At 39.2% G+C, this 71,073-nt stretch overlaps 8 protein-coding genes and 2 pseudogenes across 11 annotated transcripts; 5 read left to right on the forward strand and 5 right to left on the reverse strand.

The window, feature by feature from the left end:
- The first annotated feature begins 7,720 nt into the window (after nt 1-7,720).
- LOC112182571 (caffeoylshikimate esterase) lies at nt 7,721-9,838 on the forward strand. The gene is made up of 6 exons (XM_024321079.2): nt 7,721-7,927; nt 8,040-8,072; nt 8,160-8,289; nt 8,386-8,532; nt 8,661-8,791; nt 9,170-9,838. Exons 1-6 carry the CDS (start codon nt 7,925-7,927, stop codon nt 9,668-9,670), a joined length of 945 nt encoding a protein of 314 aa, XP_024176847.1. The 5' UTR covers nt 7,721-7,924; the 3' UTR covers nt 9,671-9,838.
- A 1,328-nt stretch (nt 9,839-11,166) lies between these two features.
- On the reverse strand, nt 11,167-15,683 carry LOC112188391 (spliceosome-associated protein 130 A). Its single transcript, XM_024327499.2, has one exon. The coding sequence runs from the start codon at nt 15,603-15,605 to the stop codon at nt 11,859-11,861; it is 3,747 nt and encodes a 1,248-aa protein (XP_024183267.1). The 5' UTR covers nt 15,606-15,683; the 3' UTR covers nt 11,167-11,858.
- A 4,226-nt stretch (nt 15,684-19,909) lies between these two features.
- On the forward strand, nt 19,910-20,638 carry LOC112170297 (dirigent protein 25). Its single transcript, XM_024307543.1, has one exon. The coding sequence runs from the start codon at nt 19,910-19,912 to the stop codon at nt 20,636-20,638; it is 729 nt and encodes a 242-aa protein (XP_024163311.1).
- A 1,093-nt stretch (nt 20,639-21,731) lies between these two features.
- Nucleotides 21,732-23,110, forward strand: LOC112179544 (dirigent protein 24). Its single transcript, XM_024317995.2, has one exon. It carries the CDS (start codon nt 21,761-21,763, stop codon nt 23,000-23,002), a length of 1,242 nt encoding a protein of 413 aa, XP_024173763.2. The 5' UTR covers nt 21,732-21,760; the 3' UTR covers nt 23,003-23,110.
- Nucleotides 23,111-23,919: 809 nt separating this feature from the next.
- Nucleotides 23,920-25,359, reverse strand: LOC112181917 (dirigent protein 25). The gene has a single exon (XM_024320330.2). It carries the CDS (start codon nt 25,132-25,134, stop codon nt 24,253-24,255), a length of 882 nt encoding a protein of 293 aa, XP_024176098.1. The 5' UTR covers nt 25,135-25,359; the 3' UTR covers nt 23,920-24,252.
- A 350-nt stretch (nt 25,360-25,709) lies between these two features.
- LOC112182741 lies at nt 25,710-29,448 on the reverse strand. Of its 4 annotated transcripts, none has more exons than XM_040511410.1 (4): nt 28,988-29,448; nt 27,011-28,313; nt 26,673-26,856; nt 25,710-26,500 (listed from the first exon to the last, which is right to left on the reverse strand). In XM_040511410.1, exons 2-4 carry the CDS (start codon nt 28,232-28,234, stop codon nt 25,902-25,904), a joined length of 2,007 nt encoding a protein of 668 aa, XP_040367344.1. In that variant the 5' UTR covers nt 28,235-28,313; nt 28,988-29,448; the 3' UTR covers nt 25,710-25,901. The 4 variants fall into 4 exon arrangements, with proteins under 4 accessions (XP_040367344.1, XP_024177048.1, XP_024177047.1 ...); XM_024321280.2 differs by having other exon boundaries at nt 25,711-26,524; nt 27,011-28,330; nt 28,988-29,447; XM_024321279.2 differs by having other exon boundaries at nt 25,711-26,524; nt 28,988-29,446.
- An 11,948-nt stretch (nt 29,449-41,396) lies between these two features.
- LOC112170303 lies at nt 41,397-42,445 on the reverse strand (annotated as a pseudogene).
- Nucleotides 42,446-45,262: 2,817 nt separating this feature from the next.
- On the forward strand, nt 45,263-47,566 carry LOC112184608 (glutathione S-transferase DHAR2). The gene is made up of 6 exons (XM_024322866.1): nt 45,263-45,423; nt 45,527-45,617; nt 45,732-45,875; nt 46,162-46,279; nt 46,382-46,522; nt 47,267-47,566. The coding sequence occupies exons 1-6, from the start codon at nt 45,366-45,368 to the stop codon at nt 47,354-47,356; spliced, it is 642 nt and encodes a 213-aa protein (XP_024178634.1). The 5' UTR covers nt 45,263-45,365; the 3' UTR covers nt 47,357-47,566.
- A 1,808-nt stretch (nt 47,567-49,374) lies between these two features.
- On the reverse strand, nt 49,375-51,146 carry LOC112178477. The gene is made up of 3 exons (XM_024316622.2): nt 50,870-51,146; nt 50,589-50,694; nt 49,375-50,005 (listed from the first exon to the last, which is right to left on the reverse strand). Exons 1-3 carry the CDS (start codon nt 50,900-50,902, stop codon nt 49,860-49,862), a joined length of 285 nt encoding a protein of 94 aa, XP_024172390.1. The 5' UTR covers nt 50,903-51,146; the 3' UTR covers nt 49,375-49,859.
- A 17,937-nt stretch (nt 51,147-69,083) lies between these two features.
- Nucleotides 69,084-71,073, forward strand: part of LOC112182130 — a 9,468-nt pseudogene continuing 7,478 nt past the window's right edge.

Genomic DNA, 71,073 nt, shown 5'->3' on the forward strand with positions numbered 1-71,073 from the left:
CCATAAGGGAAAATCGTTCTGGACTCTTTAAGTTTTAAGATACGCTGCCCAGGCCAGACTACTGGCTGCCTACCTGCCCTTCTTAAATTAATTGAAAATTTTGTGGTGATACTTGTGTTAAATGACAAATCTTGATCAGTAGTCAATTGGAAAGGAGACATCTAACTATCGAACACTAAATATATAGGGTCTTGTGTAGTTGTGTGTAAGACCATCATCATCAATTGCGATTAGTTTACTAGTAACTTCTTTGTTTGCATGTCTCCATTAGCTGTGGGGGTCTGGCTAGAAATTTGGATTTTTCGAAGTTAGTTATTTTAAAAATATTAGTGTTCTTCTTTCCCTGTATAAATTGACAGATGGCCGGTGATTTGATCGGAATCGACTATCGAATCAGTTTCTTCGATTTCACTACAACCGATACTAATTGTGTTTCCTAGCTAACTGATATGATCTCAAATTTCGGTTGACATTATGTTGATTTAGTTATAACTGGTATAGATCCAAACCTCATATCTGCACATATCCAATAAATATAGCGGGGGAAGAAAGAAACAAATGAGACTGACACGGTTTTGCTAGTTACACTTGTGATTTTCAGGAATTTGATAGCCGATCTAACTAAATTGAAATTCAGAATGCGGTCGGAGCAGTTCAATGCAATTGTCAGTTTCTTCGTGTCATATTTGTTGGCCTCATTACAATTTCACGACTAATTGCATTGTGGAATGTACAACTATAGGAAAATGATTTGTGGCCTCAACGAGGCCTAAGATTTGTGGCCTCAATCTGGCATGACACCTAATATCATCTACACAAATCACCTATTTGTCAAATCATGTCATGTCATTATTGAGAAAAAGACAATTTTATCCTTAAAAAATCTAAAGACTCTAAATTATTTTGGCTTTCTTCTAAAAAAAAAAAATTGGCTTTCTTTCATTTTTTTTTCATTACACTCATGCTTAGATTTAAACAACAATTTTTTTTTCTTCAATCAAGAGTAGAAAAAATTTCATGTAACTCAGTTAATAGATTTGCACGTACATTCGATTAATAGATTTGTATAACACATGTATATGAATTCAACTTTTGTTAGGTTCCTGCAAATTTTGAAAATATAAAGTGAAAAATACATATTCATATGATTGTATTTATTCTTTTGTTCATTGTTTTCTCTTTATGTAGCTAGGGTTTAAACGTTAAATCTGAATTTATTATTTTTTGTTTGTCTTTCCCTTATATTTAGATTGCAGATGTTAATTAATGGCTGCTAACGTGTAATTTTTTCGTACCTCTTAATGAGAAGTTTCAAATACACACCCCTAATTACTTAATACACACTCCATACTTAATACACCACCCATTTAATTTCTCATTCTAATAATTTACTAAATACACAACCCAAAGTACCTAAAATACCCTTAATCTCAAAAATCATGAAATATCCTACTTTTTGACTATATTAAGGTTACTATTTAATATGATTAGTATATTCTAGTATATTGACATTTTATAAATGACCATATTGATTACTTGTGTTAGTTATTGAGAAATCCATAAAGATTTATTATTTTTCTCTTTAAATAGATGCATATAAATAGGCTTTGTGTTATTTGAGCTCTCATCCATCAAACACCATGTTAATCAAGTATAAAATTATGAGTTGAACATTCAACCAAAACTATACCAGTAGTTTCTCCATAGTGGCGGAACTTAATAGTTGTCATTAGAGGGGCCAAACAAATTAACAATTACAAAGTTTTTTCACCTGTGATGTTTTATATTAGAAAATAAATTGATTAATCATAACTCTTAGAACAAAAAAGGAAATTAACTAAAAATGGGAGTAAAGGGATAAGTTTTAAAAATATTTAATGCTATTGATTTTGAAATTCTAAATATTATGGTCTCTAACCTCATCTAATTACAATTTATTTAAGGAAAATTTAAATTAGATAATTTCTAACTTTATTCTTGTATTAAATTGGGAGGCCATGTATAGAAATTTGTTGTGTTTATCTAACTATTATACATAAATAGAATAATATAAGGAAAATATGACTATTTTTTTTCTTCTTCTAATGCATAGATGTCTGTTTTGGTAATTTAACCTACCTACAAAATCTAATTTGAAATATAAAATAATAGGGATGTGTATTAAGTGATTAGGCGTGTGTATTTAAAATTTCTCCCTCTTAATTTAGACATAAGTATTTCTCAAATTCAATTAACTAATGCTATATTTTTGTGGATGAAATTAATCAATATTTTCTTGACACATAATTCAATATATTAATGCCATTTGGGAAGAAAAATTAAAGGAAATAATTTAATTAAATGAAGAAAAATATTTATCAAAGAATCTGTAGACATATCTCTTAAATTAATATATTAATAGCTGATATTTTTTTTGTCACCTAATTAAATTCATTAATGTAATTGATTCACCCCCTAATTAACATCTAAAGGGAAATGTAAAAGGGTAAAGTTGGTGTTGAAATAGTATGATGTGGCAAGATATATTATATGGAATTGAAAATAAATTTTTATTTACTTATATGGCATGACACCTAGGATTTGAGGCCACAAATCTTAGGCCTCATTGAGGCCCTATATCATTGCCCTACAACTATATTAGCATCTTAGGACCACAACTGAACATAAGGTTTTAGTTTTACGACAAATTCATTTTTATCAAAGACCCTAGTAGAATTAATTGTACACAAAACAAACTCACATCACCATAATGACATCAAATTTCTTGTCACATGTTTTATAGATGAGTAATGCTAAGTGAACCACCTTTTTGGGTACTACTTCAATCTCAACTTAATTACATGGTAACTGATGTGGCAGAAAGACCAACCTATCAAATAATTTCATTAAATAACGTGTCCGTGCAATAGGGCTGGGCGGTTTGACCCGAGTGACCGAGAAACCGGCTCTATCTAGACCAGAACCGACCATTTGGGTCTAGTTTGAAAACGGAAATCCTCAGTTCTGGCTAAACTGAACCTATTAAAATGTCCTCTGGTTCAATCTCTGTTTCACTATTTGCAGAACTGATTAAAACCGATCCAGACCGATATTTGTACTTGTACACGTGTCACATGTTAATTGGCTCTCAATCAAGCGTATAAAGAATACCCTGGACCTGGGTGCAGGTAATCACCCAATTTCATTGACCTAAAAAACCCTATACGAATGTAAAGAAGCCGTCTTCTTCAGTTCACGTCTTCTCTTCTTCTTCTTCACATTTTCTCGATCAATCACCCATGGATTCCTCCACTGGAAACACATCACAAACCAAATACCTATCCCAATCCCAATACCTGTCCGAACCCAATTCAAATTCTGATTCGAATCATGCAAATTCCGATTCCGACTTCGAAGTTGCCGAGAATGCAGATTTGGTCCATTTGGTTGCTTCAGTTTGCATAGTTTGCATTGTTTGTTACTTTGTTTCAGTTTGCAATCACTTTGTTTCAGTTTACAATCACTTTGCATAGTTTGGACCTTGGAATTTTGGATGGCTTCAATTTGCAAGTCATCGAAATTGCTTCAGTTTGCACTTTACAGTGATGCAGTCTGTCAATGAGTCAATCTACATTATGCAATTCTGCAGCTCCAGCAACATTTATTTGTTCTGGGATGGTGGATAGTCATTTCTGTTTCTGGGATGGTGCAATTTTGTTTATGTACTGCATTTTTGTTTATGCACTGAAATCTGGAAAAACAGATTTCTTGGCTCGAAAAACCGACAGACCTGACCGACTGTTTTCGGGTCAGTTTCTCATCGGTCACAACATTCTGCAAACACCGATCTGGACCGGACCGATAATGTCGGTTTGGACTCAGTTTTCAAATTTTTCGGACCAGACCGATCTGAACCCAGCCCTACTGTGCAATATCAATTGTCACGTAAGGTGGGATGCAAGTGATATCCAAAAATGTGTTCACCTACCATTATTCTTTATAAATTTATGGCAAATATCATAGTAGAATCTCTAGATTAATATACCATTTGAAAAAAAAAAAAAAAAAAAAACAGCAGACCATATATTTATTTGAGTAAGATTAGTCTGCATCACATACTTTGCATGTATAAAAAAAAATGTTGTAAAAAAATAATGAGAGTGAGAGTGTTATTGCAGATAGTGGGTAGTTATCTGCATAAGGAATAGAGTTTTCCCACGTACTTTTCTATTTCCTTATTTTTTGTCTTATTTTTCTGTATCTCATGTAATTTAACTATATTATCCCTATGTATTTTATAAGTATTAAAGTTTATTAATATTTTAAATTTATTTTGGTACAATTTTTCAGTTTTGAATAAGTCTCTTAATAATAGTATAGATATTGAGAGAATTAGTTTGAGCTGTGCTCCATAAAATTACGGAGGCAAAGAGCCAAGAAAAACAAGTAACAAGGCCTCGATCTCCATATGCAGGCCAATACCGCACTCGTCATTTTCCTTTGTCTATATATAACTGCAAACAAACTCGTATAAATCCATTAATATACTGACCAATTCATCAGCAAGTTTGTCATCTCATACAGTATTGCTGGTCGATTATCAACAACATCAATCAGAAAATGAAAAAGCTACAGCTTTTGTGGTACAAAAATCAGGGATGCAGTTAGTAATATACATATGGCTTCGATCATATGAATTTGTTTTCTTTCAATATTTGGCCTGTCAACTCCTTCTCCAATTAATTTAGTCCTATATTTCATCTACCTTGTGGAAATTTACAACCGCGTTGACATTATCTTTCTTTTTCTGTGTGATATCTATGCAACTCACTTTTGAGGTGCATGGTTTCATACATTGATATATATATATATATATATATATATATATATATATATATATATATGTACCTTATTCAGAGCGGAGCTCTGCTTTGAAATTAACATGTGAAGTTCGAGTTTTTGGTCACTTTTCGGTCGCATATCCACATCTTGACCGTTCAGTTTTTAGGTACTAGTGTATAGATCATCTCTGTAAATTTTCAGCCAAAATGATGATCGTTAAGGCATTGATAACTGCCTTAAAACCAGTACGATTCAGGTTGACAGATTCAGTCCGTCTATTGGTTTAAGCAAGTTAGATACCTTAGCGATCATCAATTTTGCTGAAATTTGCAGAGATGATCTATACAGTAGTACCTAAAAACTGAACGGTCGAGATATGGATATGCGACCGAAAAGTGACCAAAAACTTGAACTTCACACGTTAATTTCAAAGCGAAACTCTGCTCTGGATATGATATATATATATATATATATATATATATATATATTATGATTTATGAAGTCGAGTGGTCGACCTCTCTACGAATGAAATATTCATGCATGACATGCTATCTATGTGCCAGTCAAACCCACCGTCCACTATAATCCACGTCACAATTTAGGGTCGCTTACTGACGAGAAATAGGAATGAAGCTAAAGAGTTGCTCGATCACATTCATTCTCGATCCTTATTTACTGATAGGATACCAAGGAAAATAAAGTTTATAACTATAAAGTGATCTATGTATCTATGTACTAATTTCATCATTTTAAGAGCTAAATGGGAGGCTAGGAGCATTAACATCTCTTTAGTTTTTCACCAAATCTTAATTTAAAAATCATTTTGGAAAGTCCATTAATTAGAGATTCTTTTCACCAAACGCCTTCTATATATGTTACACTTTGTTCAACCTGACAAAGTGCTAAATAGAAGGTTAGGAGTATTACATCTCTTTAGTTTTTCACCAAATTTTAATTTAAAAATCATTTTGGAAAGTCCATTAGAGATTTTTTTTTCACCAAATGCCTTCAGTATGTTACACTTTGTTCAACCTAACAAATTCAAAAAACTTTTATTTGCTCAATCTCTCAGATATTTTTCGCATTCTGCATGAGAAACACTTAACTTGGACAAGTGTAGGTCAATATCCCACCGGAAAGAATTCAGAGCATCGATGTGCATTTACATCAACATAAAGGGACGACTGGAAATCAAGTGTAGTTTTTGGTTATTTCAGTAAAAAGTTGACCACAAATATTAAGAGCTGAAATCGCATAATAAATGCTGGGTCACAAAAAAATTTGTGTTCACATTCACACCCCCTTAATATCTATTAAATAGCCTAACCAACCCGAAATTCTTGTTAATTTCATTTTTCCCCACTCTCTCTAGAAAAGCAGCGTCTCCATTACCAAAAGTTGTCTCGTGACTCTCGTCATCGGAGGACTTATCTGCTCAATTCCCAGTCATATCTTCCATTTCCTTCTTATCTGATTTGTGTGTCGCCTAAAGAACTATAAAGGAAACTTAAAATTCATTGAATGAAACTATGAAAGCAAAGGCCCACATGGCGTACGCGGCATGCGCACCATTTTGACTTGGAATAAAGTAATATCTAGAGAAAATGAAATAAGACTTCCACAAAATGCGGCCAAGACAATATTACTTAACTTAAGAATTAATTTTTAATTTAGTTTCAGAAATCAAATTTAATTACCTTTTATTTTCAGAATACAAATTAAAATATGAAAGATAAGGCTAATCAAATCAAGTCTTGTCTGAAACAACAAATTAACTATATAAACGTCATAGTCGTTCTTCCATAAACACAATTATCAATAGTCCAAGGCCCCGAGGTAGGTCCTTTGAATTATCACTAGTTGTATCCTGGTGGTCAAACGCCTAACGACTAGAAGTACTAAGGGGGAGCGAGATTGTGTCTAAAGGACACTGTCGATCTGTAAGCTTCTATTGAATCACAACTCAGTTTTTTTTTGCAACTACAATTTTCATTTGCATGTTGTCTATTGTAATTTATATACGATTGTATAATTTGTTGTTATAATTACATATATATTGTTGTATATATGGTTGTAAATGTCTGCTCACCTAAGAGACAATTTTTAAGAGACTATGATGGACAAGTGAATCTGACGGTTAAAAATAAATGCAAAGTTTTAAGTGGTTATAATTTATGCTTTTAAATTTTATACATGTGGTTAAGATGCAGTTGTCTCTTACATTCTCTTAAAACTGTCCCTTAGGTGAACAAATCTGTATTGTTAATCATATTCATAATTCAGTGATATATATTTAACAATAAATACTTCAAAATATTAACTATCCGATTGAGAATAGAATTAAACCAATCATATCCAAAAAGGAAGTTACTTTATCAACAACCAAATGGAAAATATCCCTTATATATCTTGTTATAAATGTACAAAATAATTTACTTGTATAATTATCCAATGCAAGAGTCACACCCGAATTAAAATACCCAAATCTCGCCCACATTCTTTGCACCAATTTTCAATTAATTAGTTTGTTATCCATCTCTAATATTCTATGATAGACAGCTTTGATTTTCAAAGGAGCCAGATCCTTTTTGGAGAAAGGTGGAGCCAGATCCTAAGTTTAAGGCCTTGAGCAAAGAGTTAGACTGTTAGAGTATAGTTCTCCATGAGTTGGGAGCTATATTATATCCTAATTGGTTATGTACAATATTACAATATTACAATATATGTACAATATTACAATGTAAGCCTCTGCTTTGGCTAGTCTGATTGCGTGTGTGTCAAGTTAATTTGCTTCCAATCTCTAAAGTACTAGTGTATTCAGTTATGTCATTTCGTTTTCATCAATTTAATAAGTTTCAACTATAATCCCTGTAAGCTTATAAAAAGTCCAAATTGTGAATAGAGTGCAAAGTTGACCACAATGCAACACGGCCGGACCTATTTTGGCTCCTTTAGCTCCCACTACATATATGTAAACCTCAGCACTTTCCTATATACACAAAACCATCCACTCCCACTCGTTTTTTGTATTCCTATTTTCTTCGATCTTTATCTTTCTCTGCACTAATTCTCTCACTCATTCGCTGTTCTTCTTCCTGATATCATGGTAATACCCTCTCTCTCTCTCTCTCTCTGTTTTTGTTCCTAATATCATGTTGGTTTTTATGTGTTTGTTTGTTTTCTGATTTGTTTTGTGTATTGGTTATAATTTTCTGCAGGCCATTGATATGGAGAGTGTCAAATATGAAGAGGTTAGCGCAAGTTCTGAACTGGGTTCTTATTTATTTTCAGAAATATTGTTCTCTGTGTGATTCTAATTGTTCATCTTTGTATTGCAGGAGTTTATCTTAAACTCTAGGGGAATGAATCTTTTCACATGCAAATGGCTTCCAGAAAACAACAAGCCCCCGAAAGCCTTGATCTTCTTCTGTCATGGATACGCCATGGAGTGCAGCATCACCATGAACAGTGAGCACTAATTACTCAGTTGGATGAACTATACTCCTTCAAATTTTGTTTTTCCCATTATGAATTTTAAACTCATATTCCTGGTTATGTATATAGGTACTGCAATCAGACTAGCCAAAGCAGGCTTTGCCATATATGGGATAGACTATGAAGGCCATGGAAAATCAGCTGGCCTTTCAGGCTTTGTCAAAAGCTTTGATGATGTTGTCGATGACTGCACCGCTCACTTCACAAAGATTTGCGGTTAGTATTCTCACTCTCAGTGTGTCATTCTGCACTCAGAAACTAAATAGCATCCGAAACAAGCATTACCCTATTTATTGGTGGATTATATGTGTGTTGGATATTAATGGTTGAATTTGATTGAACAGAGAGCAAAGAGAACAAAGGGAAGATGAGGTATCTGTTGGGAGAGTCAATGGGAGGAGCTGTGGCTCTGCTTGTTCATAGGAAAAAGCCAGAATATTGGGATGGTGCGGTCTTAGTTGCCCCCATGTGTAAGGTAAAGAGCACTTACGACCCCAATATCAATTTGCTTCTATTTGTTTGTCTTCTACTTTTTCTTTCTTGTTTCCACACGTTTTTATTGGACTTCTTTTTGGAGTTTTTGATTGCACGTTTTGGGTAGCTTTTAGATATATAAATTTAAAGAAACTGTATTTGTTGACCAAATCCCTCTGTTAATCACATAATGGCATCTTGTCAATAATCGATGTCAAATCTAGCGTCTAATTGGTAAAATAAGCATGGTCCAGCAAATAGTTTGAATCAGTCTACCAAAGCATACGTAGCATACAGTCAAATTATAATTCTAAGGTTGGTTTGTTCTTGAATTCATTGAAATTCTAATGAAAACTAATCTATTTTTTTGTATTAACAGATTGCAGATGAAATGAGGCCATCTCCGATTGTGGTCAGTGTTTTGACAAAGCTCTGCAGGGTTATTCCAACTTGGAAAATAATCCCTACAAATGATGTCATTGATTTAGCTTTCAAAGTACCCGAGGTTAGAAAACAGGTTAGGGAAAACCCCTACTGTTACAAAGGCCGTCCTCGTCTGCAGACCGGCTACGAACTCTTGAGGGTCAGCACGGAGCTTGAGCAAAGGCTTCAAGAGGTCACGTTGCCGTTCATAGTCCTCCACGGTGAAGACGATAAAGTCACTGATACCTCGGTTAGTAAACAACTCCATGAGGTGGCGTCGAGTTATGACAAGACATTGAAGTTGTACCCGAAAATGTGGCATGGTCTACTCTATGGAGAGCCACTTGAGAACATTGAGGTTGTGTTTTCGGACATAATCAATTGGTTAGACAAAAGATGTTCCATGGCAAATTCAAGGTTGGAGGGAGAGTTGAAGAGGGAGAATGACAAACAATAAGTAGAATCTTGCTGGAAGTTTGTAGTATATAGATACTGAGCAAGAAGCAACTCAAGAGATGATATCATGTTGTTTATTGGATTTATTTTTCAGTTTCCTTGTATTGCTGGGAATTACTTTGTAAAAGGTTTTAAGAGAAATAAAAAACACCATCTGTATAATTCATTACACGAATGACAAAGGCCATTGTGCTTCACACTGGCAACAAGATTTCATCTCTAAAGTCTCACAAACCCCATTTGTGAAACTTAATCAATACCAGATACTGTGTGTTTTAGTCGACACACTTAATTAAGCACTTTCAACCTAAATAAATATTAGGGCTGTTAATTCTGACACGACCTGATAACATGACTCGAAAGCCGCACGAAATAAAGCGGGTTGAACCCGCACGATTAAAAAACGGGTCTGCCGTGGGTCAACCCGCCATGACCCATTTAATAAATGGGTCGGCCACGGGTCAACCCGCCAACACGAAGTGAACCCGTATAACCCGATTATGCTATACTTCTTGAAAATTTAGACGTTGGGAGTATTTGATCATAAGATTAGACAATTTGAAATATTTTGCTTTATAATTATTAGATTTAATTATTTATGAATATATACAATTATTTATATTCTTCGTCTTGTAGAGTTTTTAGTTAATTTAATCAATTTATGCATTTTTTTTAGTTAAATGGGTCGCATTGTTAACCCTTAAATGAGTCATTTTGTCTAACACGACACGGCATATTTGTTAAATGGGTTAAGTGGGTTAGAAATGGGTAACCCGTTTAATAAATAGGTTAGGTTTGTGTTTAAATTTTTGACACGATTATTAAATTAGTTGGATTTGAGTTTGTATCTTGCGACACGACAAATATCTTGACCCAATCCGACACGAACCCAACCCAACACGACCCATTGACAGTACTAATAAATACAACATATCCGGTCTCTTTCCCCTACTCAATTGTACCTAACTGCCATTGGATATAACAATAGTGGAATATAACGAGACAAATAAACCCATTTCAATAACCTCACTCTACAGCATATCCTTTGGAAAGCAGAATAAAAAACTGTTTACTTCTTTTGATACACTTCTAGTTAATCTGAACATTCATTCATTTGCCAATAATGTCTCAATTATTATATCAGAAACTGTTTACCCTTCTGGTCAGTCTGAACATTCATTCATTCATTTGCCAATAGTATCTCAGTTATTATATCAGAAACTGTTTACCGGCCCTTCTGGTTAATCTGAACATTCATTCATTCATTCCTTTGCCAATAGTGTCTCAATTATTATATCAGAAACTGTTTACCCAGATCTTCAAAACGAGGAAAAGACAATCTCCATCATGTTTGTCCTGTGTCTTGTAACTAAGATGATCAGCAACAATCCATGCAAAATTGACCCTGTGAAGCTGCACAAATGAAAGTTCTCGTTAGCATCAGGCATCCATTTGACAAATACAACGATATTACTTCAGGGACCCATGCGGCCATGCTAAATCCACAAGGTATGACAAATATCAGGAGGCTATCTTTGAGCTTGTCTTTCTTCAATGATCTTATTTCGAACTTCCTTAAGTTTCTTCAGTATCTCTCCGTGAATCGTGTGTTGGTGAAAATCCTGTTAGTCATTGTTGTGTAGTGTTGTTGGAGCAGTTGTAGTCATCATTGGACTTTATCCCGTTCCTGATTTTCCAAGTGATCTGCCTAAAAAATTGGATGAACTGAGTAATCAAGAGTAAATTGTGGTACATGCATGTTTCTCGTACATGTCCTGTTTTATGCACTATTTATCACTTAACAACACAGCATTGCCGCTTCAGTTAAGTTGTAAAGTAAGGAAATCGATCACATTGCAATTGGATTTTTGAGCAATTCAAATTATCATAAATAAAAAACCATACATATTGTTAAACAGAGAAGGAACAGGAATGGAAAACAAAATCCATTAAGAGAAATTGCAACATAAAAGGGTGTCTACAAGATGCACAGCGCTTCTTTTGATAACACTTCTGGTTAATCCAAACATTCATGTGCCATTTGCATCTCAAAATTGACCTGCACACATAAACCAAATTCTCATCAGTATCAATCATCTGTTCGACCAAAACAACGATATCAGTTCAGGGACACTAAATGCACAAGGTATGAAAAAGGAACAGGAGGATCCTTTTGAGCTTGTTCTTTCTTAAATGATCTTATTTCGAATTTCCTCGAGTTTCTTTAGTATCTCTCCAGGAGTCCTATCCAACTCGACTGCAATTTTCCTCTGTACATCCATAGGCAGTGTTGGGTACTGCTCGCAAAGATCTCCATCAATCACATCCTTAACCGGGAAATAAGCTGATCTATAAGCCATGTGATCTCTCCCACACAAGGGTGGATGTTCCTGCCTCATATACATCTCCAGGTGAGAAAAGAAGACAACGTCATCACGGGAAGTGAATGCAAACAATGCACCCAAGCTACCCATCACTGTCCCGTAAATGATGCACTCACCACCACCTGGAATGAGAGATGCCTTCTGCAAGTAGCTGACTACATCGCCAACATGAAACTGCACGATCTCCTCCACTTTGTTTGGAGCACCATTCAACTTCCCCTGCTTCCATTTTATCCTCCCACCTGTTGGATCTTCTTCTATCCCATCTGAAACATCCTGTGGTAACCGCACAAAGCACACATTCCCAAACTTGTCCGCACCTGCCATCGTGTCAAAATCAATATGGAACGATGCTGTCAGCCATCTTGGAACACGATCATCAGCAAATATATACAGCTGATTCTCATCCCGCCTATACTTGCAGTAGTGGAATGACTCCTGAATGTCACCTACATATATTCGATCACGATAGGTGTGAATGGATACAATATTGTTGGGAAACAGCTTATTCTCACATTTCCTAAGCAATCTTTTTCTCCCCAAATCATATAGTCTGAGCACTGATCCTATCCCTGCTAGTAACCTTCCCTGAAACTGACATAAAGCAAGAGGAACACCATCCACTTCTGTCTTGTGCAAAAGTTCAAGGGACTTTCCATCATCAAGAAATCGATATATATGAATAAATCCTCCGGTTATACTTTTCTTGGGCCAAAATTGAAGTCCCTTTGTGGTTCCAACAGCCAAAAGCGTACCATACTCCTTCGGAGGAGTTGCCCCAACCAGGCCGGCGTTATCATGAAAATTCACTGTACATACACTGATTGCAGCTTCGTTATCGAGCTCCAGCAAACAAGTTGTAGTTGCTGTCTTTGGGTCAAGAACTCTAATGCAAGAAACCCATTTGTCAGACTCTGCCTTGGGATAGCCATAGTGCTCATCAGAGAGGGGATCATCCTCATTATCATCATTTTCCATCTGCTCCACATTACCATTTCTTTTTTCACCTATTTCTGCAGCCTCAAAGCACTCCTTTGGTGGAGAAAGATCTGCACCACCATTGCTACTAGTGTTCCTACGCTTCCTTGGTGGAGAGAAATCTTCATCAACATCCTTCCTAGTTTTCCTTTTTGCAGTTTTACGCTCTTCTGCTGTGAATGCTCCTTGATCACTTTCAATAATTACCAAAAGCTTTCGTTTCACTTGAACCAAAAACTTTCTAGGGGTATACCTCAGAGGAATCACAGTTTCATTAAATGTTTCTTCCAATCTTTCAATAGTTAAAACCCTCAAAGAACTGCCAGCAACAGCAACTACACCTTCCGCACATTGATCAGATGAAAATGAGGCCACATATTCAATAGTCTCATACGATAGTGGTGTTAACAGAAAATGTCTTTGATGAATATAACCAAGCCAGGGCCGACATGACAAACAAAGCATGGCATGCTTGCCTCTTATATTAATAGAAAATAGCTTAGGAGCTCTTAGTCCTAAGAATCGAGAATGGGAATCAGAAAGCTGACCTGTCACCATATCCACCACTGTTCTGAACAAAATCCCAGTTCGTAGACCGGCATAAAGGAAAAGGTTGGCAGGATGATCCGCACCATCCTCACCACTAACTGATGCCTGAGCCTCAAGAAAGAGGAGAGATTCTGGAATTGAAGAGACACTTTGAACACTCAGAATCTGCATACAGTCATCAGGATCCAAAGACAAAATACAAATCGTGTTGTCATATGAGCCAACTGCAAGGAAACGAGATCTTTGTCTCCCTTCAGGTACTGGGGCAATGTCCAGACAAGCTACATCTCCAGACAATTCATGCTTCTCAACCTCCACCAGTTGACCAGTCATATCAACATCAAAGTATATAAGTTCTCCTCCACTCAAAGCAATGACCACCTGAAGTCTATTAGAGCCAACCATTATAATCGTTCTCTTTCCAGGAGTTCTCCATTCATTGATATGTCCACCTTCCCTAATATGCCTAATGCCATTTGGGTGAACTTGCATGAGAGCATCATCACCTATCAAAGACACGGCAAGTGAAGGGGTAGTATCAAGAAAACCACTGTCAATAACTTCTTCGATTCTCTCACCAATTGAAAACACAAGAGTAGCGTTTGCAAATGACACCACAATGTATGCATCAAACTCATCAGTCACCTTCTTTTTCACTGTCCAGACAGCACTCGGTATGCCAGGAAGCTCTGACACAGCCATCTCACTGATAGCCAAACCAGGTCTTAGTATCCTGAGAGATGAACGAGGACCCTGGCCACAAAGCGTAAATATTTGAGGTGTTTCTTCTTCAAACAGATTAGAGACCTTCATGTCCGTTATCGGCATCAAGCTCTCAACCTGATCAATCCCAACAAGGTTCTTAAGTTTTCTAGGTTGGAAACACAATGGCTGGAAATCCTCTTCAGTTTCCATGAACAAAGCTGAGGAGGACTCCACATCAGGATCTTCGCCTATTGCCTGGAACTGATACAAAGCGTGATTCCCAAACTCCGAAGCAGCAAACAAAAGCTGCGAATTCAACACACACATTGAAGTTGTGACTGGGATTGTATCAAAGTACTTGATCTTCAATTCCGAGACAACATCATCATTATGCTCCAAAGTCACCTTGAATATATCCCCATACTCAGTCTGCAAAAGAAAAAAGAACATGGACTTCAGCTTATAAGTAGCTGCCGAAACTATAAGAACCCCACGCTGCGCAGGCAAATCAGCACGCCTAGGAATCACAGCCCTCACATCCCCCTGTCCCTGATTCTTATAAATCACAAAATTTTCTGCACAAACCAACACTCCACTCGGCCCATCCCCACCTCCCGGCACCATAACCAGCAAATTCGCCCCATCATCAACCTGATCAGACCACTTCCTACACACATGGTTAAGCCCCAAATCAAGCTCATAGAAAGTCACATACTTCCGAGCCACCTCCCCACTCGAATCCTGATCCAACTCGGAATAATCCAGCTCAATGGCAGCAAATACAGGATTATCAAACCCACAATCAACCCCACAAATCGAAAACACTATATTATGAGACTTATGTGCCTCCAACGGCGACGATATAGTCAACCTGTTAGCTACATCCCTATTCAAAATGTACACTAGCTTCTGCTTCTCACAGGCTCCAACCATAACAGCCCTGCCTTTCGGGTCAACCGCCAAGTACTGACCCGGAACAATCCGGCGAGACCCGGATTTTCCGAAGGTCTCTTGGTGAATTTTATTAAATACATTCTTATCTTTGTTGTATTCTAGTATTACGATTCGGCCGGAATCGGAGCCGACGACAATGTAGTCTTTTCGGGAGCCGGTAAGCCTAAACGGAGCTAAAGACCTAATGGCGCCGAAAATTTCAACGGAGAGGAGAGTCTGGATCTTACCGGCGGCGTCGGGGCGGAGAAGGTCGAGGACTTTGCCTCGGGCGACGGCGATTTCTGGGGTCTTTTCGCCGGAGAAGTTGCCGCTGATGGCGCAGACTATGCCCGTCGCGCGCTGGAGAGTGAGACTGTAGAGGTGCATTGGAATTTGGGGTGTGGAGAGTGTGAAAGTTCGGGTCTTGGAGATTTATGCTTCGGGTTCGGGGTTTTGGAAAATTGGTACAGAGAACTTCAAGGTTTCAACTTTGAAGTGTGTGGTGTATTTCTAAGAAAAGGATTTTTTTTTTTTTTTTCTTTTGTCCGAGAAAGAAAAGGATTTTAAAGAATTTAAACTTTTTGCTCTCAATATACAAATTCTGTTCTAGATTCTTGCCCATTTGATTTAGGCATATAGGGTACGTGTTTCTACATAGATGTTGAATAGATTTGAATTCTATTTAAACGAAAACCGAATAGTTTTGGGAGAATTTGTTTGCAAGTTATGCAACGAGTCACGAATTACGTTTACATTTGGAACGTCCAATGTTTAGTAGAAAGCTTGTAAGTTGTTGCATCATTTTCGATGGCATACTACTCAGGTGTTGATTATCAAGGCACATTTTGTTGGACAAAAATAAACTTTTTGTGGTTTGACACGATATATAATTTGTTGAAATTCCCACGAAAAATTACAAGATTAGAAATTTAAAACAAAAGATGAGAAAAAAAATGATAATCCAGGTTCTTAACTCAGGTTTTAATCCCTTAGGCACAGTAATTGTGGCAATTTTGGGTTCCTTGGGGTGTATGTAGATGTATTCATGGGCAATTCTCTGGTTAGTCCATGACTCCATTCCATGCCCAAATCGCCCTTTTGATGGTGTTGAAAAAGTTTATTTCCTACTAAGTAAGTTTGTCTATCTATTCACTGTTCTACTTTATTATACACTTACCGAAAGAGCCTAAAGTATTGTTCATCAGCTTGGTAACAATGCCAGCTCGAGTTCAACCAGTACCGGAGGCTCAAGCCGGCATAGAAAATGATGATTTTGCCTCCTACTTTTTTTTTTTTTGAATTACAATCCTGCTATTCGCTCTAGCCTCTAGGTATAAAAAGCCATCATCGGCAGTCACCTGAGTATTTTTCTCTCTTGCGCTCCTTGCTTCTGCCTCCCAAAACGAATTCACCTCGGGGATCAACATACCTAATCCAATTGCATTAGGAATTCACTCTTTCTGGTCCCAATTTCAATCAGTAGTCTAGTGACTACTCTAGTCCATTTGGCTTTCGAATAGGTTTCTTAATAAAGAGATGGATGACAAGGCACGCACTAGCCCTGACAAAGATGGCAAAAAGAAGTTGTTCTCAGTTGGACTTAACAACTTGGCCAATATTGAAGGAATGGATGGATTTCAAAACTTTTTAATTAGTGCGGAATTAGTTTAATCATTAAACTACTAACTAAACATAAAATCCATTCCTTTAACCCATGATCTTGGCTTATTGTGATATGTATATAAACATGGCATGCATAGTAAGGAAGAACAAATAAGTAGTTTATGTTCTACTCACCCTTGGAGCGTGATTTTAATCCGATCCAAGTGAACCACCAAAGTTCCTCTCCTTGATCTCTTCTTGTGTGTGTTTCCTCCACCTTGAAGCACCTTGAATTAAGAACTTCTTCTTGTACTCCTTCTTGTGCTTGTAATCTTCTACTTGATGTGATAAGTAAATCTACAAAAGGATATGGCCTCTAAGGATCTTCACCAAGTGAATCAAGAGATGAAGAAAGATGAAAGAAAAGAAGAAATTATGCAAGTGTTCTTCTTTCCTTTAATTTTGTAATGAACTCTCTCTCTCTCTCAAATCTGAAAATAATAGTGTGGAGACACGCTTATTATTATGTCCATGCTTTCACTTTTATATAATAGGAAATAACTCCAATTACTAAAAGAAAAATATTGACTTTCATAAAGCCAATATGTTGGCTGGTCCATACATGTTATTGGGCACTAAAAATGTGTCTTGGGCTTTTATTTAAATCTCACTTAGTGAAGCCCAAGTCCACACCAAAAACCCGACAATCGTTTAGGCCCAATAGGTTCGGATTTACCCGAAAATCCTAATTATGTCCAAATAATAAATCTAATTAATTATTTGGTCATAACCAACTCTTGTTTAATCTTCTTCATATATAATCTCAATGATCCACTTATATGGTGTGCGATCTCTTAGGTTCTAATTAACAAGGCAGTGAAATTTATAGAAACCATTCTATTTTGTTTACGAATCAAAAACTCCATTTTTGATTCTCCCTTGTTATTAGGATTATAAATGTTTATTAATCCTCGGGACTTCACAAGTCATGAGTGACGTATTGCAACATATCATGACTACCCTAATTAATGTAGAATGACAAAGAACCTATTCAATTGGAATTACAATACAATACGGTCCTTCTCTAACACTATGTTCTAAATCACATCATCGGGGTATGAAATTGATATGTCAATCCCCTAATGTGATTTTCATTCTTATGTGATTCTTAGAATGTGATTAGAAACTCCTTTTTAATCCCATTCAATGCTTTGGCCAAAGACTCATTGAATCACATCTTTGAACATACACCTTATTTACTTAAGGATAGAGATTCCTTAATGTACACTCACATGTCTCCATGACCGAATTGATTATACCAATGAATGCATCTATTATATCCATTAAGGGACACAATATTATTGCATCATCAAGAGATAATCAATTCACTCATAAGACAACTATGGTGTCTCAGGTCAAATGACTAATTTGTATTATTGCAATTTAGAGTTCAAGTTTGACATGTAAGTAAGACTCCATACAAGAACTCTAATGATCGCGTTCAGTGTACTCTTTAAGTTAAGAGCACCCACATACTTGTATTAGTGTCTCTACACAAATGACAAGAGACATATCATCCTCCATATTGAGCATACATAGTATGTGCTAGTCTTTCCGGATTATCAATGTCCAAGTGATAATCCTATGACTATGAACTTTTTAGGATAAGAGTGTAAAAGAGTAAAGGTCTCACACATCTAACTCTTTAGATTACTTTCTCTTTAACTCATATTCCTTGGACCTTGTTCAATCAAATATTAAATATAAGCAATGAACAATAAACTTGTCCTTTTGATTAATAATAATTACAATAATAATTACATTAAAAAGATTGTTTTAAGACACAATTCCTTCAAATATGACAACTGAGGAACTCAGCGCTCAAGCTCAAACTTGCAGACCCCGAATGCCCACCACTGGGAACTTGACTTCCGAATCGGATTCTGATGATTTCACCGTCGACTACATTGATTACCTGACATGTGGTGGTTGACTTGACTTACTGGTCGAAATGTACGTATGAACCGAGTAAGAACCCAAGGCGGAGTAGTGACAAATGCAAACACCGGAAGCATGTGGCACATGGCCGATGTGAATGTGGCATTGAAGTTCTCCCTGCCCACGTAGTATAGGTTTTGGTTCATTACAGGGCCGCAAAGTATTAAAAACAGAGGATTAGAAAAAAAGTTGTTGCAATGAACAAAAAATTACTTGCTCAAACATGCTTAGCAGCATGATGTTTGCCATGACCTTGATAGTCATTTTAGGCCTAGAATGTCTCTCTAGGTACCATGTCAAGGCAGTTGCAATGGCCATACGATATACCACAAAGTGTAGTGGCTCATGCCCTGTCTTAGTGCAAGGATTGAGATGGTGGAGAGGCCTGTATACAAGGCTTGAGGATCTGAATGGATTATGGATGCATGAATCACACACAGATTAAACATAATACGACAGAGGAGAGCTGAGGGTGCTCACCGCTAATCACATGTGCCTTCTGCAAAGACTTACCAAGGAAACTTTAAAGTTGTGTTCGGAGGTTTGTGACCATACATAAAATCTGAGAGGAGTGTATGATTTCCTTAACCTCTGAATTGCCTCTCTTATAAAGAAAAGGAATTTTAACTGCTGAATGCAATTTCAAATGCAAATGTTGTGATGGACCTAATTAGTTTAGGGTTAGTTTAGGGTTTGGTTATGCATGGAACAACTGTGAATTGAAAGGCTAATGCAATAAATTAACATGAAGGTGTCTGTGCCAGATATGAAGGTGCAAGAACACACTTTTTTGGTTACTTGGGGGATAATAGTCTTGGAGTTTGCCCTGAAGGGTGATGATGATAACTATTGGTGTCTCTAGCTAATGAATAAACTATGTTGTTCTTGATCCACCACTAATGGTTAATTTCCTTTCTCCTTTGTATTGTTTATGATTAGCATACTAAATCCACAGCTAAATAATTGATGACGATAACCAATTTAACTACCAAACCCATTTTCACCAAATCCACTCATGAATCAACCTCTTATAGATGAATAAACTGGTGCAGACAAAACAGCTAGCTAAAGACATAATCTCAAGAACCAAAATGGCCATGCTAACCATAGCTTGCAGCTTAATCCTGCTAATCACCACCACCATAAACCACTCTTTTGCCGCTGCTCGAAGCTTAAGCAATTCAAACCCATCACACCCTCACAACCACCATCACAAACTCACATTCCTAATGAGAGATGTGCTCATGAATGTGACTCAACCCTCATCCAAGACCAAACCAGCAACCACCAAAGTGACTAGTCCTCAGCTGCCATTCTCAAAACCACTAGGACTATTTCCTCCAAATGGAGGAGTCCCCATCTCAGAAATCAATCCCATGCATACCACTACTTCTCCAGTTTCTGGAGTCTCCACTCAAACGCTAGATTTATCCAGCATTGGACTATTTTTTCCTGCTAGCGCCACACTGCAAGAACTGGAGTTTGGGGAAGTAACCGTGATTGATGAGGATATATTCGAAACTTTTACTTCAGGGTATGGTTCACTGGTCATTGGAAAAGCACAGGGGATATATGTTGCAAGCTCTGAAGATGGTAGTAGCCACATGATGGCCATGACTGCACATTTTGCTAATAGTAAATTTAAGGACGGATTGAGACTTTTCGGAGTTCATCGGAGGGATATGCATGATGAATCTCATGTTGCTGTTATTGGTGGCATTGGAAAGTATGTGGGTGCAAATGGCTATGCAACAGTTAAGACAGTGAAAACTGAAGAAGCAGCCAGCAAGATGCTTAAGCTCAATGTCTACCTCAGCTAGACTACATTGTTGTGATTGTAGATTTTCTGGTTGTATTATGTTTCAATTATAAATAGGAATGATGTTACCCATAATTGGGTTCAGAAACCAAATTCATTATGAAATCAATCAGTTAACTAGACAAAATTGCAGACAGACGTACATCTTTTCCATTATGATACAAACTCCTTGCTTCAATCAAGTAGAGATGGATTGAATACCAGATGTTGAACCTAATTAAGTAGGAAAAGTTTACTTGGCCACCCAATTTTTGTTCCAGTAGATTTGGATATGCAAATTAAAGTAGCAATTATGAGCAGTATTATGATTATGAACAACACAATTTTGAGCATATATTGAAACACCCCACCACAAAATGCTATGTAATGGACTACTGCAGCTTTTGTTCAAGTATGACACCAGATGAGTAATAACAATGACCCAGTTTCAAATATTAGAACAGCCCTATAGGAGTTGAACTACAGAACTTGATGGTGACAACTCCACTGGATGATTATAGCAAAAATTCCACTATTTAGATGAAATAATGGAAGGGAACCTAATCTTTAATTATTATGTTCAGTTGAATTATAGTAGATTTGTCATCTAAATAGTGGAATTTTTGCTACAATTGATCTACTGATTATGACAGGAACCAGTACCCTTTCCTATAAGATTTTTTCACATGTCCTTATGTTGGATATATACTTCCGTTCCCATTGACTGAATGTAGAAACCAGAAGCCAAGGGATGGAAGGAGAGAGTTTTGACTGCTGCACTTTTTAAGTTTTAAATGCCACTTTAATCCTTTAGTTTTTAGCCATCTATGCACGATGTGGTTTTAGTTTTACTCTAAATGCTCTATAGGTAACTCTAAACTAGTCTCCCAATAAGGTTATGCCAAAACACTAGGCTGTAGTGAACATCACCTAATCATATAAACTCATACACCAGTGCCACCTTAACTGCCCAAAAAGAGTATGGGAGTTGGTTTTCTCAACCAAAGACACCCTGCAAAGAAAAAAACAGGGTACAACAACTCCATCACTTGGGAGATATCAGAAAACTATATATAACGACACAAACCATTTCATTTCTCAAACACAACTCACTCAAATACTCCTCATTTCTTCACAACCCAAAATGACCTCCAAAGCAGTCAAGGCCACCTTCTACATTTTATTCCTAGCCATCATCACACTTGGATCTGCCAACTCAGCTAGGATCCTTGATGAAGCAACTAATCCCCTCCCGACAACTGTCCAGGCTTCAAACCCGATAAATCCCACCACTCCGTTGCCAAGTGGCCAAATCCCTGCCACCACAACCGTGGATGACAACAAGGACGACATGGAGGCACCAATTCCAGACGTCACACCACCCGTTGATGTGGCATCACCAATAGTTGCTCCTGTCACCCCCGCAATGCCAGAAGCCGATGTCACACCACCCGCTGATGTGGCATCACCAATAGTCGCTCCTGTTACCCCCGAGGTGCCAGAAGCCGACTTACCCCAACCCGAAGAACCTGACACTACTATTGTGCCAACACCCGTAGCGGGCCCCGTCATCCCCTCCGCAACCGCGCCAATCCCGGGCCCAGCCATCCCGACACCAAAAGTGCCGCTCCCAGTTGCAACACCCGTGGCGGGGCCCGCTACCACCGAAGCGAAACCGCATTTGGCCTTCTTCATGCACGACATTCTTGGAGGATCCCAACCGTCCGTACGGGTGGTGACCGGGCTCATCGCCAGCACGGTGGCCAACGTCGCCTTCTCGAAACCCAACAACAACATCTTCCCCGTCAGCGGTGGGACCCCCCTAAGCAACAACAACCTCAACGGCTTCGTCGACAACAACCGAAACAACCTCCACTCCATCGCCGGCCTCACCGGCACCACCGGCCTCACCAACTCCCAATCCAGCACTGTCATACAAAACTCCGGGAACAACAACATCGTCGACGGCGGCGACAACCAGCCCTTCGTCACAGCCGGTCAGCTTCCCAACGGCGCCACCCTCCAGAAGCTCATGTTCGGCTCCGTTACCGTCATCGACGACCAACTGACCGAAGGACAGGAGCTCGGCTCCGCCGTGCTCGGAAAAGCTCAGGGTTTCTACTTGGCCAGCTCTTTGGACGGAAACAGCCACACAATGGCGTTCACTGTTCTCATGCACGGCGAGCATGACGTGGAGGACACCATCAGCTTCTTCGGAGTCCACCGCACTGCGGCGCCGGTGTCGCACATTGCTGTGATCGGCGGGACCGGGAAGTACGAGAATGCGAATGGTTATGGGGCCATTGAGAGCCTTCATCAGGAGGACCAGCACACAACGGACGGTGTGGATACCATAATGCAGATCAGTGTTTACCTCTCTGAGTAAAATGTGTGTGCATATAGTGTTGTGAGCTTGACAATGTCACTGTTGGATTTGATGTATCCATCTTCCATGTATCTTTAATTGAATGAAAAGCTTATGTTCTGTTCTTCACTTTTCTCTCTCTCACTGTTTCTTCACTTCCCTTTTAAGGCAAAGATGATGCGAATTAGTCCGTTACTACTATTTATAAGCAAGAAATCAGACAGCCTAAATGTGAGATTATTAGCTTGAACCTCATTCTTCGCGAGGCTAACTTTTAGGTGATGCTTGTGTTAATTTAGTTTTGAACCTCATGCTTGTGTTAACTTTGAGCTTGAACCTCATGCTTGTACTCTCAGAAAATTTGGTTAGACCCCCTTCTAGAGAATAGCATCATCATCGGCTTATTAGGTTGTGGTGGAGGCTTTGTTCTGTAATTTTCTTTTCTCATCCAAGAAACATCTGTTGATTAACTACTGTATTACGTTATAATACAAAAAAACTACATAAGAATATCTCAACCTACAGGTTAGGACTAACACTTGGTGCAAATTGCAACTGAAAAATTAAGCGACGTACTCAATTGTTTGAAGCTTTCCTGGCTGAGGTTAATTATGATCCTTCAGTTAATGAGCAACTGGTATGGCAATATCTTGCTCTCACCAAAATAATTGCTCATAGCTCTGGTTTATGATGATTAGGATTCATGTTAGTGGAGATCAGATGTGATTTGTGAACTCTATTTATTCCGTACCAATGTTTCAGCGTAGTTCAATGAAAAGTAATAAACATCCCCAATATATAGCACACCAGCATGCAAAGATTAAGGTTTTAGTCAATACCAACTTTCGATTTGCATAATAATTAAAGATTAGGTTCCCTTTCATTATTTGTACAATTATTAGAGAATTCCGGTTGATCATACACCTAGTGAAATCTAAAACTGCATTTCTGGCTGGAAATGCTTTTCATTGATATAAACTGATTCTAAGACTGCACGATTTTTTCTGTTTTATATGGTAGCATTGCTTCATCTTAGTTGAGCAAGTCTGGCAATACTTTATATGTTCATAATTTCATACCCTGAAATAAAGTTGACGAACCAACAATTGATACGCAGTTCTGTATTTAAGGAGCAGAAGTCTCAATTTTGCATAATATATGTTACAGAAAACAAATTGGAATCCTTTAATTTCATTTCTCTAAAATCACAGGTAATGCAAATTACAATTGTTGTCAAACTTGAAAATGAAAAATGCACTCAATCACACATACTAGTAAGTAATATAAACAGTGAACTGCAACAAGGTCTCTGCTCCATCAGTTTGATGCTCATTGGTAGCCGGGAATGTCTTAACAATGGCAAACCCTTTCGCATCAACATACTTTCCGGTGCCACCCATGATAGCCAGGTGAGACTCTGACGCAGCCACACGATGGACCCCAAAGAAGCTAAGGCTATCAGCATAACCCCCATTTTGAAACATAGCAGTGAAAGCCATAGTCTGACTCGTACCATCTTCAGAACTCACCACATAGAACCCTTGTGCCTTGCCAACCAAACCAGACCCGAGCTCATGCCCTTCAGTTAGCTCATCATCGAACACACTCATTGTGCCGAACATGAGGTTTTGGAGTGTGGAGCCTCCTGGAAAGAGCTGCCCACCATTGATGAAATTGTTGTTGTTGTTGTTATTGTTTTGTACCACATTTTGCGTTGCTCCACTAAGTCCAGTGAGAAACGGGATGTTGTTGTTGCTTAGAATACCGTTGTTGTTGTTGTTCTGGGGTATTCCATTGTTAAATGGCAGGACTGCTCCATTTGGTTTGGCAAATGGCACTTGTCCATTGACTGCAGGGCTGTTGACTATCCCTGTCATGGCTCTAGCTGAGGGGTTCGTGCCACCTAGAATGTCGTGCAGGAAGAAGACTAAGGAATGGTGGTCATCAGCATCAGCCACAGTGGCAGGCTGTGAAGCTGAAGGTGTGACAACTGGTGCAGCATTGATGGAAGGTGTGCCAATTGTATTCGACACCACCAGAGGCACAACAGGAACCAGTGGCTGCTCCTCGAGAGTTCGCGCTGAGGTGGCAGATAAAATGGTGAGGGTGAGGAATAGTAGGTGGGTGACTGAGAACATTTTGTGAGCTTCCATGTGACAATGTGAGGGAATTAAGATGTGGGGGTTGGAAAGTTTCTTGTATAGAGTTGTGGATAATGGATTGAAGGGTGTGTTTCTGTAGATGCATATATAGCTCGAGGTTTTGAAAGGAGTAGGTTTAATGGAGTTGGTGCCAATCTTTCCTATTATGGTGTTCTGGTTAGCTAGGCACCTTAGTGTTGAATTGAATGAAGAGGAATGGTTTGAATTGAATAGAGGTTTAGGTCAGCTATCCATTCCTGCTTGCACAAGGCTCGGATACACACCAGTAATTAGTGTTTAAAAAATTCTGTAATTTCATTATCTGCAGCTAGTTAATTTTGATCTTTGTGGTTCTTGCTTCCTGTCGATCCAAATCCCCTCAAAGAGTAGGTGGGATTTATACCAGGAAGGGTTGAAATCCACATGACCACATGACACTCTCTTCATTTGTTTTGTTAAAAACCAGTGTTGACTGATAGAACTGATACAAAGATGAAAACAAGTGACCAGATAGAACCATCCAGATAGCATCATCCTTATCTATTTAAATTTTCATTAGAAAGAATGATCATTCAAACTGATACAAACATTAAAACAATTCATGAACTCATCAGCACCAATCTTTTTTCAATCATGTATGAAGAAAAAAATTTGATTCTATACAAATATCTTTTTCAACCCCTTCACTTGATCAAAACTGTAGCTAGATCTACACAAATATCTTTTCTGTAACTCTCTTTAAAAAAAATCCAAAAAAGAAAAAAAAAATCACTGCTGTTTCAAACTCTCTGTGCTAAGTTGCTAACTAACTCTTCGACAAGCTCATCAATCAACAATCTCTCTACTTCTCTACCAATAAAATCAATTTCATCTCCTAAATCTAAATTCCCAATTCCACTTCTCAGCAGCTTCTCTTCCAAGTTCTTTCTTGCTTCCATTCCTTCCTTCTCTTGATTAACAAGCAACATCCACAGATTTTCCTCTATCATCTCCTGACCAGACTGGGTTCTAATCCTTCTAGATACAGGCTTGGTCCATATGGGTTCACCCATAGATGGCTGGAGAATCTCTATTAGCCAATCATTTATACGATCAAACAAAAGCCTCCGGTCTGACCTATTCCAAGACAACTGATCACCAAATTTCTTCTCCAGGCTCTCAAAGACATAATGGCTCATTGGGCATTCTTGAAAGCACCAGGTATCACAGTCCATTTCTACTCCCCGACAATAAAAGCCTGCCTCCAATAACACATCAATGAGGTAGGAAAAGTCTCTACTTTCTTCAACATTGAACAACCCCACTAAACTGCTTTCCTTATAGTCTTTCACAGATCTTTCACTAGTATCATCATCACTTGACACAATCATTCCAGAACCTTCGGAGCATGTATCGGAGTATTCTGATTTCAGAATGAAGTTGCATAAACAAACATAGGACGGATATAAATAGAAAATGAAAAACGAAATAGGGAAATACAAAACAAAACAAAAACATGGACATATAAGTAACAGTGATATAATAGAGAAAAGGCCTTCTAGTAAACTCACCACTGGTGTCAACATTGACACTTCCCAAGCGTTCCGGCGAAGGTGAATTATCTCCTCTAAATGGTGGTTCCAGAACTGAAACTGGACTAGGCTGGTAAACATCCTCCAAGCTTGCCATACAATCTGATGTGGTGAAGCAGTGCAAAGGAAAATTGCTTTCTTCATCAACTTCCATGGATGTTTCCTGCAGTTTTACCACATTTTAGAAAGCATCACAGGACAGAATTGGTAACTATAATATTCAAGCAACCACTAAAAATGTTCAAGATGTACATTGTTGCAGAAAACTCATATACAAGAAGGATAAAAGACTGTCTTCTAAAGAAGAAACAACAGACCTTTTGGACTGAAGTATCTGTAGTTTTACTGTCTTTCTCCTCAGTTCCATTCTTCAGATCATTGTGGACCATGCAAGTATTTTCTACTGTAAAACTACCTTCTGATTCCAGGCTAGGAAAAGATTGAAATTTCTTATTGTTGGTTCTCAAATTTATAGGTCTCGAACGATCCTTATGGTTGAACTTGTACTCACATGACCTGCTTTGCGCCCAATTGACAGACCTTTTAGGCGTGAAAGGCCACTCATTACAGAGAGCTTCATATTTATCTTGATGTTTTCTAAACTTACTGAGGTCCAGGTCCTTCAGATCATGCTTAACAGGCTTTTTTCTTGGTCGAAAATGCATACCAAGCTTGTAATTCAAGTTTCTTGGCCCTATTTCATGGACAGGCATGGCAAGTGAATCGCCAAGGGTAATGCCTCTGTCAGCCCTTCCACACCCTTCAAACTTCTCAGTCTTCTTCCATTGTTCTGAGAGTTGCCCTTTGGCTTCCCTGGCTACGTATGATTCATCTGAATAAGAAAAAGACTGGTATTGGTTCCTCCGATCAGATAAATTCAAGGAAGGAGACCTCAGGAGTTCAGATGCCATTGCAATGGAGTTGCCACCTCTGGACCTTGGCCTTGATACCTTTCCAATTGGTTCTATTCCTTTACCGTGTATCTTCCCATTGCTAGGACTAGGAAACTCGGTGCACTTCTCATCAACTAACTGATAAGCTTCAAGGGAACTCATTGGAGGGAAGGATCTTGCAGAACTGTCGGCCAAACCATGCTTGGGTTTCAAAGCAACAACTCCAGTACTGGGGGAGCATCCTTTTCTATTTGACTTCAATGGAGACCTCAAAAACTTATGTAAGCCATCAAGACCAACTTCCCCTGGTAGACATTCATACTTCTCTGATGACACTTGAAATTCCTCCTGCCTAGTCTCCATCTTCAATTCTGACAATCCCGAGTTTTCTGTTCCCTTATGAACTGACAGGTTAAAGTCATTATCCCCTTTTAGTGGACTTACAACTTCAAAGACATCCTTACAATCTTGATGGCCTACTACCGACCTCAATGAATGACATTTCTCTCTGACGCCAATAGAAGCAACTCTGTGAAAGTAATTCTCAGACAGTACTCTTCGTCTTTTTTGGACAGGCTGCTGCTGTGGCGATTCAGCAAGACCCATTAACTTTGCTATAACACTTGGTGAAACTCGTGTGGATTCCATTTCTATCAACAACAATAATAAAAAAAAGACAAAGATCCGATGGCAATTGGAAGACTCCTAGCTTTCTGGACCTCCTCTTCTGCATGAAAAACAATTCTAAGATATTTCAATCAATGTGCAATACGATTATAAGCATAACACAATCCAATCAAATAAGAGAAAAAGAACTTTGTCAGAATAGAAGAGGCTTTTCTTTCCGGAGTTTCTTATCCATTTTCTTAGATTACAAACGAAAAGGAAACACATTATAGAACCAAAAAGAGACAAAAGAAACAGACTCACAGAATCCATTTGAGAGGTCCAAGCATCTCTATGGTCATAACAAAGTTTCTGTAGACCTAATGGCTACAGAACAATGAAGTTTGAGGCAGAGACCAAATCATAAAGGCAGCTTCTTTTGCCATACAATCATTGCCACAACAAAGGTACCAAGCTTAAGTGAATTTAAGTAAATGGAGCACAGCATCATTATTATACAAGATAGTTTCAGACCTGTACAAACTGACATAATAATGATAGCAACCAGTACAACGACAACAACCCCTCTCAATTTCATCAAAACAAAAACCAAGAACAAAATCATTTTGATGCCCCCACCACTATAAAATCCCATTGAAAGCAAAAGCATCCATCATTGACAAAAGCACAGTCAAAAATCAAAACCCAACAAAATTATGAACACTCTACTTCATATCATATGAAATAACAATCCCAGAAAATTAAAAAACATATTAAGAGGGCTAAAGGCTTTACCTTTAATCCAATTCCTCCACCAAAAAGCAACAATCTTTACAGAACTCGCTTCGTTTCAGATACCAAGTTGATCAAGTAATAAACTATGTCTTCATCACCAGAGTTTCTGGGTTTCTTGATTATAAACCAACCATGAAAATGACACGCCGGGTATATTCCCAAATCTGGGTCAACAAAACATTAAAGGAAAACAAACAAAGTCAAAGCCTTTGCTTATTTGGACAAGGAAATGGTTTGAAGCAAAAAATCTGGGTTTATGTTCTGGGGGGTTAATTATCTATTGGATCCTAAAATGAAGCAAAAGAATCAGAGTCTTCTTGGGTTTGTTGAAGCAAAAAGAAAATGATTTGGGAATGTGAGAGTGAAAAACAGAGAGGAAAGGTTGCGTTGGTTGGGTTTGGCTTCGGTGCGAGGTGGGATCGTTTTAGTTTTTTTCAAAATTTGTTTTTGTTTGATTATGGAAATAGATTAATAAGTAATTGTCTTGCTTGCGTAACTCCCGCCAAGAAGATATGGTTTTTAATGGGGGACTTGATGAGAGCAGTCCAACTTTTGCTTAGTACAGGCAAGGAGAGCCTCAGAAGCTCTGAGAATAGGGTGAAATGTTGTGGGCCTGTGGGGAATCAAAATGGGAGGACGGAGTGGGTGTAGTGAAAGAGGTGGTGGAAATAGAGGAATATTGGTGTTTATATTTGGGGTGTTGTTGCCTTGTGGGCAAAGATTGTTTTTGACCAAAAAGAATGATAAAGTTTGACTTTTGCTGGGGGTTAACTGTTCCTGGATTATTGGAGCTCAGGGAAAATAGAAGGTTTTTTTTTTTTTTTTTTTTTTTTTTGAGCGGGTAGAAATCCGGGTTTTGATAATGGAGTCAGCACGGTCGCAGTGCGTGTGGTATGACAAGTCAGTAGGAGGCGATGGGGAATATTATTGAAATTTTGTTAGACAAATATCACATGGCGGGACGGACGCATCAAAAACTTTCTCTTGATAATGAGAATCTTTTTTTATTTTTGAATCAATCAATTAATTCTCATTCATCTTAAGTCAGAATGGCACGGATACATATTTTCCTTTGCCATCTAAGGACAAGTCTAGGATGTGGCATGCTAGCACCACCCATTAGACAACCAGTACTCACTTAAATAAGTTACATTTAAACCAAAGATAAACATAAGCGCATTTAGTTGGATTAATGATCCTCCGGGATCTCAAATACGAAACCCTAAAGAAACAGAGCCTATATGCATGGTCCACCAAAGAGCTCAATTCCAACAGGTACTCAGAATAGGTTTGGACACTCCAAGCCTATTTAATTTTCTTTCTTGAGAAACGATATCAAACGATAATAAGGGATTGATTTGTTATAAAGAAAAATATTATAAAAATTCAAATTTGAACTTCATCCATCATTATAGAGAAAAATATTGTTAGACTAAATGATTAGTAACTAGTTGTATAAACGAATCCGTCAGCATTAAAATCACAAATGATATCTAAATTTTGTAATTTTACTTATGATACATGGAGCCTAGTTTACCAACATTGTGTTGCCACCAGAAAGCTCCGCTCGAAGAAGATAAAGGGAAATCGAATTTTGGGGTTCACAAGGCATTGTGTGACAAAGCATCCTCGTGACATCACAAGGTTCATTAGGTATCCAAGGCTACTCTTCCCTGGAGAATTGGTGCTTCTTATGGTGAGGTGAGGGTTGTCATGCATTGATCCAAAGGGGTTGCATACTTGCATTGTTGCATGTGATTGAGTTCACTGTCGGTGGAAACCCTAACGTTTCTTGAGAGGTGTAGTTTTTTTTAGCATACCCTCACCACTGGGTGTACTCATATCGGTAATGAATTCATAAGGAAATTGATGATCATTTATCGTAATTGGATTCAAATTTAAAAGTGAAAAATAAATTAACTTAGTTTAAAAATATTTATTTTCATCATTGACTTTTTTTTTAATGGAATGGAAGAATTTTCCATTGATAAAAATTATGCAACAGTACAAGGCTAGAGGGATCCGAAAATCTCTCAAATTCAAATTACATCAATTGCTCAATTATTCCAAGACCAAAATTCAAAATTAAAAAAGAAAAAAGAAAAAAAAGTAAATACTGCTACACTACCATAGTCCAAAAATCAAACTTGACGAACAAAGACCCCTAGACCCTTATGGTTCCACCATTGACTTTATATTCAAGACAAATGGCTATATTTTTCTATATATATAGTATAGTAACAAATTAGAAAAATATAGCCATTTGTGTTACTCTTTTGACAATGGGTTAGACACTCATGATGAATTGTACAAGCATTTAAAATAGGTAGTTTTTTTTTTTTATTGGATTAAGATAAATGGTTACAATCAAATTATAAAGCATCGAAAATACTTGTTGGAGCTTGGTCTATCCATATCCGATTGGTATTGGATTTGAGATCTAAGGTAGCTAGCCTACCTGTGCTAGGAGCAACAAGGAAAACTAGACAAGATTCTAAAAGCTAGAACGGTACATACAGGGGCGGATCCACATAGAGCCCAACTTGGGCACTTGCCTAGACTGGATTTTTGATTTTACATTGATTTGGTGTAGGCAAAGGATGTGAAAATGGCAAAAATAGGGCAAAACAAGGTGAATTGGGAAAGAAAATGGCAGAAATTAAGCAAAATCAAGACAAAAAAGGCCAAAACCAAGGCAAAATCTTCACATTTGCCTCCAAAATCTGCAGCTTCTCTTTAATTTTCCTCCCTTCCCCTCCTGCCATTGACTTGCTTTACCTGAAAAAAATTTCTGGATCCGCCCCTGGGTACATACATGCAATCCATACAGGATTCATGGTACCATTCACTATTACATTGAAGCCCAAAATTGCTTGAGCCTACACACCTTTGTAAGGTCATATCACACAAAATAAAATAGCTTGAATCCTCCTTCGCCAATGCACGGAATTGTGGTGCTCCAGAAGACTCATATACTTGGTGTAAATTCACCCCCAATATGTGCAAGTTGGTATCATCTATGTCACACATAGACGAAGCTATTTGTATCAATCCTCCAGGATCCCAAATGCGAAACCCTAGAGAAATCAGGTTCATCCTTTTGGTCCACAATGGGGCCCTAGTCCAAGAGGCATCCCCAAATGATTTGGAAACCCAACATTCACCAATTGATTTGGGCTTCCAACTGGACTTGGGCCACCCAATTGATTTGGGCACCGATCCTGAGGAGAGCACTCTCCCATTTGTATCACCAGCGATCATGGCCGTGTTCACCACCATCATGTCTACCGCAACATGACCCAAGCAATGTGCATCGGCTCTTTCCACTGCACCCATCGACCAAAGCACCCAAAGCCCATCATTAGGCCTCCTCTTTGGGCCTCCGGCACCCAAAGCCATTCTTCTATTCTGCTGTAGCACCACATCGTCGCCAACCGTCTCGAAACTGGGAGACAAACTCCACCCGCTGCTGCAACCGGATACCTACTACCGCACTCAGTATCCCATGTCGACCCGGATCCCAAAGATCCCGATGCACAAACATAGGACCACCACCTCTGCACAATTGGAACTCATCCGAGTCCTCTTCTGATACCCAGCCTAAGCGGTCGGTGACAGCAAAACTACCTTCCACTTTGAAATCATTCCGGTGCGATGTGGTGGAGGGGAAACCCTAATATATCACCTTTGCAAGGGAGAACACCCTTTGAAAGCTCGCCAAATAAAATCGGCGTTGGTTTGCTGCGAAAAAACAGCGAGAGGCAAATATGGATGATCTGCTTGGCATTGGCGCCACACGCCATTGATGGAATCCCAAGCCTAGGCGGCTAGGGTTTGCTAGAGATCGGAGCCCTCCCATTCCTCTTAACAAAAAAAAATGATTCATTTTCTAAAATAGGTAGTTGATAAATAGTTAAGACTAGAAAATATGATCTTAAAATGCTGATAGATAAGAAATGAAAAAATTCAAATCTTGTTGTAGAGAAACTGAATTTGAGAGGAATTTGCTGTGTGTTCTCATTGATAATAGGGGCCTCTTTATATAGAGGATTACAATGCATAGAATCTCAATCATACAAGGAAAGTAATTCTATATTGATTAGGATTCTAGATCCTTCTAATTAAATCCTATTACCACTAGGTCAAGTAACCTAGAGTTTGGGCTAAACACAAATTAGGTTTTCCTTCAACACTCCCCCTTGTGTTGCCCAAACGCGGTGCTTCTCTCGTTGCCTCGTTAAAAACCTTGCCGAGTAACAAAAACCTAGTGGGACAAAAATAACCTCGGTCGAAGGGGAAAAAGAGCACAACACACCCTTCACGATTCGAGACAAACATGTAGACATCTCCCCCTGATGTCTGCACCTCCCCCTGATGACTACGATCATGGGAGTTCAGATAATTTCCGCAAGCCAATTCTTGCCACATGTTTCTCGAACGTGGTATTGGGCAATGACTTAGTAAACAAGTCTGCCTCACTGTCCTCAGATTGAACCTAGTTCACTTTGATCTCGAGGAGTGTCTGTTGTTGCTAATTATGCTTGGTGTTGTCGCTTTTGACGTAGTCTTGCCTCATTTGTTCAAAACAAGTAGCATTATCCTAAATGCTCGTAGGCTTATCTGTGGTAGACTTCAAACCACAATTGTTCGAACATGCATAATTATGGATCCAATCCATATACATTCACGAACCACTTCGTGAAGAGCAATGATCTCAACACTGTTCGAAGATATAGCGACTAGGGTCTATTATGTAGACCTCCAAGATGTCACGGTCTTTTCCCATGGTGAACACTTAACCGGATTGGGAATTACCATTGTGTGGGTCAGACAGATACCCAACATCAGCAAAACCTTCCAAAACACATGTCGTTTTGGAATGGGGATAGAGAACGCAGGCCAGCGTTGGCAGCGTTTCTGGTGTGTGATGGGTCTGAATCCATCATCTCTTCGTAGCGATAGAACAAGCCCATATCAATCGTACATCTCAAGTATCGGAAGATATCTTTTACACCAATCCAATGGAGTCGCGTTGGCGCAGAGCTATATCTAGCTAACAAGTTCACAACATATGAGATGTCCGGTCTTGTGCATTGAGATAAGTACAATAATGCGCCTATTGTACTAAGTAAGGCACTTTTGCCTCTAGCACATCTTCGTCATCATCCTTTCGACGAAGAGGATCCTTTTCAGGATCAAGACTACGGACGATCATGGGGGTGCTTGAAGGCTTGACCTTGTCAAAATGCCTAAGCATCTATCGACACGATGCTCAAGTTCCAAACCGAGACATAATCGTGTTCTCCCAAAATCCTTCATCTCAAACTCGGATTTCAAGTGTTCAGCGGTTTCCCTTAACTCTTTAAAGACTTCTAATGAAGATCATGTCCAACATGAACCGCGATAGAATCCGAAACTTGTTATAGAAACGCGTGGGCATATCCCTTCCCAATCAAGTAGTCACTTTAGTGAGCGTTTCAACCTCTTTGTAAACGCGCTCCATGGTCTAGAGCCACTTGACTTGGGTAAATGAAGTTCACCATGAATCTTCATGTATATTCCGTATCTAGATCCCTATAGAGATATATAGTGACCACATTTGTAGGCTGCATGTTCAGTTATTCGGAAACTACCAAACTGACAGGGTAGTGGAGTGCAATGACATCCATTACGAGAGAATATGTCTCATCGTAGTCGATTCCAAGGCGTTTTGTGAGAAGCCTTGCGCCATAAGGCGAGATTACCATCTCTTTTTCTCATCACGCTTTCTAACGAAGACCCATTAGTCAACAGGTTTTATGTTAGGAGGTGTTGGCATCTCTAGCTCGAAAACCTTCCTCTTCGTTAGAGAATCCATCTTAACCTGGATCGCATCTTTCCATTTAGGCCAAAAACTCTCTACGTTGGCATTCATTCATCAACGGAGCGTGGTTCGATATCATCGGACTTAAAAACTCATGCGCAACAAAATATGCAACTACATCATCAATTCTGATGGAGTTTCTATCCCACATCTCATGTACACTAGTGTAAGTTTCATAGAGCTCTATATTCTCAGGAATAGGGTTTGACGTTGAAGCGTCCCCCAACGATAACCATAACCCCAGAAGATACTCATGAGACGGATTTTGAGTCTTGATGATTAAAGGATTGGAATGTGCCAAAGTATCATTCGAACCCACGGGCCTCCCACGCATCCTAGCTGGGGCCATGGCCTGTAACGCCAGAGTGCCACTCTCTTTGTCATTGGCGCCATGCCTACCTCCTTGTAGGGTGGCGCTTACGTCCTCTCGTAGGGACGTCCTGCCTTGCAGGCGTGTTTGCAGCATAATTGTGTGATCTCGTCACTTTAATAGGGATCAAGATGAGACATAGTGGGGACAGACTACGACAATTCCTGTCGTTCCTGTTGAACATCCTTGTTCTTATCTCCCCCTAACGACGGGAAGACTATCTCATCAAAGTGACATCCGCAAATCTAGCGGTAAGGAGATCGCCTAGCAAGGGCATTTAAGTGGCGGACGATTGTTGGAAGCGCAAATCCAACTTAGTTGCCCATTTGTCTGTAAGGACCCATCATAGAGCACTGTGGCGGCGCAATTGGCACATAAATGGCTCACTCAAATGTGCGTAAGTACAAAATACATGTACCCAGTCACTAGCTGTAACGCATAGGGACATTGAGTGGCGGTAGGTCGTAGACGAATTAGCATGGCTTCATGCGATATCGCATCACCCCAAGCGGATGTAAGAAGATTGGTGCGCATTACCAATGTTCGGACTACCATCGTAGTCGTTTCCGTGAGACTAATTGGGTGTGTACATGGGAATGTGATGTCCAACATCAAACCCATTGCAATATCCATCGAAAGTCTTTCGATGTAAACTCTCTAGCATAGTCAAATCCAATTGACTGAATAGGATGATTCGGGGAGTGAGCCCGTTGTCACATGATATGTGCTAGGAGTGTAGCATAAGTAGCATTTATAGGTGGACAATGGCACAACACGTGACCGGCGTGTTTGCGTGTCAACCAACATCATGAAATATTTAAGCGTCCGTAAGTTGGTTGAATCAATCCACAAAATCCCTACGGATTCTTTGTAAGAACAGAATGAGTATTGTCATATCCTTTGCATAGGACGGTCTCAGTCCTAATTTCCCTAAGGAATGGGCTTTGTAAAACGAGCGAGAGGCCTTAGAAGCAACCAATGAGGATTTTGGTTAGGCCTAAGCGTCTGTAGCGCTATTAGAAGCAAAATGTGTGACTACATCTCCCATCATGGCGTGGGAGCCATGGAAATAAGCATGTATGGCGTCATGGCCACAAGGAGGAATAACCATGGCGTTATGCCCATGGTTGGCGCCTTTTATGGCGGCATCTTGCTTCATTTTGCTCAAAAGAAATGATGTCCATGTGAAGTCTTTTGTAGACGGATCATCATATCATGACTAGGATGATCTATCCTGTCATGACAAAGCCACTATGTGTCTAAATCCAAGAGATCTTCTCTCATAAGTTTATTGGATTGAAGAGCTCGAATAGTGACATAAAGTCCACTAGAGGGACACATAAACGTCTCTAAGATGCGTCTTTGTTCGCAATCATTAGAGGTAATGCAAAGGAACTCATTTCCGTTCTCTACATGCATTTTCGCATGGAATTCATTGGCTATTCATAGGGTACTATTTGCCCTAAGAGCGTAGAGAGTTTCTGTGACAACTGTAATCAAGGTGCCATTTGGCAAGTGGAACTTGGGCTATTCCATGTCCTTAAATTAATACTGATGGTCTAGCCATCGTAGTCACAAAGTCATATGCTCATAATCAAAATTGAGTCATAATGAAAAGAACTCGAAATTTTATTCATAAGCCAACGAAATACATCATTGTTTCTATGATCAAAGAAAATCTAATCCAATAAAAAGGAATATGGCAATCGCCAACATCTCTTGAAAATAAAAAGACTTAATCAAAATCGCCAGTTTCTGGGTCTTGATCCTTGTAGTCTTCCACCCTTAGATCTAGATCACCATCTTGATCATCTTGTGCCATGTAGTTTGCTTCCCTTGCTTCACGATACGTCTTGTATGCGTTTGCAACATTCTGGGGTGCGGTACATGTTTTGGCCCAATGTTCAGTTGATCCACATCGAAAACAAACATCATTATGGTCAGGCTCCCTTGATCAAGGCGCCATTGGGGCGCGATTTGAACGACCTATCCTTTTGGTGGCGTTAGCACCATGGTCGGAGGCTCCGCCTCTCTCTCTCTTCACACGTTGACCTCCACGGTTCCGTGCACGCCTCTCTTGGCGATTTCCTTCCTCTTTAGGGCGAACATATGGACCAGAACGTCCAGAATTGTCCCTATCCTTAGGGTTTCACTCCTTGCGTCCTCCATTAGGGGCGCGACTATAGTTAGACTCCGGAATAGGCTTAGTTCCCACGGGTCTAGCATTATAGTTCTTCACAAGGATATTATCGTGCTTTTCAGCTACGTTCATGGCGCCAATGAGCTCATGAAACCTTGTGATACGTCCTGCATTTACATCAATCCGATAATTCTTTGAAATCATCAGTGCAGAGACGGGGAAGGTAGAGAGAGTCTTCTCAATCAACATCGTATCAGTTATGGCTTGGCCACAATACTCCATCAGAGACTTGATACGAAGAGCTTCCGAGTTATAATCAAGCACAGACTTGAAATCACAAAAGCGGAGGCTATGCCATCGCACTTCTAAATCAGGAAGCAGGGAGTCACGAACGTTGCCAAATCGCTGCTCTAGTTCTACCCATAGCTTTCTTGGGTCTTCCTCATTGAGGTATTCATTTTGGAGCGCGTCATTCATGTGCCTTGTCATGAGAATTATGGCCTTAGCTTGTTTTGCTTCAAAAGCAGTAGCTTTCTCGATTGACAGCATGTTCTGACCAGGCTCTTGGATGGTTTCCAGAATTCCATCAGCCTTAAAATGTTGGCGCACATCTCGGACCCACCTATGGTATCCTGCACCAGTTGTCTCGAGTGGGACAAAGCTCAACTTGTTCAGGTAACTCATCCTGAAAAACAACACAAGATTAGGGTTAGTTTCGGAGCGAAAAAGGCTACCACGAAAAACTATTAAATTTCTGAGCGTAGTCGCTTCCAAGAAATTAGGAATTTTCTGAGCGTAGTCGCTTCCAAGAAAATTCGATTCCAAGAGGGGTTTTGGATTAGATCGAAATAACGATGTATGTGGTCGATCGTTTTCTTCTCAACAAACTCTAAGTTTGGAGGACTCTACAAGCTCCAAGCTTGGAGTGAGCGCGAACCCCCACAGTTCGGCTTTTGGTCTCCCCTATGTAGAGAAAGGGGGGTAGAAGAAGGGATTTTGGAAGTCCCCGAGAAAAGAAGAAGAAATTGAAAAAAAAACTTCAAAAACGGGAACTTTTAGAAAAATTACCTTAAAAGATGGTCGGAAAAACCGTCGCCGGAAAGTTACTGTAGCGACGAAAGTACTGTAGCTGGAAGGAAAAGTCGTCGGAAAATGGCAGGAAAAATCGCCGGAAGTTGGCCGGAAAAGTGGCCGGAAGTCGGCAGGAAAAGTCGCCGGCGGTGGTTGACCGGAGGGTTGACCGGCGTTGACTGTGGTTGACCGGCCTGCTGACGTGGCACAGGTGGCTGACGTGGCTGCTGACTGGATGCATGCGTGGCTTGCTGACGTGGCAGGTTTCTTGGCGGCTTGGCAGCTTGCGGCTTGGCGGCTATGCGGCTTGGCTTGCACGTGGGCTTCGCTGGGCCTGCTGGCGGGCTTGGGTTGTGAGGTTTTGGGCCGGACGCAGGGCTGGGCTTATCTGCTGCCTTCCCCATTTTTTTTTTTTTTTTTCTTTCTGCTGGTTCGGTAGTAGTCTTTTCCGGTGGCCGGTTCGGACGGTTCTAGGCCGGTTCCGGTGGATATTTTTCGGCTCCGGTGATCTGGGGTCTGGTTGCAGGTTCCGGTGAAGTTTGGTAGCAGTAGGCAGGGAGGAAAGCTTCGAACTGGGCAGGGAGGATAAAGATATTTCCGGTGGCCGGTTCGGATATTTTCAGGCCGGTTCTGGGGGCGGGGCCGCCTGTTCTGGACTCCTGGAGTTGAGATCTTCAAGGTGGGCGGCGGTGGTTTCTGGGATTTGAAGGCTACGAATTTAGGATTTCAGGGTTAGGGCTCGTGCTGATAACGTGTTGTAGAGAAACTGAATTTGAGAGGAATTTGCTGTGTGTTCTCATTGATAATAGGGGGCTCTTTATATAGAGGATTACAATGCATAGAATCTCAATCATACAAGGAAAGTAATTCTACATTGATTAGGATTCTAGATCCTTCTAATTAAATCATATTACCACTAGGTCAAGTAACCTAGAGTTTGGGCTAAACACAAATTAGGTTTTCCTTCAACAAATCTAAAATTTTGGGAAAAGAAGGTAGACGAGAACGCTATAGCTAGTAGGAAAGATTATAAAGAATAATTGCTAGCATGAATAAAGCTCGATACTTGAAGCTCCATATCTGTCAAATCCCTCAAGCTAGGTGTTCCCAAAGACCAAAGTCCATGGGACTAGTGTGCTATTGCTAGATTGCAACTTATAGTCCCTGGTCAGCTTCACCAAAGTATGTGAACTGTATTATGTAAGAGGAAATTAGGTCAACTATCTGATATTTAGTATGTACTGATCTGTACTATAGCACAGATTATTTATGGTTCTGTTATGTTCATCACACACTTATTTTACATCTAATTCAATTAACATTAGAATTTATTTGAATAAAATTTACTACATTAATAAAAAAGTTACCGTATATATTTTACATTATTCATACATACCCAAAATCAAGTTATATTATTGACAATAAATTTGTTCACAGACTTGTACGTAATACAGTTTGTAGGTGTGGTAATTAATTACTTCTCATAGAACGAAATTCACAGAAAATGGCTCACATTACCAAAACATGTATGCGTATCATATACATGTATGTAATGTAAAATTTTCCTAGAGAAGATAAAGGAAAATAGAATTTTTTGTCGTAAATGTGAAGTAAACTACTTTGAAATAGGTATACAGTAAACATGGTATATATTCCAAGGGATTCTATACCGTAATAGTCGATCATTCAACATTTCAACATGGTTTTGGAATTGATCCCCACCTGAACGTCATCATCAAGTGGTCAAGATATAAGAGCAACTGAAAAAAGAATTCTCAATTCTCAACAATAGGTCAAGCACGGCCTAGGATCTGAGTTATCAAATCTCACCGATCTCACCCATTCTCATTGAAAGTTTCGTTCAGGGTTCCACTATACTAAGATACCTGGACTTGCCAGTAGATTCTGACTCGAAGAAATTCATGGAACAGTTGCTGTTAGCTAGGAAAATGAATGGCAATAAATTAATCAGCAGAAATATGATAATGAACAATATAATATATAGGATTCCAAATTTCCAATGCTTAGAAGCATCATGATCATGATCGTGATTGAGATATAAAGTTGGTTCCTTGATGAGTGTGATTTTTCAGGCTTTAGAAAAAGCAAGGAAATCATGCAGATCGATTTGCCATGCCTCTATAATTTTGCTGGGGAGCCACCTGGGATATACTAATGGCCTAATGGAGTAATGGGAACGACGAGAAATGCAAATTCTATTATTCTTGACAAAGGACATGATCCAATACCTGGATGAGGACCATATTATCATGTTGCTCTCCACCTTGTAATTCCCTACTTTGTCCGGTAAAACATGACTGTGATTAGGACTTGCACTAATGCCATGCCATAATGTCTGTTATCACGATAATGAACGCAAAACACGTCGAATATAACCTCTCCACTTCAAGTAGTTCATAGTGACATAGTCTGTTGGACAAGATTTTATGTTTTAATTTTTTGGGGCAATTTGTTGAATACATTGCTCTAAGTTTTTTGTGAGCTTGTCAATTAATCATCATATTTTGTCTTTATACAACTTTTTTCGGAAATTAATTAATATTAAGTACAACGCTCTAGAAAGAGGGCAGTGTGCTTATATAATTGAAGATTGATTCATACAAGAGAAAAATGCACCATCAGTACCTCAACTCTTGTGCACCGGCGAAGTTGATACCTAAACTCTCAGTGCTACCAATGTGATACCTGAACCCACATTTTGCTATCAAAGAGGTACTTCCGTTAGATATCATTGACGGCTCCGTTAAAGAAGTCACATGCCAAGCACATGGGGCTAAAAAAAAAGGGCAAATGACCTGAATGACCCTTTGCTTCTCCCAACACCTGATTTCCCTCCAAAATTCATTTGCCATACAACTTTCCCTCCAAATTAACTTTAGTAACATAATATCACATCAGTCCATTTTCTTTGGAACCTGATCAAATGGGTTAAGTACCCTCTCCATCAAAATAAATATTGTTCCATGGTGCATAATGTGCACATCTCCTCGAACAAGTTGATCCCAAGTACACCTCTCCCATTAAACGCATACCCCGAAATCAAAGAGTTCCAGGAAACAACATCCTTACGGGCCATTTGTTCAAAAACACTAGACGCAACATCCAAATCTCCACGTTTACAGTAAATACGCACAAGCGAGTTCCCCACAGACACAACTTCTTGCAGAAGCCCTTTAGAATCTGCATAAGAGTGTATCCATTTCCCATCATCAACATCCCCTAACCGAACACACGTAGGCAAAACCGACACCACAATAGCCTCATCCGGTTCAAAACCCTGCTCCCATGTCTCATTAAAAAACCCCAAAGCTTCACTGTCCCTCCCACACTGCGCTAAGCACGAAATCATCGAGTTCCACAAAACAACATTCCTCTCACCCATCTTCCAAAACAAGCACAACCCAGTATCGACATTGCCACTCTTGCAAAACCCATGAATCATCAAATTCCAAACAATCACATCTCAAACCCACGAATCATCATATTCCAAACAATCACATCTCTTTTAGACATTTCATCGAACACCTTCTGTGCATCACCCACCCTCCACAAGTTACATACAACTCAATGATCCCAACCCGAACTGAACCAAACCACTTAAACCCCATTCTCAAAACCTCTCCATGCACACACTGGCCTACCCTATAATAAGATATGTCAGAGCAGGACTTCAGTAAAGGCGCAAAAGTGTACTCGTTGGGCCAAACGCCGCGGCGTTTCATATGGGAGAAAATGGAGACCGATTTTTCGAAGGGGTGGCAGAGCGAGAAGCCCTTGATCATGGCGTTGAAGAGGAGGATGTTGGGGTTGTGGGTGTGTTGAAAGATGAGATTGGCGTAGTTCATTTTGTTGAGGGAGTAGCAGACGGAGACGAAGTGCGGAAGTGGGAGAGAGTTGGTTGAGTTGGTCAAAGCCGTGGCGGAGGAGGTAGGTGTGGATTTGGCCGAGTTGGGTTCGGGTTTTGGGGTCGTGGAGGGTCGGTGGGATTCTCATTTCACTCGATTACAAAAGAATAGGAGATAAAAGAGTAGATTCGAAAACTTGCTTTGAGAGGTAAAGAGTTTGGTATCGAGCAAACCAAATCTTAAATCCAAAAAATCGATAAAAATGAGTCCAGAAACTAATGGATGCAGTGGATTCAGAGAGAGAAGGAGGAAGAAGAAGAAGAAGAAGAAGAAGAAGAAGAAGAAGAAGAAGAGTCCCAAGGATGCGTTGTTCATCTAGGTTCATTAAACCCAAAATTCATCTCCAGCTCAACCTTCACTTCTTCCTTCTTCAGTCCGGGGAGGTCCGCCTTGAAGATATGGGCATCCGAGGTCTCCTTCCAGTCGATTCGGGTATGGGCGAAGGCGGAGGTGTCGCTGGCAGTGGAGGAGGAATTGACGAGAGAGCCTATGCCCTGGCAGGGATCCCAGATTCGAGGGAAAATGGGTCGAGGACATTGCTGCAGCGGCCGATGCCAAAGAGACTAAGAGCCATTGCTGGATTTGCTGGTGTAAGGAGGTATTGGAAGACTTGGTTGCTTTGGGTGATTCTGAGATTGGAGGAAAAGTGGAGGTTTTGACCGATTAGGGATGAATTTTGGGCAAAAAGACGTGTTTGCCCTTTTTTTCTGGCCCACGTGCTTGGCATGTGACTTTTTTAACGGAGCTGTCAGCGAAATCTGACGGAAATACCTCCTCGATAGCAAAATATGAGTTCAAGTATCACATTGGTAGCACTGAGAGTCTGGGTATCAACTTGGCCGGTGCACGAGAGTTGAGGCACTGATGGTGCATTTTTCTCTTCATACAATGATGTGATCTGGTTCTGGTGCTAAGAGATAACTTTTTCAGCTTTTACGCTTGGCCTAGATTAATTTTCTGGATCAACCTGTTGTAAAAAAAAAGAAAGGAATTTCTGTAAAATTAAATTACAAAAAATATCATAATACCATCAGAAAATAATAATAATAATAATAATAATATTATTATTATTATAGAAATAAAAAGAAGAAAATAGAATAATATATAGAATTTTATATAGAATAAATTTATCGAGTTGAAGCGTGCTAGTGCAGAATATTTGTTCCTTACTGCATTTGATTGAATGACGAACTTTCTCCAAGGTACAATAACTCTTTGAGCTCTGTCATGCAGCAATAAAGCTTCTTAGAACCTTAATCACTCGTGCACTCAAAACGATAGATAAGTAAAGTAGGTATATGTATAATTTATAAGAATATTTTTGATAGAGGTATTTGCCTAGAGTAATTGCATTATGATGGATCACACTATCATGTATATCCTCATTATTTGATAATCTAAAGTACAGGTGCATGTTTCATGCCTTACCAGCTACCTTCCAACTCTAGCCTTCCTCTTTTGTATAGGTTGAAGGCAAGGTCATCAATTGCCTCATTACTTTCAAAGCGGTCAAATAATCATTACATATTAATATAAAAACTATTAAAATTATAAATAAGATAATAATCATAATATTAAAAATAACCCCCACAATAAATAAAGAAATTAAAAGTAAATTTTAATTTTAAATCACAAAATTTCAAACACGACTAACTTAGCCTAAACACTAGCAACAAAGAGAGAAAATGCCACCAGATAAAGAGAATAACAACTACACAAGAGATATAAGAAAAAGTATGCTATATTGCCATAATGCCATGATAACAAACAACTATGGTCTTGGCGAAGTGAAGAATTCATTCTATATACTACTTTTGCTCTCAATTTTTGTAAGGGGCTAAAATCTATTAGACTTAACGGTCAAAGTTACAAAACAGTTTAGGAATGATCTAGAAGGTGCAATGAATGTAGACATTCAAAAATCAATCTTAAAAAGATTCGAAATGGGAGAGTTTTTAGTGAGGACTTTTAAAATGAAAAATTAGTAAGAATTTTTAAATTAACTGTTGGATTTGTGTTTAAATTTTAATTAAAATATTATTTTCATAACACACATATCATCTAACAATTGATTTAAAAGTTATCATAAATTCTCATTTTAAAAGTTCTTACTACATACAGAGAGCCTCCAAAAATTTGAATTCACAAATATATAGACACGCACATCTAGATAACATAAACTCCGCTAGTCTAATCCATAATATGCAATGATTAATGAGTCATGTGAATACTTAACCTCCCAAAATAGGTCATTCCTGAAACTATTTTTTACTTTTTTTCCTACTCCTTTTATATAAATGAATGTAGCTAATCCAATACCCATATGTGAATGTAGCCAGTATATGGACCATGTTCAAGATCAATGGTCATTAGTATACTTTCAGAAAAATAAGCTAATTTAATTATTACGTGATTTGAAACTCCCATCTACCAATGTATGAATAGAATGTGAGCACATGGAAAGGAGATTTTGCTTTCGATGCTTCTCCAATCTCCATTAACGATCTGTGGTTGACTGCTAAGACACATAACCAACAAATGGACATATCAAATTCAATCCCCAAATTAAATGAGTAGTTTGATTTTAAAAAAGAGAAAGAAAAAGAGAACAATCTGGAAATTCTTATGTTATAATGCATTTCTTTTCACCCAAGAAAAAGAGAAAAATTCTTCCATTGTTCATTGCAAATCACAAAGGTATAAACTTTTTAGTTAATTTCTTGTATATTCATCGTAAAACTTAGAAATTATTTTTTTTTCATCAAATTTTTTTTAGAAATGATTGAAAAAATATATTTCTTTAATTTTGAAAAAAAAAAAAAAAAACTGCATGTATAACGTGTTTATTTAATCTATAATTTAGTGACCAATTATGTTTGTGATATAAAGTTTTGGGCCCAACACCAAGTCACTAATCCCATAAATAACCACAACCTCAACAGGTCTCTCACTCCATTCCCCCTAGATTCCAGTTTGATCTCCACTCTCAGTCTCTTTTGCTATCAAAAATGGCTCTTGAGGTTGCTGCCAAGGCTGCTGCTGGTGCCCCTGACATTCTTGGGGACTGTAAGCTCACATTCCCTCTCTCCCTTTCTTTTAATTTCCTTTCTGGGTATTGATCAAATTTCATTAATTTCACAAAGATTCCATCTTTGGGGTTCTTGGACAGGTCCTTTCACCCATAGGGTTCTTCTCACTTTGGAGGAGAAGAAAGTACCTTACAAGCTCCACCTCATAAACTTGGCTGACAAGCCCCAATGGTATTTATCAAAGTTTTGAACTTTTAGTTCATCACACACACAGATCCAAATGCATGATCATTCCTTTATACGTGCCTTTTGGATCATTTGAGGAATTGGGTTTTTGATTTATAGGTTTACAGAAGTGAATCCAGAGGGAAAGGTGCCTGTGGTGAAGTTCGATGACAAATGGGTCTCTGATTCTGATGTGCTTGCTGGGATTCTTGAGGAAAAGTACCCTGAACCTGTTCTCAAAACTCCTCCTGAATTTGCTTCAGTGTATGCATTTTCTCTCTTGCACACAAATTTTGGGAACTTTTTGCTATTGATATGGCTATTTAGTAGTATTTACATATTCTTCAATTGTTTGAAATTTAGCCCATTTGAATGATTTAAATGTGTTTTTGGCATGAAAATGTCTGATCAGTAGCCTTGTTGGTGCTTTATGATTTAAATGCTTTTGTTTTATAATGGATGTCAAGGAAAGAACTATTATTGGTATGTCCTGTTAGGTTGTAATAGTGTGCTTGACTTTATTTTGGGGGGTTTTATTATGAATTTGTAGGGGATCAAAGATTTTTGGGTCATTTGTGACATTCCTCAAGAGCAAGGATCCCAGCGACGGTTCAGAACAGGCTTTGCTTAATGAACTGAAGGCATTGGATGAGCATCTTAAGGCACATGTATGTGTGTTCAGATTAAGAAAAGCATATTGAAATCCGGGTCTTTCACTTTAGTATTTGTTTGGATTTAGGAATATGAGCTAATATGCTTAGGATAAACAGGGTCCATACATTGCTGGGGAGAAGGTCACTGCTGCTGATCTAAGCTTGGCACCAAAACTGTACCATCTCAAGGTGGCTCTTGGCCATTTCAAGAAGTGGACTGTCCCTGAAAGCTTGACCCATTACCACAAGTACACTGAGGTATGCTATTCAAATGAATGAAGTCCATACTTTTGGACAGCAATTAGTGTTGAGTATGTTTCGTTAAGTATGAGATGTTTTTGTTCCATTTATCTTTAATGTGATGCTGATGCTCTGAAAATCTTCTGTTCTGTTTGTGATCCTTTTTCTGCTGAGAATTTGATTCTCAGGAATTACTTGTGTCTAGTGATATAAAGTACTGGCTACATGGTATTCCCTTTGTAGGTCAGTTCTTATTGCTTTCTGGCATAATCTAGTGCAGTATGACGTGGTGCTTAGTCACATTAGATGATTAATTTTTTTGTGTGATAGCTATACTCTTGACTGGCCAGTAGTTAGTCACTGTGAGACTAGAGACCAATGCTAATCTCTACTTCCTTCATCGCACCACCTCCTCTGTGTGTTGTGTGAGAAAGTTTGTTGACTGGCCTATCTCATTTGATTGTGCACTTGTGCATTTGATCATAGTGTAAGACTTAGAGCTTACCAAACTATAACTTTCGCTGGCTCACAGATCCCCTATAATAATAATAACATGCATCATCTTTAAAACAAAAGAAATATGCATCACCTTAGATAGAAAGTTGACCTTCAACATAAGGATAAGCTCATAAGAGGACTTTGGTGACTCATTTGCAACTAAAATAGTGGAAATGGAAAAAATCTTGCTCTTGTCTGTGACTACATCTCTCCATGTTATTGGACCTCTGAGTTTCTAATTGTTTTCTAATATCAATTTTGCAGTTGTTGTTCTCAAGGGAATCTTTTGTAAAGACCATCGCTGAAGAGAAACATATTATTGCAGGATGGGAGCCGAAAGTCAACCCCAAATAGGTCTAGATTGTAAGGTCTGTTGAAGTTTAGTTATGCCATGTAATGTGTGAAATTTATGCTATGAATGTCAAACTGGGTAGCTAAACTAGACCTGCGTTCTTCCTATGTCTAATAAATGTATTAAATCTCTATGATCGGGTATGCTATTTGGTATTACTTGGTAATACTGTGCAAAGTCTCTGGATATGTATGCTTATATTTTCTCCATTATATTCATTCTTGATCTGGTACGAAAATTAACATGGGCCTGTTGACCTCCTTTACTGGGCTGGCTGCCGGATTGATCCCCAATGTGGCAAATTACACAGGCGGGTCAACCCAAGATGTGTTATTTTGTCGTTGTAGCTCTGAGGTGTGGGTTTTCGCTGCAGGGCCAATGTAATTTTAGCCCAAGTAATCTAGGCCCAAGCAGTTTGGTTGTCACTTTCTGTTTTTGCATCTATTCGTCTCCATCAACCTCATATGTTTTGTCAAGACTTTTGTCAAGAAGCTTTCAAAACTCACATCTCAATGAGTGCTGCATCCACATCCAGTGTTGCTATGGTGTTATTCAAGGGCATTTCTAAACCACAAGCTAAGGAATGATGCAAACCAGCTTAAATTGGAACCGTATACTAAATTAGTCGTTAAACAACATATTACTATACAGTCAATGACATCACATAAGATCCAAAGTTCCAAACACTCTTTGTCATGCCAGAAATAGATCATTTCCTTCAAGGCTGAGATGAGTAGCGGAAATGACATTGATTACCTTTGTTCTTCAAAGCCAAGTTGAGAACTTTCAGAAAACAATAGAGGAAAAAACAAGCAAACAAACAAAATCAATGACAAGGAAAAAAAAAAAAAAAGTGTATGATTAGGACGAGAGCATAACACAGTCCCCACATTATTTGCTTCATTTATTATAAACTCTGAAGTCTGACCCAATAACACCATAGAGACGCATTACTATTTACTATAGGACAAGGCTGATGACAATTCAAATCATATTTGTCGAAGGCGAACTTTCTAGGTGTAGGTCTTGACCCACATGCACTCCACGTTAAACTCACAAAAAGAGCTACAAAAGCACACTCTACTAAAATGAATATCTGCCATACGTACAGCTATGTTGTTCTACCATACAATGTATACTCATATATAGAGGCTAAATAAATTCAATGGATAATATATCTTATCCCATCTTTGTTAATTTTTCTTAAGGTGGGGATAATTTGACTTAGTTGAATGCATCAACTAGACATGACGTTGTTGAATAAACAATTAAACAAACTAGACATGACGTTGCAAAAAAAAAAAAACCTATTTTGATTTCGCCACGAGTCATACATGTATAAATACTGAAATGAGTCCGATCCATAAATATAACACACCCTAATGTATATTATACACATGCAATAGTCATTATTAGTAGTAAACTAAACATGCAGTCTTTTGAGAGGAATGACAGCAATTTCGACTACAAATGATATCATAACTTTGTTTGTAACTGCATGTGTCACATGTCACATACTTTCTCCTAATATAAATCAAGAATCTGTGCACACCTAATTAATAACCACAAATAAATGTCACATAGGGTCAATTTGTTCAATAATTACATGCACTTCACATGCTAGCTTTTTCGACCACAAATCAAGAATCAATGTATGTACCAACTATGAAATGTCATCAATTAATTAATGATCAATTTTAATGACTAAACATGGATAGATTTTTAGAAGAGTAATAGTTACAACGAGTACAGCTAGTACATAGTACAGCTTTGTTTGTAATTGTTTGTGTTTTACACTTCACATACCTTCTTCGAATAGAGTGGACGCCTTTTAACCATAGCATGTATGTACAATTTTATTAATAATTACATGCATAATGTATTTCACATGTTATAATTAACTTCTCCGACCACAAATCAAGAAAGTACGCACCAACTACAAAATGTGATGAATGATTCAGATTGTTAAAATAACTATTGCCCTAAACCTTAACATCGACGCTTCTAATCATGCAAGACAAGAACAAGAACATATTTCATTATCAATCAAATTCACTTTAACTGATGGAACATTACAAACTTGAACCCTTGTTTAATTCCAATGATATTGAATTCCTTCAAAAGTTCAAATGATAAGAATATCGGGGCGCCAGGAGTACTGATTGGTTGGTGCAATATAATAGGCTGAACAAGACGAAGCATGTGGGTGGGCAAATGGCATTGAAGCATTATTTGAAGAGGAAAGGGGAGGCACCAACCATGAAATATACAGATCCGTGCGCTTCCGTATTATTATTTCGTTAATGAAAAAAATATTTACGGGTAGGGGACCTCATGCAAATAACACTACATATATAATTATATATGATCGATGCTGCTGTTGTTCTTATTGGGTTGGGATCTGGTGATACGAATAGTTTGGCTCCATATAGATAGATATGATATATGTTGAAGGCTATCTACCAACCAGAAGCCAAGGTGAGATCGCTATCCATAGCATGTTAGCTAGTCGTCTGAATCTTTGGAGGAATCTGATATCATCTTTTTGATCAATTGACTTGTCTCTTCCTCAGACATTCGATCTTTTTTGTTCTGAGACACTGCATACGCCTCGAAGAACTCCTTGTTCTCTTTCTCCAGTTCATTCCACACTGCACATTCACGATGATCATTATTAGTATTTCACTTAATATTAGGGTTTGATGCCTAATCGATCACAACAGATATATTAACGGTCACAAAGTAAGATCACAGTGACCTCCACAAGGAGCTTGTTTATGTTTTTCACATGAGGAAAAAAGATTACAAAGTGTTTTGATTACTCGCAATCGAAATAGTGCTCCTAGTTGCTAATGGAAGAGTTGCCTTTCGAAAAGCTTTCGTTGTACGAATCCAATATGGTGGATTAATTCAGCTAGCTAGAGGTTTCGAAACTTGTTCAAGATCAGAGTTTAATAGGGCTTGATGATTTCATTTTGGAGCTCATGATATTATTTTATTTTATGTCAAAATTGTTCTGCTTAGCCTCAAAGGTTCTATAGCTCTAATCATTTACGTGGAATCTTTGAGTCCCCGACAGCCGATGATCATTACCTAATTAGTTACAATCCTGGTTGCACAGTAATTATTTCCCTGGTATAACTTCGCGGTTCCTTTTTCATGCATGAGATGATTTAAAAGGGAATAAAGAAGATCAGATGGAGGAGGCTATATCTATAAGGAATAAACACTAACCGGTGGAGGTGATGACAGGTGTGATGTTTGCATGCTTAGACAGAGCTTCCATGCACTCTTCTTTGCTCATGTGGAAGATCAAACACTTCTCTATCAGGTGCTGCACCTGTTTTTACAATCGATTAGGTCGCACAGTATTTTATATACACACAGTATTATATATATATATATATATATGTGTGTATATATTGTGTGTGTGTGTGTGTAAACCTAGCTAAAACTGAAAGATCGACCACAAACTAAAAGTTCAGGAATAGGCGTATCCAATAGCGATCACTTACCAGGTGTATGTATGAAGCAGAAGAGTCTCCCATGATCGATGTCTCTGTTTCTAGCTAACTAGCTGTGTGATTCTTGATCGATCAGAAGAAAGCTCCGAGTGTACAAGATCGAGAGGTGGGCAACAGCTGGGCGAGACTGTATGCGATCGAGACCGAGGATCGGATCGATCTTTGCAACAGTAGAAGTAATAGAGAGAGCTGTAGACTGTAGTACTATGAGTGAGAGAGTTCGCTGTAGTATGAATGATTCTGGAGATCATACCAGTACAATAAAAAGGAAGGTATAGAGAAGAAACGAAATAGTAGTAGGGTTAAAAAGAGGATCGAGCTAAGATGAGTGGCCGAGTGGGGTGGGGGAGAGGAGTAGTCCCACGTGGGAGATAAATGATCATTGGTTGGGAGGAGATTAGGGCAGATTGTAAATGACCATTTCTTTGTCTTGTAACTGTGGCACTATGCTCCTATAGAGGCAGCCCCGCTCTTGTCCACGTGATGTGTGGGTGCCGCCCTAGTCAAATCCCCTAACGAAGACAAGCCCACGTCACATGCCACAGTGGCAGCATCATTATATCCCCCATTGGCTGAATTTGTCATATAAATTACAAAGGACGTTTTCAAGTGCAGTGCCCGGCCGGCTAGCTAAGCTAGGGTTCTTGTGAATGTGATAGTAGTGCTCCGCTTCTCATGTTTTTTCTGTTTTTGTTTTAGGGCTTATATCATTACAAGATTTGCCCATACCATTGCCTGTCATGGAGTGATTGGAGGAGATGGATCGAGCTAGATCCTAGAGAGCACCAATAATAATCTTAATCACTCCGGCCAAGACGGTGCTATTTGAAAGTGTTAGCTGAAGGATTCTTTTATAGGTCTGACTCTCTTTGTCACGTAATGATAGCATACAATGCAAAAGATAAACATAATCATATATATAAACCATCGATGAACCAGAAAGGTCAAAAATGCATATGTATAAAATTTTGTATGTTGGCGACAACACAATACATTCTAATCACAGTATTCCACATAGCACCCATGCCCGTGAAAATTCCTAGCTCCGCTCTGTTTGTCTACATTGTATATGAAAAGTAGGACTAGTGTTAAATAATGATAAAAACAATGTGTATGCAATAAGAAGTTCTCTTGTCTTGTTCTTCCAAATAAGAAGAGCCCACTTCTGTGGGGATCACCAAACAAACTTTAGAACCTCATTCACTTTCAGATTTTTAATTTTGGTGCGTGCCCACTGCTTTCACTGTCTTTCAATTTATGATCGATTATCATTTCTATACATATATGTACCGATTCCTGCTAAAATTTTAGATACAAATCGATTCTTGAAATTGAAAATACTTGGATAAAACATTTTTCTGAGTTTTGGAGATTAATAGACTCGTTGCAATCCTTACTGGGTAGAAATCAAAAAATTCACATAGAAAACACAATTTTGGTTACGCAGTGAAAACCTCAATTTTAAGATTAAAAACACTGCGGAGCTCTTACTCTTGAGAACCCAAATAAAATTAATCAACTTATTGATGAATGATATGGTTATTTACAAACACATATAACTCTCTACGCGGCTACAATCTCTAGACTCACTAGAGAGATGTTTGTCTTGAATCTTGACCTTCTTCTTCACTTGAACGATATGCAAATATCGCTCCACTTGCACCATCAATCTTCTCTACTGATCTCGAGAGAATCAATGCATGTATATGAATGAACAATGAAACACTTAAACACAGAACAAGTGTTTCATGGACTTCTATAAAGCTCTTTCTCAGCAAGCAAGACACACAATAATTCTTGCATCAAAATCTCTACACAATCAACGCTGCTTTTCTGAATATATTGAGGAGAAAATAAATTCTCAACAATTAAGACTTAACACTAATTGGACTCCTACTAGGAAAGATATTTTAATAAAAGATATCCAATTAAAATAAACAAATCCTAAATCACCTAGGACTTCAAAAACACGATCTTATCAGTTGAAAAATATCTTTGTAAAATAAAATCTAAAAACCAAAAGATACTTTCCAAAATTAGACTCCCAAAAATGTAGGGTTGACTAGGACTGACTCGGGCTGACTCGGGGATTGCAACACATGTTGCAATCCCGTGATTATGCATGATATGCAATTACCTGAAATTCTCCGAGATCAGTTGTGATGAATTTTGTAGGCTTCTTCAGTGCTTTATATAGGGATGCCAACACATCAAGTATAAACCTTATACCTACACAAATTAAGCACCATACTAAACAGGCATGAAGTAACTAAATCATCTAGCTTCATATATATATACAGGACCAATAATTGAGGCAACTAGTGTATATATAGAGAGGTACTGAAGATTCTTGGCCTGCAGTAAGTTCATCCTCCTATGCAGATGGGACAGATACACCATCATCGCAGTGTTAGAATGCCAAATACTCCATCAGAATATCATTGATGCATGTTTCTGGGCAGTAAAAACTGATTCTTCCAGCGTGATTCTTGGACGATATTTACAGGTTATATAGGCCCTACGTACCTCTCTTTAAAGATAACTAGATAAGTATTCCCTTATCACTTCCTTCCACCAAGGAAGTGGGAATGATTGTACGTAGGTTCTGATCAGAAATATCTACGTATACGTTCTTACAAGGTCTCAAAATATCATCTCCAGTATCCACTATACAGTCCTTTTGTGAATGATACATAGATATTTCTTATCCCATATATGCATAAAAGGTGCTTCTTACAGAGGAAGGGGGAGAATCAGTGATCAAGTGGGCTAAGCTATCCATTAAATGTGAACATCCATTTGGTATATGACCCTGCAAGCAATAATGCTATTTATACGTACAACTACAAGTTAGGATCTCCATCTTAGATCCGTTGTCAAATGGTTTCGAGTTGGCTTCAACTTATTCGGATAAGAATTGTTGTTGTTCATATTTTAGTTCGTTCTTATAGCTTTCTGCCTGTCTAATACGTTTATTTATTTATTTTTATTATTATTATTTTTTAATAAGTCTAATACGTATTTGTAGAATGTATAAGATTCGGTTTCTGCTTCCTGATCTTGGCTCTTTTTGTTTTTCTGCTCAATTGGAAACGAGACCTGAAATTCGGCTTGCAACTGGAAGTCTAATGTACATTCATGTCTTACTCGCTTCAAGGACATCTTTAATTGCATAACTTTTTTTTTTTTACCGTGTTTGTCGCAATATAAATTTGCTTGGAAAGAGCCTCTTACAAGTCAGGGAAATATGATAAATAACTAAAAAAGAGAAGCATTGCCCACAAAAACAAAGGTTTTATGTTCAGAAGGTGCGACTGAGGTTGTCAGCAGTAGCGTCGCAAGTGATCCATAAATTATTGGCCACTTCATTCCTATTAAAGGAAAAACATATTATGTGCCTTCGTCAAAGTGACTGACGGAGAGAGAATCAAAGAATCAGCGATTACCATCAATCAACACAATTACAGATCAATCAGCATTTAATGTCATCATTGTAATTGATATTTCCATTGTAATATTTCTCTCCCTATATAAAGGGACTATGAAATAAAATGAGTAGACCAATTCCAATTTTCATTTTACTTTTACACGTTATCAGCATGTTCAGAGCCAATAGCCAAGAAGAAAAAACTCTAGTTTTCTAGTTTCTTTCTGTCGGAAAAAAAAAAAAAAAACCAAAACCAAATCCCTAAGAAGAAAAAGTTTTTCTTGTTTTAGGGAATCAGATATTAAGAGAAATTTGTTGTTTATTCTCATTGATAATATGGGCCTCTTTATATAGAGGATTACAATGCATAGAGTTAGAATTATACAAGGAAAGATAATCTCTAGATTCTTCTAATTGAACCATATTACCACTAGGTCAAGTAACTTAGAGTTTGGATCAAACACAAATAGAGATATCCTTAAACACTCCCCCTTGTGTTGTCCAAACGCGGTGCTTCTCTCGTTGCCTCGTTAAAAACCTTGCCGAGTAACAAAAACCCACTGGGACAAAAATAACCTCGGTCGAAGGGGAAAAAGAGCACAACACACCCTTCATGTTTCGAGACGAACATGTAGACATCTCCCCCTGATGTCTGTGCCTCCCCCTGATGACTACGATCATAGGAGTTCAGATAATTTCCGCAAGCCAATTCTTGCCGCATGTTTCTCGAACGTGGCTTTGGGCAATGACTTAGTAAACAAGTCTGCCGCATTGTCCTCAGATCGAACCTGGTTTACTTTGATCTTGAGGAGCTTCTGTTGTTGCTGATTATAGAAGAATTTGGGCGATATGTGCTTGGTGTTGTTGCCTTTGATGTAGCCTTGCTTCATTTGTTCAATGCAAGCAGCATTATCCTCATAAATGCTCGTTGGCTCATCTGTGGTAGACTTCAAACCACAATTGCTTCGAACATGCGTAACTATGGGGCGAAGCCATATACATTCACTAACTGCTTCGTGAAGAGCAATAATCTCTGCATGATTCGAAGAGGTAGCGACTAAGGTCTACTTTGTAGACCTCCAAGATATCGTGGTCTTTCCCATGGTGAAAACATAACCAGTTTGAGAGCGACCTTTATGTGGGTCAGAGAGATACCGAGCATCAGCAAAACCTTCCAAAACACTTATATCATTTTGGGTTGGGGAGAGGGAACACAATCCACCATGTGTAGTGTCCCTGGTACTTGATGGGTCTGAATCCATCATCACTTTGTAGGGATAGAACAAGTCCATATCAATCGTACCACTTAGGTATCGAAAGATAACTTTAACACCAGTCCAATGGCGTCGTGTTGGCGCAGAGCTATATCTAGCTAGCAAGTTCACAGCGAATGAGATATCCGGTCTTGTGCATTGTGCTAAGTACAACAATGCGCCTATTGCACTTAGATAGGGCACTTTTGCCTCTAGCACTTCTTCGTCGTCATCTTTTGGACGGAATGGATCCTTCTTTGGATCAAGACTACGGACGACCATTGGGGTGCTTGAAGGCTTAATCTTATCAGTGTTGAAACGCCTATGCATATTTTAGGTATAACCTGATTGATGAATCAGGATACTATCTCTACGGTGCTCAAGTTCTAAACCGAGGCAAAACCGTGTTTTCCCTTGATCTTTCATCTCAAACTCGGATTTCAAGGGTTCATCGGATTTCAAGTGTTCATCTCAAACCAGTCCAATGGTGTCGTGTTGGCGCAGAGCTATATCTAGCTAGCAAGTTCACAGCGAATGAGATATCCGGTCTTGTGCATTGTGCTAAGTACAACAATGCGCCTATTGCACTTAGATAGGGCACTTCTGCCTCTAGCACTTCTTCGTCGTCATCTTTTGGACGGAATGGATCCTTCTTTGGATCAAGACTACGGATGACCATTGGGGTGCTTGAAGGCTTAATCTTATCAGTGTTGAAACGCCTAAGAATCTTTTAGGTATAACCTGATTGATGAATCAGGATACTATCTCTACGGTGCTCAAGTTCTAAACCGAGGAAAAACCGTGTTTTCCCTTGATCTTTCATCTCAAACTCAGATTTCAAGTGTTCATCGGTTTCCCTTAACTCTTTAAGGGTGCCAATTATGTTCATGTCATCAACATAAACCGCTACTATTGCAAATCCGAAACTTGTCCTTTTTATGAACACACATGGGCATAGTTCATTGTTGACATATCCCTTTCCAATCAAGTAGTCACTTAGACGGTTATACCACATCTGTCCGGATTGTTTCAATCCATATAGTGAGCGTTTCAATCTAATCGCAAACGCGCTCCGTGGTTTAGAGCCACTTGATTTGGGTAACTGAATTCCATCTGGAATCTTCATGTATATTTCCGTATCTAGATCCCCATATAGATACGCAGTAACCACATCCATAAGCTGCATGTTCAGTTTTTCGGAAACTACCAAACTGACAAGGTAGCGGAACGTAATGACGTCCATTACAGGAGAATAGGTCTCCTCGTAGTCGATTCCAGGGCGTTGTGAGAAGCCTTGCGCCAAAAGGTGAGCTTTGTATCTTACAATCTCATTTTTTTCATTACGCTTTCTAACGAATACCCATTTGTGACCAACTGGTTTTGTGTTGGGCGGTATTGGTACAACTTTGCAAAATACCTTTCTTTTCGCTAGAAAATCAAGTTCTGCCTCGATCGCATCTTTCCATTTTGGCCAATCAGCTCTATGTTGGCATTCATCAACGGAGCGTGGCTCGATGTCATCGGTCTCAATAATCTCACTCGCCACTGAATACGCGAATACATCATCAATGATGATGGAGTTTCTTTCCCACGTCCCATGTACGCTAGTATAATTTACAGAGATCTCTACGTTCTCATGGATAGGTTCTGACATTGAGGCGTCCCCCAATGATGTCTCTTGGACATAACAGTAATCCGAAACATTCTCATGGGACGGATTTTGAGTATCGATGATCAAAGGATCTGTTTGTGTATCATTCGCTCTCTTTCTAGGGCGAGTATCCTTCGAACCAATTGGTCTACCGCGCTTCCTTGCGGGACCTGCGGCCATAGATGCCACATCATTTCCATGTTGGGCAATGGCACCATCTCCTGGTGTCATAGGAGTGGTGTGATGTCCAGTATTCGGAACATCGATCCTTGCAGGCATGTTTGCAGCAGGTATGTGTGATCTCGTCACTTTGGCAACATCAGAAAACGCATCAGGCAGAGTATCTGCTACGTTCTGGAGCTCGATTATTCTTCGCACTTCAAGTTCGGATTGTGCGGTACGGGGATCAAGATGATACATTGTGGGGACAGACCACGACAATTCTTGTCATTCCTGTTGAACATCTGTGTTCTTATCTCCCCCTAACAAGGGGAAGACTGTCTCATCAAAGTGACAATCCGCAAATCTAGCGGTAAAGAGATCGCCTGTCAAGGGTTCAAGGTAGCGGACAATGGTTGGAGATTCATAGCTAACATAGACGCCCATTCGTCGTTGTGGACCCATCTTAGTACACTGTAGCGGCGTAATAGGCACATAGATGGCACACCCAAAAATGCGTAAATGTGAGATATCAGGCTCGTACCCAGTCACTAGCTGTAACGCATAGTAGGATTGGGTTGCAGTGGGTCGTAGACGAATCAATGTTGTTGCATGCAATATTGGATATCCCCAAGCAGAAACAGGGAGATTGGTGCGCATAACCAATGTCCGCGCTATCATTTGTAGTCGTTTGATAGCAGCTTCTGCGAGACCATTCTGGGTATAACATGGGGAACTGGATGCTCTACATCAATTTCCAGTGACATGCAATAGTCATCGAATGTTTTTGATGTAAATTCCCCAGCATTATCAAGTCGAATGGACTTAATAGGATGGTCAGGGTAGTGAGCCCGTAGACGGATAATCTGGGCGAGGAGTTTAGCGTAAGCAGCATTTCGAGTGGACAACATCGCGACATGTGACCAGCGTGTCGACGCATCAACCAATACCATAAAGTATTTAAAAGGTCCGCATGATAGTTGAATTGGTCCACAGATATCCCCTTGGATTCTCTGTAAGAACGGAATGAGTATTTTTGGATCCTTTGCATAGGACGGTCTCGGTCCTAATTTCCAGAAGGAACAGGCTTTGCAAAATGAGCGAGGGGCCTTAGAAGCAACCAATGAGGATTTTGGTTGGGCCTGAGCGTCTGTAGCGCTATTAGAAGTAAAGTGTGTGACTACATCTCCCATTATAGCGTTAGAGCCATGGAAATTGGATTGTGTGGCGTCATAGCCACTAGGAGGAGCAACCATGGCGTCATGCTCATGGTTGGCGCCATATGTGGCGTCATCACTAGGGACAGGGGCGGTCTTTCGGTGGCCGCAGCGCCAGAAGCTGCAATTTTTGAGGTCTTGCTAAGTCATGGAATCAATTTTTGATTCTTGCTTCTTCTCACTCTGAAGAAAGGATGCCCGTGTGAAGTCTTTAGTATACGGAGCATCATATCACGACCAGGATGTCCTAGTCGGTCATGCCAAAGCCAATATGTGTCTGAATCCAAGAGATCTTCTCTTATGACATTATTGGATTCAATTGGTCGAATTGTAGTGACATAAAGTCCACTAGATTGACACATAAGCTTCTCTAAGATGCGCTTTCTTCCGCAATCATTAGAGGTAATGCAAAGGAATTCTATTCCGTTCTCACTATGCGTTTCCGCATGGAATCCGTTGGCTCTTATATCTTTAAAACTCAATAAGGTTCGATTTGCCTTAGGAGCGTAGAGATCTTCAGTGACTTTAATCAAGGTGCCATTAGGCAAAAGGAATTGGGCCATTCCATGTCCTTGAACTAAACTTGATGGCCCAGCCATCGTAGTCACAGAGGAATATGTAGGCAACATCTCTAAGAATAATTGCCTATGTCGTAGAATGGTGTGCGTAGTCGCACTATCCGCAAGACATTGAAGTTCATCCATTCCTAAAAGAAAAACTCGTAATTAAAAAGGATTCATAAAAAAAAGAACTCAACTTTTATTAATAAGCCAAACGGAATTACATCATCGTTTCTTTAAACAAAGAAAATCTAATCCAATAAACTAGTTAATGCAAAACAATGGTAGTCGTCTAACTTCTTTCGGTAATTCCAATGTAAATGTGACCAGGTGAGTAGAGAGATGTCGGTGGAGCAAAGCTCGCTTAAGTACCACTTATCTCAAAACCTTCCTAGACATCACACTTACATTGAGTACGCCTACTTTGACGGAAGACTAATATCATTGGCATCTACTACAAAAGTAATATGGCAATTGCCTACATCTCTTGGAAAATAAAAAGACTTAATCAAAATCACCAGTTTCTGGGTCTTGATCCTTGTAGTCTTCCACCCTTAGATCGAGATCGCCATCTTGATCTTCTTGTTCCATGTAATTTGCCTCCCTTGCTTCACGATACATCTTGTATGCGTTTGCAACGTTCTGGGATGTAGTACACTTCTTTGCCCAATGTCCACTTGATCCACATCGAAGACAAACAACTTTATGGTTAGGCTCCCTTGATCGAGATGCTTTTGGTGCATGATTTGGACGACTATTACTCTTGGTGGCATCACCACCATAGCCGGAGGCTCCGCCTCTCTCTCTCTCTTCACACGTTGACCTCCACGGTTCCGTGCACGCCTCTCTTGGCTATTTCCTTCCTCTTTAGGGCGAGAATATGGACCAGAACGTCCAGAATTATCCCTACTCTTAGGGTTTCGCTCCTTGCGTCCTCCATTGGGGGTGCAACTATAGTTAGACTCCGGAATAGACTTAGTTGCCACGGGTCTAGCGTTATAGTTCTTCAAAGTATGTTGTCGTGCTTTTCAGCTATGTTCATGGCACCAATAAGCTCATGAAATCTTGTGATACGTCCTGCTTTCACATCAATCCGATAATTCTTTGAAATCATCAGGGCAGAGACGAGGAAGGTAGAGAGAGTCTTCTCAATCAACATCGTATCAGTTATGGCTTGGCTACAAAACTCTATCTGAGACTTGATACGAAGAGCTTCCGAGTTATAATCAAGCACAGACTTGAAATTACAGAAGTGGAGGCTATGCCATCGCACTTCTAAATCAGGAAGCAGGGAGTCACGAACGTTGCCAAATTGCTGCTCAAGTTCAACCCATAGCTTTCTTGGGTCTTCCTCATTGAGGTATTCACTTTGGAGCGCGTCATTCATGTGCCTTGTCATGAGAATGATGGCTTTAGCTTGATTTGCTTCAAAAGCAGTAGCTTGCTCAATAGAGAGCACGTTCTGACTAGGCTCTTGGATGGCTTCTAGAAGTCCATCAGCCTTAAGATGTTGGCGCACATCTCGGACCCACTTATGGTATCCTGCGCCAGTTGTCTCTAGTGGAACAAAGTTCAACTTATTCAGGTAACTCATTCTGAAAAACAACATAAGATTAGGGTTAGTTTCAGAGTGAAAAAAGGCTACCAAGAAAAACTATTAAATTCCTTAGCGTAGTCGCTTCCAAGAAATTAGAGATTTTCTGAGCGTAGTCACTTCCAAGAAAAATCCGATTCCAAGAGGGGTTTTGGATTAGATCGAGACAACGATGTATGTGGTCGATCGTTTTCTTCTCAACAAACTCTAAGTTTGGAGGACTCTACAAGCTCCAAGCTTGGAGTGAGCACGAACCCCCACAGTTCAGCTTTTGGGTCTCCCCTATGAAGAAGAAATGGGGGTAGAAGAAGGGATGTTGGAAGTCCCCGATAAAAAGAAGAGAAAAGTAATAAAAACTTCAAAAAACGGGAACTTTTAGAAAAGTTTACCTTGAAAAATTGCCGGAAATCTTGACCGAAAAATTGGCCGGAAAGTCACCGGAAAAGTGTTGACTGGCGTTGACATGGCTGCCGGGTGTTGACGTGGCAGGCTGACTGGAGGCTGACGTGGATGCTAACATAGCAGATGACGCAGGGATGATGTCAGTGGGCTTCAGGCTGCTGGGCTTCAATCTTTGGGCCGAGTCGCCTCTGTGCTTCTGGGCTTAGGGCTTCTGTCTTTGGGCTGGGCTTCACAGGGCTGAAGGTATAGGCTGGAGAGGCAGACGGCGGTTCAAAGGTGCGGCAGATTCAGGCTGGCAGTTCGGCTGTTTGCAGGCCGGTTCTGTTGATGAGGTTTCCAGTTCCTGGGATCTGGGGTCGAGGAGCTTCTGAAGGTGGAGTATCGTTGTCAGAGGCTGAGCGAAAGGCTTTGAGCCGGGCAGGAAGACTTTCGTCACTTCTAGAGGCTAGTTCGGGGTTGTTCCGGCCGGTTCTGGGCTCCTGGGGTTGAGATCTTCAAGTTGTGCAGCGGAGGTATCTGGGATTTGAAGGCATTTCAGGGTTAGGGCTTCGTGCTGATAAAGTGTTTTAGGGAATCAGATATTAAGAGAAATTTGTTGTGTATTCTCATTGATAATAGGGGTCTCTTTATATAGAGGATTACAATGCATAGAGTTAGAATCATACAAGGAAAGATAATCTCTAGATTCTTCTAATTGAACCATATTACCACTAGGTCAAGTAACCTAGAGTTTGGATCAAACACAAATAGAGATATCCTTAAACATTTCTTCTTTTATGCTGCAGCAAAAAAAAAAAAAAAAAAAAAAATCCCCTACCAGATTGGCCCCGTCCGGCCTCGATAACTCCCTCTGCTTAGCATCTCGCCTACGCTCGTCGTCGGCGCTCTCCACCGTCACAGCATCCAAGATCGACCAAAATGGCCTCGTCTCTCGGCGTCGATCAGTTCCCAGCGTCGATCAACATCACTCCCGACCTGCCCCACCTTCACCGATCACTTGCTGCTGCCTCCAGCGCGCGTCCTTGCAGGCACAGTTCGCTGCCTCCAGCCCACCGGCCTCCAGCGCTCTTCCCATAGCCTGCCAGACCGGCCTCGACCAGCATCCGCGCAAGACCTCGCTGCAGACCCTGCGCCTCGCAACCTCGCTGAAGACCTCCGCTCCTGCTGCCAGACACCAGCACTCACCCACGGCTTGAGAACCCAGCCACCCAGCTGCAAACCTGAACGAGGAAGAAGAGAAGAGAAAAAAAAACAAAAGAGGGCGTGTGACCCGGCCCAGAAAAGAAAAAAGACGGGCCAGAAAAAAAAAAAACAGAAAAAAAAAAATAAGGGGACTGACCAGGCCCAAAGAAAAGACCGGGCCCAAAAAAAAAACACAAAACAAAAAGAAGCAGGCCTACGGCCCAAGAAAAAAGAAAAGAAAAGAAAACAAGAAAAAAAAAGCCTTGTGGCCTATTGCTGAAAAAAAAAAAAAGGAAGCGGCCCAGTTTTTCTCAAGCAAAAAAACATCGCCTGCATCAACATGCGCGTGCGCTAGAATCGTTTTCTTTTCTAGAAATCAAGTATGTTTTCTTTATTTTATTTTATACCAAGCATGCATGTGAATTTTATTTTCTATTTTTAAGCATACTTTATATTTTATTGTTTATGCTTTTATTATATTTTGTTATTAAGCATGTTTAGTTAGATAATTTTGATCCTTTCAAGCATGCCTTGTTATTTATGTTTTATATGATTATCTTTAAGCATGATTTTTAAATATGTTTAGCATGTTTTATATTTTATTGCTTATGTTTTTATCATGAAATTTAAAGCATGTTTCGTGATTATATTTTATTTTACTCATGATATATTATTGCTAATTATTATGTGTAGTATATAATTTGTTGTATATTTGTGAAATTTGAGCATGCCATATATTTTATTTTTATATATGATATGTTTTATTTATTGTTACATGTGTTATGGTTAATTTTAGAATGCAACATATAAATTCCGTTTTGCCATGAAAATTCATGCGCATTATCCATACACACGTACTGTGATAAAACATTTTCACATAGCATCAAAAGAAAAAATGTGACTATTACGAATCTTGGTCTTGAAATCTAATTCACATTTTTGGAAAATAATTTATGCGGATGTCTTCATGACTGCGTAATTTATATCTTCTCTCTTGTTTATGTAGATGGCTGATCCAATTCAACCTGAATTTGACATCTTGGACTCAGAAGGACTTGAGTACCATCGTTGGGTTTCCAATGTGGAAACTGCCTTTGTGGCAAGAGACTACACTGCCACCATTACCGACCCCAAAGATGATGAACCATCTAATAAGGTGAAAGCAAATGCCTTAATGTTTCTGAGGCGACGTATTGATCCTAGCCTACGCTGGGAGTACCTTCAGTTGAAGACACTTAAAGAACTATGGGATGCCCTTAAGGAACGTTTTGAGAACATTCATAACACTTTGCTCCAAGAACTGGCCGTTCAGTGGAATGGAATCCGCTTGCTTGACTATAACAGGGTCAATGACTTCAACAAGGACGTGTTACGCTTAAAGGCATGTCTCAATTTCTGTGGAAGGGAAATCACAGAAGATGATATGATCTATAAGACTCTTTCCACCTTTCCTACTTCAGCGCTTACACTAGCGAACCAGTATAGGCTGGAGTATGACAACAAAAGAATCACAACCTTCAATAAGTTGATCAGCCTACTGCAAGTGGCTGAGAGGCATAATGAGGTTCTCTTGAACAACAATGTCAGGCCCAGTGGGACAAAGAAAATTCCCGAGGCTAATTATGGAAAAATGAAAGGTGGAAAGAACTCCAATGCAAAGGGGTTTGAACGTGCTAATCCCTACACATGTGGCAACAATGCACCACGTGGAAAGGGACGTGGGGGTCATGGAAACAACGTGCAAAAGGCACCTACAAATCCTTCTGTCAAAAAGCAAAGAGTTGACAATGAACCATGCTATAAGTGTGGAGTCATTGAGCATTGGTACAAGAACTACCAAGCAAGCAACAGAGTAGCAGCGAATTACAAGAGGTATAGAGAGTCTAAAGAACAAGAGGCTCACTATATGGAAAAAGGAGGTTATGACCTAGACGTCAACCTTACAATTGCAGACTTCAATGGCAAAGAAGAACTTGCTCAGTCAATGGATGATCTCAACCTTGACTGATCTGCTTTATTCATTTTATTTTCCAAAAATAGTTGTGAAGGCATAATGCCTCATTTTTAATTAGACTACTGCTTGGTCTTAAAGTTTATTTCAATAATGGTTTGATAAATTAGAACAAGACCTTGATTTGAATATCGTTGGCTTGTTAATAAATTTTAAATTTTATTCTGAAGCACTGAATTTATTCAAATTTATTTACTACACATATTTACATGGTTCGAAATAGCACTATAAAGATGTAAAACAATACATCTAGAGAAAAAAAATTTAGAATGAAAAGATTATCATTCTACTAAAATAGACATACTCTAAAGAATATGAAATATGCTCTGTATGCACCAAGAGCTAATCGAACCTTGTTAAGTTTCAAAGATATTCGTGCCAACAGTTATCATGTAAAAACACACTGCGAGAATGGAACTGAATACCTTTATATTACCTCTAATGAATGTGGAAGGAAGCACATTTTAGAGAAACTTATGAGTCAATCTAGTGGACTGTACCTCACTACGATTCGGTTCATTAAATCATATGCTGTCACCAATAATGAAATGTGGGACACTGACTGATCATACAGGCTGTGGCATGATTGCCTAGGGCACCCCAGTCGTGACATAATGATCCGTATTTTAAAGAACTCATTTGGACATCCCTTATTTCGAGTGAAAAATGAAATGGGACAAAAATCCATCACATTGCAAGTTGTCGGTCCTAGTACTGCTCAAATACAGTCATTGTCTTATGAAGTACCAGAAGCACCTCTCTCCTATTATGCCTCATTGACGTACTATTTCAAAGGCACATAACTCGTTTTGCAAAGCCTGCTCTTTAGTAAAAACAAGATCGAGACCTTCCTATGCTAAAGATACAAAACAAAACATTCAATTCTTACAAAGGATACAAGGAGATATCTGTAGACCTATCCATCTAGAATGCGGACCATTGAAGTACTTTATGGTTCTGGTGGATGCTTCGACACGTTGGTCACATGTCGTTTTATTGTCCACAAGAAATGTTGCGTTTGCAAAACTCCTAGCACAAATTATACGTTTAAGGGCTCACCACCCTGATCACCCTATTAAGTCTATAAGACTTGATAACGCTGGAGAGTTTTCATCAAAAGCATTTGATAATTATTGCATGTCTATTAGGATCAATGTGGAGTATCCTGTACCCCATGTGCATACACAAAATGGTCTCGCATAAGCCACCATCAAAAGGTTATAGATGGTGGCTAGGGCATTGGCTATGCGCACCAACCTGCCTATCTCGGCATGGGGTTATGCAATATTGCACGCAGCTTTACTTATTCATTTCAGACCCACTGCTAGCCAACCATTTTCTGCGTACCAGTTGGTAACTGGATATGAGCATGACATTTCACACTTATGCATATTTGGTTGTGCAGTATATGTTCCTATTACGCCCCCACAGCGGTCCTCAGAGACAATTAAGTATTTATGTTGGATACGAATTCCCAACAATTATCCTCTACTTGGAACCCTTGACATGCGATCTCTTTACCGCTAGATTTGCGGATTGTCACTTTGATGAGACAGTCTTCCCATTGTTAGGGGGAGATAGAAAAAAAGATTTTCCAAAGGAACGACATGAATTGTAGTGGTTTGTCCCCACTCTATCTCATTTGGATCCCCGCACTTCACAAAGTGAAAGTGAAGTGAAAAGAATAATCGATCTTCAGAAAGTAGCAGATTCGATGCCTGATGCGTTTACTGATATAGCAAAAGTGACGAGATCACATATACCAGCTGTAAATGTGTCTACAAGGTTAGAAGTCCCTAACAAGGGGCACGGTGCCGTAGATAGAGGCACTGCAACCACACTTAGTGGAGGTGTGGTTGAGGCCGTGGCTCCACAAAGGAAGAGGGGAAGACCACTTGGTTCGATTGACACTCACCCAAGGAAGAAGAGGGCGAGTAAGGCACAAACCGATCCATTAATCATCAATGTAGAGAATCCCTCTAATGAGATTGTCTTTGATTATAGTTATGTCCATGAATCAATACTAGAGGACGTTCTGATGTTTGAAATGATTCCAGAAACAAAGAAATCTCAATGGATTATGAGAGTGCGTATGAGTTGATAGAAAGATCTTCCATACACATTGATGATGTATTTGCATACACTGTTGCTCAAGAAATCATAGAGCACTATGATATCGAACCATGCTCTGTTGCAGAATGTCAACAAAGAGCATATTGGCCTAAATGGAAAGAATCAATCCAGACAGAATTAGATTATCTGACAAAGAGACAGGTATTTGGTCCTGTAGTGCTAACCCCACTAAGTGTAAAGCCTGTAGGACATAAATGAGTATTTGTCAGAAAGCGTAATGAGAAGAATGAAGTCCTGAAGTACAAGGCTCGCCTTGTGGAGCAAGGTTTCTCACAACGCCCTGGAATTGACTACGAGGAGACATACTCTCTCGTAATGGATTTATAACGTTCTGCTGCTTAGTTAGCTTGGTAGTTTCTGAATGACTGGAAATGCAGCTCATGGATGTGGCTACTGCATATCTCTATGGGGATCTTGATTCAAAGATATATATGAAAGTTCTTGATGGCCTTACATTACCCAAGTCAAGTGACTCTAAACCACGGAGTGCGTTTACAATTAGATTGAAACGCTCACTTTACGGTTGAAACAATCCGGGCCGATGTGGTATACCCATCTAAGTGACTACTGGATTGGAAAGGGATATAAGAATGATGAATTATGCCCCTGTGTATTCATAAAGAAAAAAAGTTCCGGATTTGCAATTGTAGCAGTATATGTCGATGATATGAACATAATAGGTACTCTTGATGAAATAAGAGAAACTGCGAGCTACTTGAAATCCGAATTTGAGATGAAGGATCTTGGGAAAACTCGATTCTGTCGAGGCCTTGAACTAGAACATCGAGTTTGTGGAATACTAATCCACCAGTCCGCGTATGTCCAAAAGTCAGGCTATTTAACATGGACAAAGCGCATCATGCTAGCACTCCCATGATCGGTCGAAATTTAGAGATCCATTTCGTCCAAAGGAAGATGGCGAAGAGGTGTTGGGAGCTGAAATTCTCTATCTAAGTGCAATAGTCACATTATTGTTCTTAGCCCAATGTACTCGACCAGACATTGCATTCTCAGTGAACTTGTTAGCTAGATTTAGCTCAGCGCCAATGCAGCGTCACTGGAATGGTATCAGGAACATTTTCCGATACCTAAAAGGAACCATTGACTTAGGACTGTTCTTTCCCTACAGAGAGACAAGATGGATCGCAGATGGAACTATAATCCCTAAAGGAAATGTTGATGGCAAAAGCGCCACTCACTACACTAAAACGCCAAATGACGTTTTGGTCAATTTTGCTGATGCTGGGTACCTCTCTGGCCCACATAAAGGTTGTTCCCAAACTGGTTATGTATTTACTATTGGAAACACGGCGATATCTTGGAGATCAGCCAAGCTAACCCTTGTGGCTACCTCCTCGAACCACTCAGAGATCATTACTCTAGTTGAGGTGGTTCATGAGTGTGTATAGTTAAGAGCTATCATTACACATATTAGAGGGACTAGTGGTTTGAGTTCTACCACTGAAGAGCCTACTTGCATTTATAAAGATAATGCAACTTGCATCGAAAAGATGAAGCTAGAATATATCAAGGGTGATAATACAAAACAAATATCGCAAAAGTTTTCCTACAATTAGCAACAACAGAACCTCCTCAAGATTCAAGTGAATCAAGTAAGGTATGAGGAAAATGTGGCAAATTTGTTCACCAAATCACTGCCTAAGGCCACATTTGAGAAACATGTGAAAAGCATAGGAATGCGAAGACTTTCCAAGCTCCCTTGATTAATGTAAAGATCAAGGGGAGGTGTAGACGTCAGGGGGAGTCTAAAACACACATGTGATCCTCAAATGTAAAAGGTGGGTTGTGCTCTTTTCCTTCGACCAATGTGTATTTTTTGTCCCACAGGGTTTTATTATTACTTGGCAAGGTTTTTAGTGAGGCAACAACTCATGCACCATTTCATCTTTGACTTGGCACAAGGGGGAGTGTTAAAGGAAAAACATATTATGTGCCTTCGTCAAAGCGACTAACGGAGAGAGAATCAAGGAATCATCGATTACCATCAATCAGCACAATTACGGATCAATAAGCATTTAATGTCATAATTGTAATTGATATTTTCATTGTAATTCTCTCCCTATATAAAGGAACTATGAAATGAAATGAGTAGACCAATTCCAATTCCCATTTTACTTTTACAATTCCCAATTTTTTGGCCTAGTTTTCTACTTAAAGGGTCTGTACTTTTGTTGGGCTCTTCTTCATTGAGTTGCAAAAGTTTATCTAATTACTAACACATTTTGAAGTGTCATTATCTATAGAACAAGTCACGAATAGAATCATGAATATTGACGGTAAGAATAAGAATATTAAATTTATGGTCGAAACGAGTGATTGTGTGGTTGATGAACATATGCAAAATTGCAAACAACAGATTTACATGGCAAAAGCAAAAGCTTCCCTCTGCAACTGGATTAACAACTTGCATTCTATAGTTAGACAGGAATATTAAATGTTTGGTTGAAACGAGTGATTGTGTGGCTGTTGAACACATGCAAATAAGGGATTTACATTGTATGAACTGGATTAACAACTTGCATTATTTGGTAGAGACTGGGACTGAAATATTCTAAAACAGAGGTGATATATGATTCCACATAAGATAGTAATATGTTTACCTCTTCTCTATAGGGACTCTGCATTTGTATCTCTTGAACCCTTTTCTCTCGATTTGTCTACAATCTCTTTTCTAGTGATTGTGCTTTTGATGCAGAACTCTGATCAGCAATCAATCACTTTTGAATGGCGTTGAGCATCCAAGTTAGAGCCTCCACTGGTTCAGCTTTCCCATGGAAAAACGACGTGTTTTTGAGCTTTAGAGGCAAAGACACCCGAAAAGGGCTTCACAGATCACTTATACAACAAGTTGCAGTGGCGAGGAATCAGGAGTTTCAGGGACGACCTAGAACTTGAAAAAGGCACAGCCATCTTTTAGGCTCTCTTCTCTGCAATCGAGCAATCCAGATTTGCGATCGTTGTTCTTTCACCAAACTATGCTTCTTCCACGTGGTGTTTGCTTGAACTGTCTAAGATTTTTGAATGCATGGAAGAGAGGGGGACAATTTTACCAATCTTTTATGAGGTGGACCCGTCTCATGTGAGACATCAAAGGGGCAGCTTTGCTAAAGCATTCGATGAACATGAAGAGAAGCTTGGGGAAGGTAATAAAGAGGTGGAAGTGTGGAGAGATGCTTTAACAAAAGTAGCCAATCTCGCTGGGTGGACTTCAAAGAATTATAGGTAATGAATTGTATATGACTTATTTTAATGTTCAAACTTTTAATCTCTATGATAATCTTCTGAAGTATTCAATCTGTATATATGAATTATTAGATTAGGTAATGCTTAGCAATATGTCATATATATTGAATTAATAGAACCACTCACATCTCCGGAGTTTTTCAAGACTTCATATATAGTGTTACAAAACGCTCTTTTAATGCTGCGGTTCTTAGAAGTGATCAAATGTTCTTATTTGTTTTCTTTTTGTTAGGTATGAAACAGAGCTTATCAGAGAGATTATGTAAGCACTGTGGAGCAAAGTGCATCCTAGCCTGATAGTATTTGGTTCCTCAGAGAAGTTAGTTGGAATGGATACTAAGTTGGAGGAAATAGATGTTGTTTTAGATAAAGAAGCAAATGATGTTCGCTTTATAGGGATATGGGGGATGGGTGGGGTGGGTAAGACCACCCTTGCTAGAGTGGTGTATGAGAAAATTTCTCGTCATTTTGAAGTTTGTGTTTAAGTAAAGGGCTAAATACAAATTACTACCCTGTGGTTTTGGTCCAAAATCAATTCAGTTCCTAAACTTCTAATTTCATCAAAAACACCCCTGCACTTTCAATTTTGATCTAATAGGTCCAATTTGTTAGTTTTCCGACAATTGAGTTATTTAACTTGTTAATGTGGCTCATATATGACCTATGTTTTATGATGTGGTGTTGAGGTGGTCTGCAGAGTCAATTTAGGAGTGAGTCCTACTATTAAAAATAAATAGTTATTCAACAAATAATCCAACTATAACTTGAACCCATAACATAATATTAATGAATTGGACCTATTAGATCAAAATTGAAAGTGCAGGGTTGTTTTTGATGAAATTAGAAGTCCAGTGACTGAATTGATTTTGGACCTAAACCACAGGGTACTAACTAGTATTTAGCCCTTAAGTAAAATAGATTCGAGAGAGAATGTAGAGAGAATTGTGTAATCATATTATTGAGAATAAGAGCCCTATATATAGGGATTACAAAGTACATGTTCTAATGTTACAAAGAATACTAATCCGAGTAGGATTAGGAACTCTAGAACCTTCTCTCCTATTACTACTCCTAGTTTGATTAGGCACACTAATAGCTGATTTCCTTCAACACTCCCCTTTGTGCCGCTTCAAACCTTGCCCGGGAGAAAAATAACCCTGGTCGAAGGACAAAAAGAGCACAACACGTCCTTCACTCTTCGAGATCGAACATGTAGACATCATAACTCCCCTTGATGTCGATATCTCCCCCCTGATTGCTACAATCGTGGGAGTTCGGATAACTTTCTCAATCCGATGCTCTTCACATGTTTCTCGAAGGTGGTTTTAGGTAACAACTTAGT

Source organism: Rosa chinensis, chromosome 1 (assembly GCF_002994745.2).
Source record: "Rosa chinensis cultivar Old Blush chromosome 1, RchiOBHm-V2, whole genome shotgun sequence".
Lineage (NCBI taxonomy): Eukaryota > Viridiplantae > Streptophyta > Magnoliopsida > Rosales > Rosaceae > Rosa > Rosa chinensis.

Coding starts and splice junctions, on each gene's coding strand:
- LOC112182571 (XM_024321079.2), top strand. Junction 8,290..8,385: donor GTGCAGCATCACCATGAACA/GTGAGCACTAAT, acceptor TTATGTATATAG/GTACTGCAATCAGACTAGCC. Junction 8,792..9,169: donor TAGTTGCCCCCATGTGTAAG/GTAAAGAGCACT, acceptor TTGTATTAACAG/ATTGCAGATGAAATGAGGCC.
- LOC112188391 (XM_024327499.2), bottom strand. CDS start 15,605: ATGCACCTCTACAGTCTCACTCTCCAGCGCGCGACGGGCATAGTCTGC.
- LOC112170297 (XM_024307543.1), top strand. CDS start 19,910: ATGGCCATGCTAACCATAGCTTGCAGCTTAATCCTGCTAATCACCACC.
- LOC112179544 (XM_024317995.2), top strand. CDS start 21,761: ATGACCTCCAAAGCAGTCAAGGCCACCTTCTACATTTTATTCCTAGCC.
- LOC112181917 (XM_024320330.2), bottom strand. CDS start 25,134: ATGGAAGCTCACAAAATGTTCTCAGTCACCCACCTACTATTCCTCACC.
- LOC112182741 (XM_024321280.2), bottom strand. CDS start 28,234: ATGGAATCCACACGAGTTTCACCAAGTGTTATAGCAAAGTTAATGGGT. Junction 26,857..27,010: donor CAGATACTTCAGTCCAAAAG/GTCTGTTGTTTC, acceptor GTAAAACTGCAG/GAAACATCCATGGAAGTTGA. Junction 26,525..26,672: donor TGTCAATGTTGACACCAGTG/GTGAGTTTACTA, acceptor TTCTGAAATCAG/AATACTCCGATACATGCTCC.
- LOC112184608 (XM_024322866.1), top strand. CDS start 45,366: ATGGCTCTTGAGGTTGCTGCCAAGGCTGCTGCTGGTGCCCCTGACATT. Junction 46,280..46,381: donor ATGAGCATCTTAAGGCACAT/GTATGTGTGTTC, acceptor TAGGATAAACAG/GGTCCATACATTGCTGGGGA. Junction 46,523..47,266: donor ATTACCACAAGTACACTGAG/GTATGCTATTCA, acceptor TCAATTTTGCAG/TTGTTGTTCTCAAGGGAATC.
- LOC112178477 (XM_024316622.2), bottom strand. CDS start 50,902: ATGGGAGACTCTTCTGCTTCATACATACACCTG. Junction 50,695..50,869: donor CTGCTTCATACATACACCTG/GTAAGTGATCGC, acceptor TTGTAAAAACAG/GTGCAGCACCTGATAGAGAA. Junction 50,006..50,588: donor ACCTGTCATCACCTCCACCG/GTTAGTGTTTAT, acceptor GTGAATGTGCAG/TGTGGAATGAACTGGAGAAA.